Source organism: Emydura macquarii, unplaced genomic scaffold (genome assembly GCF_026122565.2).
Source record: "Emydura macquarii macquarii isolate MOO-44397 ecotype Brisbane River unplaced genomic scaffold, CSIRO-AGI_Emac_v2 contig_1483, whole genome shotgun sequence".
In the NCBI taxonomy this organism is placed as follows: domain Eukaryota; kingdom Metazoa; phylum Chordata; order Testudines; family Chelidae; genus Emydura; species Emydura macquarii.
This window is the reverse complement of record NW_027131620.1, coordinates 11,952,597-12,024,685: the sequence shown is the minus strand read 5'-3', so window position 1 is coordinate 12,024,685 and position 72,089 is coordinate 11,952,597. Positions and strand designations below refer to the sequence as shown.

At 39.8% G+C, this 72,089-nt stretch overlaps 1 protein-coding gene and 1 long non-coding RNA gene across 2 annotated transcripts; both read left to right on the top strand.

Annotated features, from left to right (window-relative positions):
• Positions 1–2,627: 2,627 nt before the first annotated feature.
• Positions 2,628–6,533, top strand: PFDN4 (prefoldin subunit 4). The gene is made up of 4 exons (XM_067554633.1): positions 2,628–2,764; positions 4,131–4,238; positions 5,350–5,493; positions 6,106–6,533. The coding sequence occupies exons 1-4, from the start codon at positions 2,741–2,743 to the stop codon at positions 6,235–6,237; spliced, it is 408 nt and encodes a 135-aa protein (XP_067410734.1). The 5' UTR covers positions 2,628–2,740; the 3' UTR covers positions 6,238–6,533.
• A 31,013-nt stretch (positions 6,534–37,546) lies between these two features.
• On the top strand, positions 37,547–70,470 carry LOC137157356 (uncharacterized). The gene is made up of 3 exons (XR_010921087.1): positions 37,547–37,650; positions 58,099–58,159; positions 70,268–70,470. It is a non-coding gene; the product is annotated as an uncharacterized lncRNA (long non-coding RNA).
• The last annotated feature ends 1,619 nt before the right edge of the window (positions 70,471–72,089 follow it).

The following is a 72,089-nucleotide window of genomic DNA, read 5'->3' as shown; positions in this document are numbered from 1 at the left end:
GTATAATTCTTTTTCTTTTGACTTTGCAGGTTTCCTAATTTATTTTATAGTCATCTTTCATTTTAACTGAAAATAACCAGCAGAGGATACACATACAGGAAAGATTGCTCAGGAAAATATTGCACCACTGAACAGCAAATAGGGCTACTTCCAATAACCTTTGCATATTTGACTCTCCTGCAATTGTTACATATGCCAATTAACATACCCTGCAATCTAAGACCCAGATCCTGCAAACATTTACAAACGTTTAACTTTTTGCACATAGGTAATCCCTTCCAGCTGACTTCAATGAGACTATTTACAGTAAGTAAAGTGATGTAAATGTGCTAGTCCACTGTTGATAAATACTAAAGTAGTCATTGGGCCAGAAAGAGCAAGCAATCAGGCATGACTCTGTAGTCCAGTGGTTAAGGCATCCACCAAGGAAATGGGTAACCCTTGATCCACTCTCTGTTCCAACCACTCTATCATTATTTATCCAGGGTGCAACAAATTCTAACAGAAGAGATCGAGAGAACCTCCACCTCCATCAGAATATCCCATTGCTCAATGGGTAGCACATTCTTCAGGAAGGTTGGAGACCTCTGTTCAAATCCTTTGCCTCCCTCTGAAATTGTCTGTTACCAGGCGGCACAGTTTCCTGTCCTTGGATCACTAAGATGACCTAGGTGCCCCCCCTAGCCTGGATTTCATTGCCAATCTCCAAGAGAGGGGTGAGGCTTAGCATACATCCTCTAGTTAGTGTCTCCCATTGGCTAGTTTAGGCAGCCAGTGATGGCTTTTGTGGTTCACAGTCTTACGTGCATATTTATTTCTATTCATTATCTAGGGAGTGTGAGTGCCTAACTCAGCTTTGTGAGTTGCAATGTTGTTCCTGTGATTTTTCTAGGTGCCTAAAAGTTAGGCACCACAACACACAGCATTGCAAAGCCTAGCCCCTTCATGGATACCACCCGAATTTGCCAACTCCCAATGATATAGGGGTGTGTGTCAAAGAAAAGAATGTCATAGCAAAATATCATACAAGTATTTTCCTCCTTGCCCTAGCTTACATTGTAAGCTTTTTGTCTAGCATGTGTAACAGCTGCAGGAAAGTCAGATCTGCAAAGGTTATTGTCACGAGCAACATGTTTCTTGGAAATCATTCTATTTGATCTTTAGTGCTGTAGTATTTATCCTATTCTTCTGACGTCAATGGGAATTGAGGACACTAGGTAAGCCCCTCTCCTCCGCCCAGGAGTTGTTTGGCAGACTGCAGGCTTACGCAGTAAGGGACTACTGACCAGAACCAGAATTTCAAATGCCAGATCTTAGCCCTTGCTCTGGCTGCTTTTTGTCAGTCAACAGCAATTTAAAAAAAAAAAAAAGCTTTTTTGAAGTAAGAAAGTCACTGAGGCTTGAGGGAGACCATGCAGCTGTATTCACAGGATCTTTTGCGAATAGGAGGCAGGTAGTCTACCAAAGATATGCTCCATCAATCAAATTGCTCTCAAAACCTTGGCTAGCTCACCAATCACATCATCAGCCATATGTCATGTTCCACCAAGGCTCCAGGCTCTTGAATCTTGGGCCCAACATTGCACTTACTGCAGTTGATTGTTGGGAGTCCACTGGAGCCAAAACACACCCCCGCAGCTTTGGTTATGAAACGTTATGATGACCTGATTTTTTTCATAGTTGTGTTATAAGTAAATAAATAAACGGAAGCATGTGGAGACAATTATGCAGCGCAAATGCCAACTGCCCTTATTTCTATTTAAGAGAAAACATCCCTCTTTTTAACAAAATATTTGTTATTTGCTTAGAAGGTCCCTCCGGAAAAGAATTTGGAGGTGAAGAATTGTTTTTTCCCACCTCCAGTAATTTTCATAGCAAGACAGATGCCTTGAGGGGACTGGTCTTGTGGTTAAGGCACCGGCCTAGGACTAGGGAAAGCTGGGACCAAGTCCTGGCCTGGCCCCAGCCTTCTTGCCTGGCCTCGGCCACGTTCATCCCTCTGTGCCTTGGTACCCCAGCTGTAAATGGGGACAACGCTTCCTGACCTCAGAGCAGCGTGTGAGGGTGTTCATGGGGGGCTCAGCTACCACACTACAAAGTTTCCATTGGCACCAGCAATCTTTATTAATACTTGATCTATGGGACTGCAATGAATGTAAGTGATCCCTGTGAATTATAATACATGGACTGGTAAGGGGAGGCACTGAGGGCTGGTGCCCCCAGGCATGGGGGTTGCATGGGTGACCACACCACACGCCCCAGATCCTGGGGTGACGCTGGGGGCGGTGTTCCCCACCCCACCCTGCAGACGGTGCCCTGGTGACTGTCCCCCAAGTAATGGGGAAGAAGGGGGAGTCACTGGTAGCTGGTTCCCCGCGGTATTGGGGTGCCCCGGTGACCCCCCCCCCTCCCGTCATGGGGCAGGGGCCGCACTGCTACTGTTAAGCTCGCCAGCGCTCGTCATTTTCTGGATCGTTACGGCACCTAGCGGCAGCTCCGACGAACGGCACCTAGAGCCATCTTCTGTCGGCGGATAAATAGCCCACTGTCTGACTGCGCCTTTAAGCGGAGAGTACCAAGTACGGGGGTTCTTGTTTCATTTGTGATTTGACATGCCTCCCCCCCCCCCCCCAGCCACATGGTCCTCCCATTCCGACGGGGAGCGAGCGCGGCCTAGGGTGCGGCAACGGGGAGGGATCGGATCTCTCCCGCCGCAGCGGGGCGAGTAGTTCAGTCCAACATGGCTGCCACCATGAAGAAAGCGGTGAGTCTGACTCGGGGAGCCTTGACCCCCCCCCACCCCGTCTTCCCGCTCGGCGCCCCCCACTCCACCGACTGAGGGGCCCGCTCCGCGCCCGAGCCGCAGCGGGAGGAGTCACAGCCCCCCTCTGCGCCTCTGGCTCCCCTCCCCGGCGGGTGGGGGTGGGGGCGGGGGAGGGAGGCATCCATCTCCTCTTGCCCCCTCCCCCAGCCACTGCTGGGGCACCTCTGTGGAAACCCTATTCCCACTGGCAAGGGCCCCGATCCCTGCGCCGGCTGCTCTTGTGCTGCGCCGGCCCATGCACTCCTCCCTCCTGCCCCAGGCGCTGTGGCCTGTTGGCTTCCCCGCCGCAGGGGAGCACGAGCGACCCCGCCCGTTCGTCTGTGGGCGCACGTTCAATTCACCTGTGCTCCGCAGGGATGGTAGGTGTAGACAGGAAACTGGCTGGTCTAGTGTCAGGCCAGCTGTGCAGGGAAACCTCTTGGTCTGACCGTGATGTTTGGGGGATGGGGTGTGTGTGTGTGTGTGTGAGTTTGTGTAATGGCATTTCTAAAGAGGCGAAAGCCCTAGTGTAGATGCACTAAAATCAGCCTACACGTGCTTTTGTCAGCCCTGGTCTACACTGACCGCGCGATTCGGCGGCAGTCGACCGGAGTTACGCAAACTACGCAGAGTGGTTTACGTGACTCACATCCACTGCTCTGCTTCCCTTCTGCGCGCTGTCTACACCGCGCTGCGCCTGTTCCCGTCGCCGCAGCACTACGCTTCTTGAGGGGGTGGTTTTACTCAGTCGACTTCCTGATTGATTGAGCAGGTCTATACTGACCGCTCACGAATCGTAGAATCATAGAGTTGGAAGGGACCTCAGGAGGTCATCTAGTCCAACCCCCTGCTCAAAGCAGGACTAACCTCAGCTAAATAATCCCAGCCAGGGTTTTGTCAAGCTGCAGCTTAAAAACCTCTAAAGATGGAGATTCCACCACCTCCCTAGGTAACCCATTCCAGTGCTTCACCACCCTCCTAATGAAAAAATCAATCCAGAAAGATCAATCTGGCGGCGGTGAATTTGCTGCCGTCAGTATAGACATGGCCTCAGTATTTTGCTGGGGGAACGAGTATTAGCTATCCTGGTAAAATCACTTTTTTTGCTGATAGAAGCTGTACGGACAGGAGGCGCATCTGCCTGCATAACTGTACTGGCAGATCTTTTCTAGTATAGACCTGGCCTTTAGGAAAGAAACTATGAAAAATATAAGGGTTCTCACTTTTTATCTAAAAGTTAACAATCTTGGTGGTGTTACTTTTACTTTCACTCTCCCTACAAACATTATCTAATAGTTTAATCTTTACTACCTCTCACCCTGTCCAGGCTGCTGAAGATGTCAATGTTACTTTTGAAGATCAACAGAAAATTAACAAGTTTGCAAGAAATACCAGCAGGATCACAGAGCTGAAAGAAGAAATAGAAGTTAAAAAGGTACCTTTGCTATCCACTCATGCGTCATCTAATGCACTGACCTCATCTTTGCAACTCAGAATTGGGGTTCAAGTCTGTAGTAGGAGGGTATTATAACTAGAAGAACTTTGGTTCTGGCTTTGTTTTTGAAGTCTAGTCTGTCTATTTGAAAATAGCTAAAGCAAAATGAAGATGGAAAAGTGCTTAGGTATAGGAAGTAATTCTGCAAGGAGCACAAATGACTGATATTTATCTTGAATGTGTATCTTCTACTTGTGCATACAATACTTAGAATCCCCCCCCCCCCTTTTTTTTAAAATCTTTCTATGGAAAAGTGGTGGTGGTGGGGAAGCAATCAAGGATTATACAGACCTTTTGCTAAAGTTTCTGGGCTACATTCTGCACAGCATTACTCTAGAGTTATGCTAGTGCAACTCTGTTGAAATCCTAATCGTCAATTGCTGACTTAATTTGAAGTGGCCTACTACTGCATATGTGGACCCCTTATACTTAACAATCTGTCCCAGCTTGTATTTAGCTCAGGCATAAGAATGGCCATAACTGGGTCAGACCAATGGTCCAGCTAGCCCAGTATCATGTCTTCTGACAATGGCCAGTGCCAGATGCTTCAGAGGGAATGAACAGAGCAGGGCAATTATTGAGTGATCCATCCCTGTCATCAAGTCCTAGATTCTCATCGTCAGAGGTTTAGGGACACCGAGAGCATGGGGTTGTGTCCCTGCCCATTTTGGCTAATAGCCATTGATAGATCTATCTAATTCTTTTTTAAATCGAATTATACTTTTGGCCTTCACAACATTCCCTTGGCAGCAAGTTCCACAAGTTGAATGTGCAGTGTGTGAAGAAATAATTATTGACCTTCCCCAGGCCTGAAGAAGAGCTCTGTGATTCTCAGAAGCTTGCCTCTTCCACCAACAGAAGTTGGTCCAATAAAAGATATTAGCTCACCTACCTTGTTTTTGTCAACTATATATGACAGTTCTGCTGATTCTCTTCCAAATTATGTCGCTAAATCTCAGAATAGCTTTGATTATAAAGCTGAAGTAGCTGTTAATGCATAAATCACATGGGGAAAGGCGACCAGCTTTCTGACTGTGTTTTGACTCTCCAGAAACAACTTCAGAATTTGGAGGATGCATGCGATGACATCATGATGCTTGACGATGATGATGCACTACTGATCCCCTATCAGATTGGTGATGTCTTTATCAGTCATTCCCAAGATGAGACACAAGAGATGCTGGAGGAAGCAAAGGTCTGTGAGGGAGAGAGAGTCCCTTTGGTATATTCACTGCTGCAGCGGGCTCCATATTTCATTAGGATGGGTAGAGTGTCGCGAGCTGTTCATCTGTCACTGAACCTTTCTCTTTCTGAATATTTAACATGGTATTATGTCAATGACTCTAGTCTGAAATCCCCAAGTTAGCTACAAAAGAAGTACTGCATGGGCAGTAACAGTGTACTTCTACCCCCATGCTGCCTCACCAGTGTGTATTATCCTGCTCTGGAGGAGTGATGGGAATATGGAGAGTTCTGGGCCATGATGACTGATTCAGTCTTTGGCTTCTGCTGAGCATGCACTCATGTTTTATGATGTAAATCTACCTTTCTATTCGTAACTGAACTGATGTCCCCAACAAACTTAACGTGGGCCAAAACAGCTAGTGGAGAGTAATTATTTCTGGTCACTACTGACCTGGATTTGAACTTGCAGCTGAAAGCTCGGAATTCTGTCTTCTTCCAAGTTCATTAATACTCTTACTTAATTGGAATATAGTTTGTTTGACATATGTAATCTGTAGGTAAATGAATGAGAAACTTGGCTCAGTTTACTTTGGTATTCATTAGCCAATGTTTTCTTTTCCAGAAAAATTTACAAGAAGAAATTGAAGCTTTGGAATCCCGAGTGGAATCAATTCAGAGGGTATTATCTGACCTGAAGGTTCAGCTTTATGCAAAATTTGGAAACAATATAAACCTTGAGGCAGATGACAGCTAATTTTTTTCGAAATGCACAGTATCCAGTTTTTTGTATTGATTTATTAAATGTGACTCTTGACATTTCCCTTCTTTCAATAATGTTTTTAAAAAAAATCCCACCGATTTATTGTTTTATGGCTTTCCAGTCATGAGTTCCACCTATTTAATGAAAGCTTTCTTACTTTGCATACCTACAATTATTTATTTGTTTCAGGAAAAACAATAGCCTTCCATATATTGTTGATACAGCATCAAGTTTGAGGTCTTTGCATTCTGTTTGTTAAAATAACAATAAAGTCAGGTAAACATCATAAATTTCCCTTGTTTTTGTTTGTGGAAATTACTATCCAAAGTGTGTGAAATACTAAAAAACTGAAATTCCTGCAATCAAATATATTGAATTAATCTGTCCTTTATAGACAATAATAGTTAACAATTGTATTGTAATACTTGAATGATGCTTACCTGCTTTGTGAATTGCTTTGATGTCTGTTGATGAAAAGCATTATATATGATTATTATTAATCAATGATATGCTGCTTTTTCATCCAAGGATCACAAGGCATGTCATACAAGACTATCATCATTCCCACTTTACAGATGAGGCAGCTGAGATTCAGGAAAGTTTAAATGCCTGGCCCAAACTTACACAGCAAAATCACAGTAGCCCATCCAATGCTTTCAGACTTATGCTGTCTTTAAACTAATTTGCATTTTATTTAGGCTAAATATCTAATTTTTATTACAATGGTTTACTTTAAAAACTTTATTCTGATGTTTATTCTGATGAGTACATTGCATCATGTTTTCAAACTTTTTGTTATAGCTGTGAGAACTAAAAGCTTGCTTTAGTTTAAAAAACAAACAAAAAGTTAGCTGAAATTCTCACCTAATCATATAGGTGCAGGTCCTCAAAGCCAATGGTTTCCATGCACCCCTGGCGGTACGCTGAGGTCAACATCAACTCATCTAGATATTTGCCCAGTTTTACAACAGGCTACATAAAAAGCACTAGCAAAGTCACTACAAACTAAAATTTAATTCAGACAATGTCTTGTTTATACTGCTTTATTTACTATACACGGAAATGTAAGTACAATATTTATATTCCAGTTGACTTATTTTATAATTATATGGTAAAAATGAGAAAATATGCAATTTTTCAGTAATAATGTGCTGTGACACTTTTGTATTTTTACATCTGATTTTTATAAGCAAGTAGTTTTTAAGTGAGATGAAACATGGGGCACGCACAAGACAAATCAGACTCCTGAAAGGGGTACAGTAGTCTTGAAAGGTTGAGACATTGCTCAGAGCTCCCGAGCTGCATCTAACCCCCTAGTGGCCAGCATCCTAGTGGAATCCTTAGCCCTGATTTAGGCACCCAGCTCTTCTCAAGCCAGCAAACTGAGCAGGGAGCCTCCAAAACTAACCAGAAATGAAATGGCAAGGCAAGGGGCTTGGGCACCCATTTCCTAGCAGCTGAAACACTTTGTCTCCTGATCACGCTTGACACTTCTAATACTTGGCCTTATGTTTCCTTTCACTCCTGGCTCTTTTGTGTGGTGCTGTGCTTCTTCCCCACCTGTTGGTGACTTGTATCCAGCCCTCTTCCAGCAGCATCTGACAGGTGATATGTCTTAGGCATGCTCAGAATAAGCCTATGGGATTGGGTCCTGCTGTGAGAGAGATGTTCTCCCACCTAGTTTGAGAATCTAGTTTTGGAACTTCAGCTTGAGCTAGGTATCAAAGCAGCTCATTAGCTGTGGGGTGGCATCTGGGCTGAAGTCGTTTTGCAAATGCTGACCAGTGGAAACTTAGGTGTCTATGTCCCGAGGTGCCTATGGGGTTAGGCAACAGCTGAGCAGCATTTTTTAAACTGTCACTGATGCCTAACTGGTGGACTTTGGAACCTAAAGAGGCAGATAGGTGTGACTGCATAACTTTTAATGATTGGGGCCATATGTCCAAGAGCTGGACTTTTAAGAAATATGCAAAACTTACAATAAAATCATAAGAGTTGATCACACTGTGATCTGGGCCTTGTTATTTCAGCTCACCTCTTTCTTGCTATAACACTTTGGCCGTTGAACTCTTCTAAGGCACTTAAGTAAACCCGTGGACTGTTAATCATGGCATTACAAGATGGGCCTTTAAAGGCTCCTGACTGTAGAGTACACTCCTCTCATTACAGTCTTAGATTCACTGAACTCCTGCTCACCGTGCATAGCCGTGTGTCCTCTGGGGTGGGGGGAAGGGCAAAGGGATGGCATAAGAGTCCTGGTTTCAGTGGTGTCGGAGCCAAGGGAAGCAGAGAGATTTCAGTTGGCTGGAGCATTGGATGTATTTTTATAAAATGAAGTATCCCAGTTGCATGATACCTCTGTTCCTAGCTACCTGAATTTGGGAATATAATTGCTTCTCTTTCCCTCTGATTTAAGTACTGCTGCTGATATACTAATAAACATTAATGTTGGATTCATTGTTCAATGTATTTCAGCTATATCTCACTAGCATAGTGTTAACTGAGCATTAGTGCATTACATCCAAATGGTAGAATTAAGGTGTTAATCTTTAACATCTGGAATTCTGTTCAAGTTCATTTTAATGTAGTGTTTAAGGTTCTTATAATTGTAAAACAAGGCAGTATATCACAGAAGGATTTGACAAACATGCATCTACAAAGCTACTATCCAACACATACTGTAGTTTGAGAGCTGAACAGAGCAAGGTTACGGATAAAGGAAATGCTGGTGTATGGAGTTTCATTTATGAACAGCGACACAAAGCAGCTGGCATTTTTAAGGCAGGTGCTTCAGATACATTTGTCTTTACATCACTAAAGCTGGATAAGATTTACATGGCGAATTTTTTTTCCCCTCCAATGGAAAGAATGGGAACTTGATTTAATTAGTCATGGAGTTTGGACCATAATGTTAACTATCCAGCAGATGGCACTGAAGTTCAAAAAATCCTTGCTCACAGTAAGACACAGAACCATGTCTTAAGGTTAATTTTATTAAACTAAAACTTTATCTGTGGTGTTGACGCTGTCATTTGCCAACAGCCCTGACCTGTGTGCAACCTCTGCAGTGAGGAATGACATCAAAGCCTGCAGGCTTTGGTTATTTAAGATAATTTATATATATTTAAGATTTATATGGTGATGGTCATTATGATAATGTGGCTTCCAGGTAAGCAGCTTTTCTATGGATATGGCTCATTCAAAAATGAGAACTGTAACTAATAAGGTCAAATATTTAATACCAATGAAAGTGTTGAAGAACTGTAGAGACCCTAGTGCCAGTAACTGTCTGGAAGTGATGATAACCTTCCATATCTGTAACTGGTGAAGCCCAAAAACATCTCTGTTTCGCCATGAGTGTCGCCACACTGTTCCTAATATTCTGCAAGGTCCTACTAGAATGGCAGTAGCCAAACAAGTTTCTCTATGTAGCTATGTTGTTGCTAGCTCTTAGAACAACAACAACAAAATCACAGCATGCTTGTGGGTGCTGAAGTTATTTTCTGCATGCTTTAGGGATGTATTGAGGTTATCTGTGCTGGGTGGTGCTTTAACTAATGTGTACTGTATCTTTTTTTGCTGTTTTAGCATGATGTTGGAGTATTTTAGGCCAATTCAAGGGAAAGCAAACCTGCTTCAAGCCTTGTGAAGTTCAGTTGATTTCCATGTAGCCTGAAGGTCTGGTTATTATGTCGTTTTGTGTGTAAAATGTATTCTCTGCATCACTATGAATCTGGGGAAATGAAGTGTCATAAATCTAAATACCTATCTGCATGCACAATTGCCCAATTTGCTCATGCAGTTTGGGTAATCGCACTTGCAAATCAGTCAGGCAATTATGCATCTAACATTTTTTTCAAATCAGGCTGAGTTTTTTTTATACTTCACATAGTGTACAGCCCCAGCCTACAGTTTGATTTAAGTTTGTATAAAATAAAATATGAGAATTTTTTTTTAAATTGCCAGTCTAGAAATGAACACAGTTTTAATGACTTCTTGGAAACATTTGCTAGACCCTTATTTGTCTGTTTAATATCTGTCTTCCTCGCTTGTGTATATATGAAATTGGCTTTCAGTTGGCATATATTCTAACTAACTCCCCAGCTTGTAAATTGTATGTAGATGTGAAATTTCTCTTATCTGTAATAATGTTTGCTGCAGACTTATTTTGTTTAGGTAATATGAATATAAACCACCAAAATGCTCACCAAGAAAGCCCAGCTCTTCTGTGTACCTTTGCTCATGTCAGGAATTGTTTAGCTACACTTGACAATATTCATTATTCAATATCATTGTCAGAATGCAAATTGTTATTCTCTGGGTAGTCAAGTGAATCACATTTGTAAACGTTTTGCAGATGAAAACACCATAAAAATGCTTAATCTAAGGGCTTTATGTTATGTTTAGAAGGGTAAACCTCTAGTTCTTGGGTGATTGAACTATCTGCCCAGCTCTGATTCAGTATTAAGATAATACAATTTCCATGCTTTTACCATGCTGTTTTACTTCTGCAAGTCAGTGGAGGTTGCTTTTCTTTTAGTTTCTGCAGTTATACTAGAGGAGGTAGCAGAGCAGCAGCTAATGAAAGGTCAGCTCGTTTCAATGAATCATGTCAAGAGGGTTTAAAATCTCAAGATATCTTGCAGCCATAGACATTTTCACTGTATCTCAAGTGCTTTAGCTCAGCATTTCCAAACTCTTTGTGATCAGTATAGACTTCTATCATCTGTCAAATTCTGGTTCCAAGCATAATAACTTGTCAGCTTTTCAAACCAACTTGGATAAATCTCTAAAATATACAGTAGGAGGCATCCTTTATTAGCAAGGAATTGGAATGGTTGATCTGTGATTCTGTGTAAACCTCCTAGCTTAGCTATAGTGCCAGATGTGGAATCTGTTCAGGACTTTCAGAGAATCATCTCCTGAATACTCAGTCCAATAGAGACTTTGCTATTGTTTTACATGGAAGAAGCTCTGATACTATGGTGTTGGGTAACAGTATAAAACTATAAGATAACACTTCCCTATGTCAGCCTACGGTTTTATGTGCACAAGTTTCATCTTAACATCTTTTGTTGTCAGACATTCACCCTATGTAACTCTTTAGAATGTAGAGGCAATTGCATGTTTAATTTGTATGTGCAAAGTATTAATTGCACATGCAAGTTAGGAATGTAATAACACTTGTGCATATTTGAAAATAGAGGCTATAAAGTACCTGCTATTAATAAAATATAATTACAAGTGTTCGAAGATAATGAATGTCATATAAATGGGTTGGGGTGGAATCTTTTCTTAATCTTAATTGATCAACTGTTTATTGACGGAATAAATCATTATCAAACATGCATAGTCTATTAAGGACCTTTGTGCCAGCAAGAGTGACCGCAGTTGATGGCATTGCATGAGGCATTGTGTAGTGAAGTTCCTAGATCTGACTCAATCCTATGAATCTCTTAGGCAGACCTGTGAGTGGTGCCAGGTAAGGCAGGGAATGTACCCCTTCATGCATCAATGGAGATTTTGAGAGCATGGTGTGCTAGGGTGTTTTTGTCCATCCAGACAACATGGCCGAAAAGCATTCAAGGCAGCTTTTCAATATGGTTAACAATTAAAGGAAGGCCAGATCTTTGCGAGTTTCTGACATTTTGCCTGAAGTCAAACCACTTTATGCTCTTGATTTGGTGCTGATTGTGCATATGGAATTCCTCTAACTGCTCCAAGTCGGCCTGTAAGAGGAGCCAGGTTTCTGACCCATATAGGAGTACAGATAGTACACAGATTTGATAGATCCCTGCCACACGACTGAGGTTTTGTAGAGACATGAGGACAGCTGTGAACCAGTGTGCACTCTTGTACTGGTACCGGTCTGAAGATCATGCAGCAGATTTACAAGAACATCTGGAACACTAACTTCTTTCAGTGCAAGCCAAAGTACTGACCTGATGACCAAATCAAAAGTTGCTTTGATGTTGATATATGTCACATGAAGCAGGCAGTTAAATTCTCAGTGCAGCTCAACCAGAAACTGGAGGGTAAGGATAGCATCCATTACTGACTGCTTAACAGTGAAACATGATTGCTATGGTTGAAGATGTCTGTTAAGGAGTGGCTGCATCTTTCCAAGCCGAACATGGGCAAAGACATTTCCAGGGACCTATAACAATGAGATTAGCCTGTAGTTGCCACACTTGATGTGAGATCATTTGCCCTAGTTCAGAGACAGTATGATGCTGTCTTTCCATTCTACTGTTACTTTGTCAGATGCCCACACTTTTAAGAATAGTTGATACAGGCTGATGCTTGTTGGTTATTAGGCACCTTTGAACACCTTGGGTGGAATACCCTCAGGTCCAGCACCACATCCATTCCATAAGTTTTGGATGACAAAATAAAGGACTTGTTATATTTTATAATCAAATCTGGCTGGTGATAATTGGTGAAAATTGCACAAGTGATGTGTAAATGGTTTTGCTGTATTAACTGTCTCCTCAATGAGCAATAAGAGGGCTGAATCATTTTCTAGAGGATCAACAGATTTTAATAGCTTAGTTTGCATGACTCAGTGGTTATTCTGATAATGTGATTCTGATTGATGAAAGAAAAAACTTGGATTTACATAGTGAAAAGTTCCAGAGGGGTAGCCGTGTTAGTCTGTATACAGCAAAAACAACAAGAGTTTGTTGTTTTTGGATTTACATAGATATCCTAGGGCCTGAGTGAAAATTTTACAGGGAGCTTTGAGTCTGTATTGATTGCATGAGTCATAAAGAAAAATACAAGACTTCTGAAATTACATGTTGTTATCTGCTCAGGCTGCACACAGTGCACTGCAGAAACCCAATACAGGCATGAATGATTGGGAAGCGTGTCAGCAACAAATGAAGAAGCTAAAGGCTCAGTTAAGGCCATACTGTTTTGTGGAGGAGATGTGCCTCATAAGGAACAGTAGCGAAGGCATTATTCCTGAATAGGGCAGCAGTAGCCCATGCTGCACCTTTACATAAGCTGTTGCTTACTTTTTCCTCATTGCCAACCTCCTGGTGCTGGTCATTGTGCCATGATTATGAACCCAACTTGACCAGACAGCAGTGCTCATGGGGCCTCCCCTTTCACTCATGGAGTCCAGTCCTCAGTATTGTGACAGTTCTCTGCCTAGGAATGCTGGGTAGTGGCAGGGAGGGTTAGATTCTCTCACTATAATGTAAGTTCCTCAGCCTTCTGCCTGGTACCGTTATTGTTGAGTAGCTGGACAGTCTGAGGACTAATTCCTTTTACACGTGAATTCTTGCATGTACTAAGATTGCCCAGATACTATGGGTTCCCATGAGATTTGTGTAGACAATTAGAATAGGGCATTAAGGTATTTACTATTTACCTATATTTATATCTCATGAAGAGACGGAACACATAGACAGAAATTACCTACTGTCCTCTTCACAGCCTGTGATAAATTTACTCAGTGGCCAAATTAATATACTGTCAATATTAGAACAATGGGACCAATTTCTAGGTTTGGCCAAGCTGTACTCCATTTGGGTGTGGGTGAAATGGCTCTAAACCATCTTTTCTGCTTCCCTGACCCTCGCTGGTTTAGTCTCTGGCATAATTTAGAGCAATTCTAAGTAAAGTCTGCAGTTTCCTATTTATCTAAATTAGGTACATATATACATCGTGCTATGTGAGCCCCTCATAATTTTTGTTTTAAATGTATTTATCCTCAACTCCCCTGTGAGGAGTACTACTAATTACCCCATTTTACAAATGAGGAACTGAGGTACAGTGAGACTATAACTTTCCCAAGATCACAGAAGGAGTTCTGTGGTAGAACAGGGAATTGAATCCAGGTCTTCAACTCCAAAATTACTTCTCTAATCACTATTCCATCCTTCCTCTCCAAGAAAACAAGGAACCATAGGGACCAGGCCACCACCGAGGGATAACTAGTGTTCTGATCACTCTGGTGATGTCCTTTACTATGTCTGATAATTCCCTCAACCTGGGAGAGTGGTGGGATCAGGTGGCATAGAACTGGCTAAGCCAGTTTTGCACTACTTTAGGATTTTCTTATACCTAGGAAGTCCCCAGTTGTCCTATTAGGAGACCAGCTTTTTCTGTCCCCTTCCTGACACCTCCACAGTGCAAAGAAGCAGATAGGGCAGGGGCTAAAGATCTGTCCTGCTGTTCCAAGGGTCTTTACCTGTCTGCGGTTACTTTTCTCCAAGTACATTCACATGCAGTACAGAAATCCATCATCATTAGTGTTTGATCATTGTCTTGTCCTGAGCTGCGGCTGATAAAATCGTGCATATAGGACCTATACTACTTTACAAATAATAAATAAGATGTCTATTTTTAGTGTTATTTTAAATTTTTTATTGATTACATTTACCTCTGAAATGGCCATGGTATCTTAGACATATTGATAGATAGACATATTAATGAAGACATGTTTAGGAGTAAAAGCCAGTAATTGACTGTGATCTTTTTATAACATCCAAGTGTAAAAGCTGATTGCCTCTGGAAACAGTAGACTAGAGCAATACATCAACCCAGAATAAAGATTATTAACCTCAGCAGGCATAGGTTCTGGTGTGGGCTAGTGGGAGATAATACACTAGAGACTGCTTTTTATTAACACTTCAGGGAAACTAATAAAATACTCAGTTTCACTTCAGTTGTGAGAGTCCATGTTTCCTCACTCTCTATTTCTTTAATAATACTGTTAAAAGTTTGTCCACAAAAGCTTTGGATTTATCTTTTGAAAATGTCTCCCAACACAAATATTAGACACTTCTGTGCTCTTGAACCAATTACAGAGAAAAAAAAATCCATTGGGAACTTAAGTTGCTTTTTATGCGTTGTGAAGCAAACAGCAATTCAGTGCATTGTAGTCACTGCCAAAGTGTTCACGAATGAGCTAACATGGCACTGTTAACCATGACAAAGAGTAGTTATAGCACTTTATGATGTTGGCAGGAAGAACAGTAAGCATATTTCAGGGTAGCTTTTATAATGAATACCTTTGGAGATTTCAGGCACAGACTGAAAATCTCAGCATTCCTATGCGCTTTATGTAATCAGTTATGTTGAAATTCCCTATAGAAGCCATCTCAAGGTTTTTTGCACTGAGCAGAATGTGTTTCAAACCCTCTTTGTACCATACGTCAGAACTATGTCTGGTCTGGCAAAGCAGTGACTATCTTTTTTTTCCAAATAATAATAAACAAGAAAGGAACAGTCATTATGAAATACAAATAGAGGGCCAGGTCTCACACAGACCAAAACATGGAGTTAGATTATACACACCTGATGAAGTGGTAAGAGGGAGCAACACCCTGTTCACCACCAGCTGCTTTAGGCTTGTATTTATAATTACTTCTGAAAATATATTGGAGTGCCTATTTTTAAAAAAATGGTCATTGCCTTTCTGTGTTTGGAGTCTTTCCGTGGCCACGCACACTTTCCTCTAACACTACACCCTTCTCCCACAGCCACCCTTACATATTATAGAGTACCTTTGGGACTGTATGGAGCAGGTCAGTGTGTGGGATGGTAGGTGTACAGTGTGTAAGGTGCTGGGTTGTGGATCAAAATTTTTGCACCTGTGGTGTCGCTTTACAAAATGTCTGTAGTGTACAATGTACTCTGCACAGGACAATGCAGAACCATTTCCTAGAACTTCAGGTCTTCAATTTTGACCCGGAAAGAACATTTTATGGTAGTAATGAGGTTTGAGTTCAGGAAAGGTGGTAGTAAAAATGTCCTAATCATGAATTTGCTGGTTTATACGTTCACTAAGGTTGACTGCAGCTAAAGTCAGTGATCTTCTTCCTCCTACTATCCACCTGTTTCCAGGGGCAAGTTTGACTGTGTACGTTAGCAAAATAAAAGCAGATAACAGAAGTAGATACAGCTAGCAATTTTTATTGTAACATTGCTATTACAGATTTTTTTTCTGCTGCACTGATGCTTACTAGAACTTCCCCAGTTTGGCTTCCCCACAACTCAGTCCTCTGCCATCTAGTGAGCTAATGTGATAGTGAAAATTATTTATTAATACCCAATATATGGCTTCTGAAGAATGCATGCTAGCTGCCACATATGCTTATACAGCCACTGCTTTGCCAGCTCATTATTGTGAATCATAGAAATATAGGACTGGAAGAGACTTTGATAGGGCATCTAGTCTGGGCCCCTGCACTGAGGCAGGACTAAGTATTATCGAGACCATCCCTAACAGGTGTTTATCTAACCTGTTCTTAAAAACCTCCAATGACAGAGATTCCACAACCTCCCTAGATAATTTATTCCAGTGCTTAAAAATGCTTACAGTTAGCACGTTTTTCCTAATGTCTTACCTAAATCTCCTTTGCTGCAATTTAAGTCCATTACTTCTTGTCCTGTCCTCAGTGGAAGGAGAACAAATTTATCATCCAGTTTAAGACCATTATCAAGTGCCCCCGCAGTCTTCTCTTCTCCAGACTAAACAAACACATTTTTTTCAATCTTTGCTTGTAGGTCATGTTTTCTAGACCTTTAATCAATTTTGTGGTTCCCCTCTGGACTTTCTCCAGTTGGTCCATATCTTTCCTGCAATGTGGTGCCTGGATCTAGACACAGTACTCCAGTTAAGGCCTTATCGGTGCTAAGCAGTGTGGGAGTATTACTTGCTTACAACATTCTTGCTAAGACATCCCAGAATGATGTTGCTTTTTCTGCAGCAATATTACATTGTAAATGTAAAGTGTTTTGTGATGCATTGGGCACATAGTGTAATATGGATAACCAAATCTTATTTTTTATTTGTGTTGAAGAGCAAATAGCAAGGGGTTACACAATACATATGTGTATTGATACTAACTCCATTGATACTAACTCCATAGGGATTTTTCCTTCTTTTAACAGAAGTCATTGCAGTACTAGAAGCTAGTTGGTGAAGGTGACTTTCTTATAAAGTCTAAAAAAGCAGTGTCCACCGTTATTTCAAAGGATGCAAGGAGTTTAGGCAGCTGTTACATTTATATGCTTAGAACCCATATATATCACTTGCCCGTCATGTGCTGTTAAAAGACATTTGAGTTGCACTTAGTATTCTGACCGCTATTTTGAACTTCATATATTTTTTTTTCCCGGACAACAGACAGCAAAGTAGCCATATATATTTAAAATATTGGTTTTTATTGTTCACATCAGTCTTGCATTTAGTCATCATCACTGGCTAAATCTTGTTGACATGTAATTTTATTGCCATTATGTTTGAGGTGACAAACGTCTAATCAACAAACACAAATTGGATTTCACTTTGCATCAAATTGAAGATTTATTCCATGTCACTGTCACGAGTTTGAGTTGATGCCCATTGCTGTGATGACACATGATAACTTCACACTTAGCATGAGAATTATCTCAAGAACTTCCAGAATTTAATGTAAAAATATGGGATAGCTCACAAAAACTCCATTTACACCTAACAGGACAAAATATGGGAGAAGGAGAGGAAAGGTAGCAGTGCCCCTCCCTCACTACCTCCTTTGGGGCCTGAACATGCTCCCACTGAATTCAGTGGTAATGTTCCCATTAAATTCCATGGTGCATTATTGATCCTAGAATGAAGCCATATTTTTCTCAGAGATTTCACTCTAACTGGAATTTCAAATCTGCTCATTGTAATATACCGAATGAATATGGGGCTTCCATCTACTTCACTATGGGTTTATGTGTTGGGGTGTCTATCCCACATAGGCAGTGAAAGGGTTAATGTGGCCCTGACAGGCCAATTCTCTCACACCTGATTGCATGTGGAGTGTGGGCCAGGCCCAGTTAAACAAATATCAGCTGGAGAAGGAATTGGGTGTTCTCTATACAGAGAGGAAGCCCAGAGTGGAAAGAAGGAGGTTCAGGGAGAGAGGACAAGAACTCTGTAGTCCTTCTCTAAGTAGTAGAGTGTGGAACCTGAAGAGACAGAGAGAAGTCACCAGGATGGAAGAACTCCAGGGGTGAGCCTTGACAAAAGGCAGGATCTGGACCTCCAGGGAAGAAACCCAGGAAGGTGTTCAACTGAACAGGAGTTTCAGGATGGAGTTTTCGCACTGGGGTGGGTCCTGATAGCAGCAGGCAGCAGGGATGAAGGCAACTCCTAGAGTGGACCTGAGACAAGGCTATCTGAAGAAGCAGATGGCCTTGGGGGTAAAAGGGCATGGAGGATCCAGAATAGGGGCAAGACTCCAACGAGGTAATAGAATGGTCAGCTGGGGGAGGACCAGGATGGATTCAAAGTTTAAGACTGAGTGAGGGGACGGAAAAGTAGCTCTTGTGGTCTGAGTTTCTCTTTTGAGTATGGTTAAAAGACTCCAGTGATAAGCCCTGGGACCACACTCTTTCAGAAGAGTGGAACTGAAGAGGATCCTTCGATGGGGGGAGGACATCATCTCAATAACCAGTGTCATGTGGGACATAGTCTGTTTGGGACATTGGTACTTTGGAGAGAGAGAGACGAGTCACAAGGAAAGAGACCACTGCAGGACCAAAGTGGCTGCTGGCTGAGGGCGCTCGGTGAGGAAGGAACGGCCGCACCAGGCCCAGCCATGAGGGGTTGCACCGATTATGAGTCCCCTCACCAACAGTCTGATTCAAATTCATTGAAGTCAATGGATGTGGGATTAGGTGCTAATAATGCAGTGTCACTAGCAATTCCATGTGCCTCCAGAACATGATCTGGCAAACTGCATGACCCATTGTAAGTTGTCTGGTCAAGCTTTTCCCTGACCTCTGGGCTACGTGATGGGCAGGATGGTTATGCGTTTTTACACAGAATCTTTCTCGATATGTTTTGTGGATTCTTATTTTTTTTAATAAAGGTGCCCTGGTGATGGACACCATTCACAAATTGGTAAATAAAAAGAAACAAGTTAACTTAATTCAAGTAACCTTATTCATTCAGATTGCCTTTACTGGACTTTTGATCAGGCTCACGAGCTGTTGTCTATATATGCTTGCAGCTTTTATGAGAAATCACAACGCTTTGCAATGTCTGCAGCTGCATTTATACACACATCTGAGTGCTTTCCCATGCTCCTGTATCATACCTGTACATACCAAAAAAGTTTATCTTGTTGTAGATCAACACGTCAGTTACAGCTGAACTCCCAAAACTGAGGTACAGTATACTTCACTAATCAATGCAGTAAGAGAAGAAAGTCCTGGTTTGGCATTAAAAATATAATCTGAGTCTTTTGCTTGTGTAATGAAACTGAACTAATGAGCGATAGTAGTTTGCATATTTACATGGGAAAGTGTTTTTATTTCAGACACAAAGCAAACATTTGAGATGTTGCAAGTCTCCATGTACTAGAATGATTTCCTAGTTCACCATTAGTGTGGTTCATTTTGGGAGCAACTGAATATGGAAGACTTAAGCATTGACTTCCAATATGCAGTACCAGTTGACCTCAGCCTTGCTGGAATCTCCACACCGTATTTTGAAGACAAAAGAAACATTGACACATGCGGTGTGGATTTGCCATTCTAGCCATTTCTAGAGTTTCTTTACATAAATGGAAGAAGAAAATATGCCTTGGAAAAGCATCCATCTGATTCTGATGTCATGCATACTGGGATAGATCTGCTGAATTCCATGGAGTTACCTACTGTGAGATCAGAATGAATGAAATTAGCACCTGAGATGCTATAAGAAACAATCATTTTCATTTCTAGTTTACATATAGCATTCTGGGAGCTGACCTTCTGCGGTCTAAGTACCATCAGCTTCACTAGATTCATCAGGTTTTGTGGCTCCACACTTTGTCAAATCAAACCTTTAGTTCCTTTAGTCAGGAAAAGATTTTAGAGAGCAGTTCAGGTTTCTTTATAATGTTGTCTTGTATAATTCTAATCAGGAGGGGAGTCTAGGGTTGAGCAAAACACTTTTCTCAAGATGCCACTTTCCACCATCTTCAAATATGTCTAGTGTGGTAAAAATCGATCAGTCTTGTTACAGAATTCAGAATAACCTCTATCATTTCACATACCAGCTTGACCATAATCAAATGTACTACCAGTACTGGTCAGGGGAAAATTCAGAATTTTAAACCACTTCATTGGCACGTTGCTATTGAGCACTGAAAATCTGACCAAGATGCTAAAGGTCATAGATTTTAACAGAGAAAATCTCAAAAGAAAAGCAAATGACATTCAAGAACCTCAGCTTAAGGAAGCCATCCTCAACTCAGTTTGCAAAAGTTGGATGTGCCTTGCATTAGTCAGTTTAATTTTTCATTCACAGTCTAATACAATTCTCTCAGAATTGGTACCAAAGCCACACTTATTTCTATGAGAAATATTGATTTAGAACAAAAAGCATTAATTGATCTTATCAGTTATGGGAAAGGGCAAATAGGAAAGTGGTGTAAATTGAATAAAAATGGTTAGCATACACAACAATTTTTGCTGTGAGACAATTAAATTTTTTAATTTTAGTGTTTTTTTAAATTATACCCAAACGGTAGATCTCAAGGAGCAGATGCATTACCAATCTTTATTTTTTCTTTCTTCCTCTTGGCTTAGAAAGGAATACAATTATCAGGCTAGGCTACATGGGCTGTGAAATGAAAAGACACTCAGCCATTTTGTAAAGCATAATGAGATGGAAAAATACAGTCAAGCCTACAACTATTCCTTTCCTGATTATTGATATTGAGTTTTATTAAAACACTTAAAAGCTTGGAGGGGATTAAAGTCACGGTTCTGTGCCAGTCTGGCTGCCATGAAAATGCCATTGCAAGTGATAAACCCATGTTAGAGGAACACAGGTGATTCAGAGGAAGTCACAAATAATTTCAGGTAAAACAACAGTTTTTAGCAGCTCTTTGGAATGAGTTGGGTTTTTTTTAAGATTCATTTTTACTGCACTTGAATTTTATCTTGTACAAAACAGCTGTTCAGCACTGTAACCTCACAGCTTTGCAAAAGCAGTAATTACAGTGAGTGCCATTAAAAACTCAACTGTCCTCACACCAGCTTCCTGCTGTGACCATGCTATGCAAAGTCAGAAGATGCCATGGTACCACTATCGCTGCATATAGGAAAATTCTGTATTATGAATCCTAACTGCTGTACATGGTATATGAAAGTGGAGTAAAGTCTAGAAGTAGGTGAGTCACAAAAGGTTTGGAAGTTCATATTTGGTCCAAGACTTTATCAAATCCTTACCTGTTATAAATTGGCATAGCTCCATCGAAGTCCAGTTTACACCAGCTGAAGAGCTGAAGTCAGTGGTGTTGTGGCAGTTTACACTAGCTGAGGTTCTGGACTAGAAGAGATTAAATTTCAGAAGGCTAGGTGGATTTGTCACATCTACAAATCTGAGCTGGAAATCTGGGAATATTTTTCCTATGGCATTCTAGTACTTCTGGTTTCTGGCCAGAGCCCAGCAGATTTAGAGGACATTCATCAGTAATTAGAGACAAAAAATTGTAACCTTTTTCTAACTACAGAAAAGGTTGATTTCAAGATACATTTACATTTCAGTGAAGGTTCAGGTGGTATCTTGCCTATCTGAACCAATTCATGCAACCATAACAAGGGCCAAATGCTGCCTTCAGACACACAAGTGAACATTCTATTGAGGTCAATAGAGGTTGTGTACACTTATCTGAGGGTAAAATTTGTCCTATTCTCAGTCTGAGCTCCAGGATGTTATTGTCTCTTTCTAGAAATTCAGAGACAGAAGATTTCATCTATGCTGAGATAATACTCAAAATTTTCTTCTCTGCTTAGGGACCCAAATCAGGGATAAAGCTACCACTGTACTAAGCACCATGCAAACAAATAACACAAAAACTCTGTGCTCCAAAGAGCGCACCATCACTGTCATCACAGGGTGGCTGGGACCTTTAAGAGGAGTTGGGGAGGATGAGTAATAATGAATGATGTCATATAACAGATGAGTCAGGTGCCTGAATCAGGTTACAGGTAGTTAAGGAAAAGGCCTTAAGAAGGCAGATAGGGGGAATAAGGTGGTTCTGGTGGAGTCCTGACTACAGCTTTTTTGTGTTTGAATTTTGAAAGGAATTTTAAAGAGCGAATACTAGCCTCAGGGAGGAGGGTCTGATCCATCTTGAAACTGGGATGAAGACTTGGTGGGTTTTTGTTCTTTTGGGATTAGTATACCCTGGAAGGGGTGGACTTTCATTAAATGACTTAGCCAGAGGGCCAAGCCACTGGCTCAGCCAGGCTAAGCTGTGGGTTTTTTTTCCAAAAAGTCCTGAGAAGAGAAAGCAGAAACAGGGTGCTGCAGAGCTGCCCCAGACCATGAGGAGATCTATTTTCACTGTTCATATAGTGTGAGGTCACATTGATATTAACAGCCTCTTTTTAAAAAAAAGACCTCCTGACTGCTCCAGAAGTGTTGGTTATTCAGATAAGATTTTAAAGGGCATTGTAAGAGAACAACTGTCTATTAACAGAAATCTTTCCAGTTCTTAGCTTTTTGTTTCAATACTCATAAGTTGGCTCTCAAAAACATTTTACAGTGACAAGAACATGTCTTATAGTCAACATTTAAAGTGGGTGCACTACCAAGAGTGAGCCAAATATTACAAATGTTAGTAATGCAGCACCAGAAAATCAAAACCAGTTTGATTTCCACTGGGGAAGAAGAGGCATTAAGAGCACCGAACAACTGAGTCTTCCATTTTTGTAACAGTTAAAGCCAAAGGAATGTGATGTGAGCTCATAGCAGTTGTCTCAGAATCCAACTGTTTGGAATGGGAAGCTGAACAGGAAGTTGATATCCAGACACCTTCATCTTTATTCTCCTTTGCTGCCTTCACCAGCTGAGATAACTGGGATATGAGAAGTAAGCAATGGTTTTTTTTTCCCCCATTCTGATTTCTACCTTTGAATACCATAAAACTCATTACTTACTCTAATAAAGAAACAAAATTCAATGGAATGGTCTTCCCCTCCTCTCTAGATGACTTAATTATACTGCAACAAACCTAATAGCTGGTTGTCCATTTATTAGTCTTCCTATGGATTTGGTTTCTTTGGAAACTAACTTTTTAAAACCTCTTTAGTCTGGGGAATTTTAATTAAAACCACATTACTGAAGAAATCGCTTTACAAAGACTATGCTGAATAGAAATTTAGAAATAATATTTAGCGAAACATTCAGAGTAAAACAAATCTTGCCAAAGAAAGTTAAAAAAAAGCATAAATTCTGCAACTCTGAATACAACAAACAGCTGATTATTAAAAGAACCATTGAGATGAAACCCCTGAACAGTATCCGATGAAGCTAATTCTAGTCTGACAATTTACTTTAAAGAAACTTCTTTATTTTGGAGTAAGTCTAAGTCATACTTTAAGCATGTGAATAGTTATATTGACTTCAGTAGGCCTACTCCCGTGCTTAGTTACATACATTCTATATGCTTTGCTGGCTTAAGGCCTTAGAAGATACTCTGAGAGGTTTTTTTAACTACAAAGGGCATCTGAGAATAATTTACACTGTATCTGTTGGGGTAAATTTCAGAAGGCCACCTCACTGTTGCAGGAACAAGCTACGACCACGATGTTTGTGTTTGCATATTGACACCCGCAGTTGACTTGTGGGAGCAAAGCTGAGTACCTGTGCAGGTGTAATTAGATGGTCAGAGGAACAGGTACTTGGATTTGTGCCTAATATTAATCTTGTAGACAAAATGTGTGCCTGCAAAAGAAAAGCTGGGCCTCAGCCTAGTTTAAGATCTCCCCTATTATATTCATGACGTGAAAATTTGTCATAGATGCAATAATACTATGAATACACTGTATGGAAGCAGTACACATGCCATCAATTATATGTTTGTTCATCTTGGCATTAGGCAGGCACTGGCATTGTCCTTTGGTGAGGGCTTTGTTCAAAAACTGAGAAACAAACAGCAGATTTCATCATAACAGTACAATTAGTTCTGTAGTGCTGCAGTGAGCCACTAAAGGAAGGTGATATCTTATACCAGCTGGGACCGTTAGTTGAAGCTGAGTTTTGTTCCATAAAATTAAATATTCATGCTCAGCTGCCTGAATCAAATACATGGATCCATGAGGAACTCACAGGGCCCAGAACCACAACTGGCACAGCTTGAACTATTAGGGTTGCTCATTGTGAAATGGATTCAATTTTAGATCAAACCACTTGACAGAATTAGTGAGATTTGTCCTATGGATCTGAGGAATTTTCCTCTTACCACAGGGAACTTTCTTTCTCTCTCTGTAGTCTGTCCACATCTATTAAATGACATCATGCTATATATGAAGTGAACATGAGGACTAGAGTTCACACTGATTTAGGATCCTGAAAATGAAATTAGGCCCTACTGTTGAAAAGCTGTGTAGAAAGACTGTTAAGCTCCCTGCATTGCCAAATATTGTATTAAAGCCAGCACTCATGAGATCCAGGACTGTAAGGAGTCCAACTTACGCCCTCGCTAGATAGGCTCAACCCATTTTACCTAGAGTATGAGGGACCAGGTGTACTCTAATTTATGCCTCTAATGAGAGCGCTGCCTGAACAAGCACTGAATAAAGCCTGTGTGATTTGACCCACACAAGCAGCAAATGTCTTCCTAACGCTTTCCCTTGCAGCAGAAGAAGCTTTGTAGCAGTAATTCAGTATGTTTTATCAAAGTTTCAATAGTTTAAAATGAAAACTTTATTTCCAAATAACTTTGCCTGCCTTGATACTTAACTACAGAATTATGTGCTGTTTTAATAATGTATCTCCTTCCGATTGACACAAATGAAGAAAAGCGGCCCCATACAAAATGTTTTATTAGAGCTGAATAAATAATTCATAATGAATAGTTTATTCAACACAGTTTGCTTCCCATTTTGTTCACAAATTGGCTATGAACAGAGTGTGATTTTCACAGCTTTATTAATTATTCAGAATGATTCACTAAATAATACTTGGTCTCCAGCTCATTCACATTCACTTTATTATGAATATTTGATATTTAAAATGCAAGATGTTTGTTTGGACAGATAGAGCCTGTGTTATGATCCTGTTTGGATGGTATTGATCCTGTCCAACTTGGAGGAGCATTTCAATTATTAGAATCAGGTTTCCAGCGCAAGTATTTATGCTTTCTAATTTGAAATTTACTTTCCATGCATGTTCTGCAATATTTGCTTTCAATTTGCTATTTTTTTTAAAGAATCAACATTCCTGCAAGTAAACTCGTTCACTAGAAAAAACGAGAGTCCCGTAGCACTTTAAAGACTAACAAATTTCTGCAGGCATAAGCTTTCATGGGCTGCAACCCACTTTACACATTAATACCACCCTATACTGAAAACCAACTGACTGCAATACGTATCTTCATGCCTCCAGCTTCCACCCTGGACACATTACACGATCCATTGTCTACAGCCAAGCCCTAAGATACAACCGGATTTGCTCTGATCCCTCGGACAGAGACCAACACCTACAGGATCTCAATAAAACATTCTTAAAACTACAATACCCACCTGGAGTGGTGAAGAAACAAATTGACAGAGCCAGACGGGTACCCACAAGTCACCCACTACAGGACAGACCCAACAAAGAAAACAACAGAACCCCACTGGCCATCACCTACAGCCCCCAGCTAAAATCTCTCCAATACATCATTAAGGATCTACAACCTATCCTAGCAGATGATCCCTCACTCGCTCAAGCCGTGGGAGGCAGAACTATCCTTGCTTACAGACAGCCCCCCAACCTGAAGCAAATATTCCCCAGCAACTATACACCATACAACAAGAACACTAACCCAGGAACCTATCCCTGCAACAAACCCTGTTGCGAACTCTACCCACACATCAGACTCTAGTGACACCATCACAGGTCCTAACCACATCAGCCACACCATAAGGAGCTCATTCACTTGCACATCTACTAATGTAATATATGCCATCATGTGCCAGCAATGCCCCTCTGCCATGTACATTGGCCAAACCGGACTGTCACTACGCAAAAGTATAAATGGACACAAATCAGACATAAAAAATGGTAACATCCATAAACCAGTAGGAGAGCACTTCAAGCTCCCAGGACACTCTGTAGCTAACTTGAAAGTTGCCATACTTCTACAAAAAAAATTTAAAAAACAGACTTCAGGGAGAAACTGCGGAGCTGGAACTCATCTGCAAACTTGACACAATCAAACTGGGTCTGAATAGGGACTTGGACTGGGTATCTCATTACAAGAAGTAATTGTCACTGTTCACACATTCTCACCTTCTAATCAATGGTTGTGAATAGGCTTCATCTACTCTAACTGAATGGACTTTGTTTATACCTACCTTCCCCATTTTTGTTTCTTACCCTTGGATGTATATATATACCTCCTATCTGATTTTTATTTCATACATCTGACAAAGTGGGTTGCAGCCCATGAAAGCTTATACCTGCAGAAATTTGTTAGTCTTTAAAGTGCTACAGGACTCTCGTTGTTTTTGCTGTATACAGACTAACATGGCTACCCCCCTGAATCTTTCACTAGAATGTTCACAGAATGGAAACTCAAAAGGGGCACGAACAAAGACATATACACAGCCACAGTTACAATAGTAAGGATTAAAGTTTAGAATGCTATAAATGTAGGGTGAAATCCTGACCCTATTGAAGCTAAGGGGAGTTTTACCATTGGAGATGGGATTTCATCCTCATGCTTCAGGACATAAATCAACCATGGTGGTGGCTGGGAGGAGGGGGTTATGAAGAAACTTTCCCTATGGGTAGATTATTCCAGTAATGCCTACTACAGAATTTTTTTTTGTTTGCGTCTTCCTCTGTAGTTCCTTTGTCTTCCTCTGGCCACTATTGAAGATGGAATACTTGGCTAGAAGCCCATTTCATGGGCAATCCTGAGATTCTGAAGGAAAAAAAAAATCCATTCCAAAACAGAACAACCCCCCCAAAATGTTCGAAATTGCCCACTAAATGAAATTCTGAAAAACATATTTTAAATTTGAAACATATTGTTCTGATTTTGACCATTTTAAGATTTGCTTCTTTAATATAAAAACACATTTCACTTTGAAAAGTCACTTAAATGGAAAATTGAAATGTCCTATTCCAAAAAAATGTGAAAATGAAATGTTGAAATGTTATTAAAAATACTTCATTTTGTTTTTCTCAATGAAATTTTGTTAAAACAAACATATTTATCAAACTATTGATTTAGACTAATATTATTTTCCATCAAACAAGTCAGCAAAAAATGTATAACCAGCTCTACTCGTTTTCCTCATTGTTATGGGATTAAAGATATTTAAAATCACCTATCTCAGGTATTATGAGCATGAATGAATCAATGTTTTCACAGAGCCTGTAGACCATAAAGTAAATGTAAATATTGTTGTTGTTCTCTCAAATAACATTTTACCACGATATTTAATGGACTTTAAATTAAAATGCCAATTACAATCTGATTGGTTTTTTTAATGCCATTTTATTTTTAATTGCAGCATACAGAGAGCGCTTCTATTTAATTGTAACAAGATTGCTGAAATATTACTTTTATTCACATATGCACTTAAATGAGGGCAAAACCTTTACTCATAATTTTCTGCAATTGGAGTAAATGAGACCATTTATCTCAGCACATGCAGCGTAGCTCAAAGGGGAGGAGCTGAGTGGGTTCTATAGCTATGTGAAAGAGTGGAGAATGGCCCCAAAAGTAGATGTGACAGTGTGTGTCTATTTGGTATGGGAGTTTCAGGATAAAGAGAAAATGGTACTATTCTGATGTACAGATCCCTCTTTTGTACTGCAAAGACCTTCCATGAGCCTATGGGAGTTCCTCACTGATGTCACCACTGGGATCTGGTGATGTTAACACTAATTTGTATTATTATTATTTGTTGTTAATTATTTGTAGTACCTAGTGCTTCAGGCCTGGACCCCGTTGTGCTAGGCACTACACACATGCAGAATAAAAGGATGGTCTTGGCCCCATGGAGCTTACAATCTAAGCATAAGACAAGAAACAGCAGATGGATATAGACAGATGGGTGAGTACAAGTAAGCAATGAGATGATATTGGCCAGCATGATAGGTTGTGCTCTTTGCACACTAGCAGCTTTGTCAAGTTTTTTTCGCAGGCACCACCGCAAAGGAGAATTTTGAGGGAGGATGTGCAGGTGGAGGTTGCTTTGCAGAGGTTTTCAGGGCATGCCTACCAACCATGTGGGGCAATATGGGAGAAAGCAGAAAGAAGCTTGTTTGTAAATGTAACAAGTAGGCAATGGAGGGTGATATCCTGGGCCAACTGAAGGTGAATGTTGACAGTTTGATAGCTAATGAGAGATAATAGGTAGGGTACGGCTTGACTATGAAGGGCTTTGAAAGTGAATACAAGCAGCTTAAATTTGATGAAACAGGGAAGGAGTATCCAATGGAGGGATGCAAAAGACAGGGTTGACATGGTCAGAGTGACAGGCTAGGAAAATGATCTTTGCTGAAGCATTCTGAATGGGTATGAGCAGGAGAAGATCACATTTGTCAAGGTCAGAAATGGATATTGCAGTAATTGAGATGAGATGATGAGAGCTTGGAGAAGAGTTTTCCCTATGGAGATAAATAAGAGAGACCACATTTTAGAGATGTTATGAGGAAAGAATTGGTGAGATTTAGACTTAGCCTGGATGGACGACCTAGAGAGAGGTCCAAATCAAAGATGACACCCAAGTTACAAGCCTGAGTGATAAGCAGAACAGTGATGTTGTCCACAGTGAATGAGAGAGGACATAGATAACAGTGCTTTGGGCCAGATCTCCAGTTCCTTTGTGCTGCTTCACTGGTAGAGAGGGGGACTTAAAACTGCCTTTAGCATAGGGGAATCTTCGTCTGTCATAGAGCTGGCATAATCAGCTCTACACTAGCTGCCACTGGTCCTCCTGGCATAGTAGACATTTCAAGGTGTGCTGGAGGTGTTCCAGGGACATTCATTTGGATGAAGCTACTTGCAGTGCAAAGCTCTACCCAGGAAGAGAGAGGATGGCAGCAGAATCAGATCCTTAATCCATGACCAGCAGAGGACTTAAGCACAAACATTGATAGCTAGAATCAAACGTGGGAATCGTCCACGCTAGCCTTTAAAAACATGTTAAATGCCTTCAGTTAATTGGCAATAATTAATCTGAGGTAGAAATGTCTAATGAAGATAAGCCCTTGGAGAGTGCTTTAGAATAGGTACCTTGCATCTAGTTGGTCAATGAACAAGTTGCCTCTTCATTGAGGGATGGCAAGAAAGCCTTTAAAGACTGTATTAACCTCTAGGCATGGAAGAAAGAGTCATCAGCTGTAGCTTAGTAAGTGGCAGCCATAAAGATGGTTGGAATTTGCTGGTCAAATGGCTTATAGTTAAAAGAATCTGCAATTTTATCATGCTCATCAGAGACATATAAAAGGCCATTTGTATGTTCAAAATTATCCAGTTTGCATGGTCAAAGATCATAATTGTGTGTGCCTACACAGATCAGGACCCCATTGTGCTAGGAGCTGTATAAATATATAGTGAGACAACCCCTGTGCCAAAGAGTTTACAAATGTTCGTTCATAATATGAACACTTGACTTCACTTGGTCCTCTGACTGGAAATTGTACTGTTCCTGCTATTGCACCGTTCATTGTCTCAATGTTTTTAGAAAATGATCAGTAGCTAAAAACTTTGAATGCAGTGGGTATTTTTGGACTGCCGTCTGCCATGACACAGTGAACAGAAGCTGTAGTGAAGTTTTTCTTCCATGAGCCCTTTGGTATCTTTCTCCTTATTGTTTTGAAAAGAAAAAGTAGAAAATTGAAAATGAAGTTGCAGCAGTGCGTGGGAGGAATGACTGTATTGTACGTGCTTTCTGCAAAATAGACCAGAATAGGCTTTCAGCCATCCACACAATTAAAGTAAACAAGGCTAAAAATAATCCTAGTGTTGAAAACAAATTGATCTTACAATATGATTATACCTAATTTTCATGGACTTCATGTCATCCTGCATTCACAGCATAATTTCCATTTTAGCAGAATGGTAAACATTTTGTTTCATCCAATCATTCATTCTTCCTGTCCTAAGGAACAATTTTATGTGCAGAGAAACAGGAATGGAAAGATCAGTGTCAAGAGCCTTTCCATGATAAATGACGTCTCTCTCTCTCTCTCACTCACACACACACACACACACACTCTCCCTTCCTGTTTCCCTGCCACACTGTTACATTCTTGGCACATACTCCAAATTTGAACCAAAAAAGATAGACCTCGTCTTGTGAGTCATTTTCTTGATTGATCTAATTTACCTTGAAGGTTAATGTATTCTAAACTAATTCAGAGATTAATAACCACTTAAAGATATATGAAAGACATTTAGCTGTATACCAGACGAATGTTGTAACCTATTTTATTATCTCTTCAATGACTTTGGGAGTTCATTTGATGAGATTTAAAGGGAAATTTGATTGTATGATATACAGAGTGACAGGTGCAGAGCATAAAGTATTTTTCAAAGCTTACTCCTGTTAATACGGAAAACAAGGATGTAATCCTGTTTGCCTATATTACATTTTTCAAATGAAACATATTTATTTTCAAGGTGAGAACTAATTTTCAATCTCTTTAGGCATTTATAGCAGACCTGTCATTGGCATTTCTACAAGGATCAAACAAATAGTAAGAGCTATCCAGGACAACCAGTTCTCCATCCTGCTATTGACCTTTCAATGTTCTATAGGGTTTCCTCCTTCTGTCATTCTTTGGGGAACGCCGTGACAAAGAGGCAGTCTGGCCACTGCAAACGGAATTGAGGAAGGTAGAACTATTCTTGATCATTTTGGGAAATTTGTACTAAAGTCTTCAAAACAAGCCCCCCCCCCAAGTCTATATGTAGGCTTTGTTAAATGTAGTGTTCTGGACAATTGCAGCTGCTGTGGTAGGTTCCAGGAGAGGTGGTCTCTGAGGTAGCATGGTCAGATCCTACTTAGACTTTTAGAAATCAACATCAGAACTTGGAAGTCAGTTCAGTAGTAAACGGGGGCACAGTGCAGGTTTCAATTTGGAATGAGAAGTGCTGAGCACTGCTGCAAGTTGTGCATGCACAGCACCCCTAGCTATCAGGCTTGAAAAGAATAAATATAGACAAGATGCAAACCATTAAAACCAGTCTAAATGAAATCTGCTGGTTTGTTGTGATAAGGAAGGCAAAGCCTACTGTGGGCTAGGGCTGGAAAAGGTTAACAACCTCGTCTGCAGTTGAGTCTACCCTGCCCTCCATCTGGCTGAAGTCTCAAGCCAGGAGGGAGAAACTCCCAGCCTTAGGTGATGAGGAGGAGGAGGGAGCAAGAGATAAAAGGGAGCAGCAGACTTCATCTGGATTCCTGAGGAAGGGAAGTACCTGAAAGCAATACCGTATCTCCCATCCCATTGTCCATCCATCATTCAAACCCAGTTTCTTCCATTGAATTTCCTTTGGTTCTATTAATAAGTGATATAAAAGGGGAAAAAAACCCTCACTCTTCAAAAACAAACAATAGGAGCAAATCTCCCTTTTCACTTTCATTGTGTCTACATTGAGGAAATTAAGAGACCTCTCCCACCAGATCTAATATTGGTTCCACTGAAACAGAGCTAAAACTGGGGGTGAGGGAGGACCCTGTGTAAACAAAGCTCTGGCCAGAAACACAATTTTCATTAAATCATCTTAAAAGTACATCCCATCAGCTGCAGATGAACTCACATTCAAATTAGCTGAAATATTTTGGTAAATGTTCTTTATTTACTATTTTATTTTCTGTATTATGGTAGGGCCTACGAGTGCCAGTCATGGACCAGGACTCTGTTGGGCTAGGTGCTGTTAAAACACAGAAGAAAAAGACTGAGTTAGGGTCTGATTTTCAGAGACGCAGAGCACCCTCAACTCCCATTGATGTCTATGAGAGCTGCAGGTGTTAAGCACCTTTGAAAATCAGCCCCCAGTGCCATTGTTTACATTAGATCATCTTCAATGTCAGTGGAGCTGTTATTGCTCTGTTGATTCACCGACCTTTACTGACCCCTTCACTGACTTTTTTAAAAAAAAGGCACATTAGCAAAAAAAATAAATATTACCTAAAACATATTTGCATCTAGAGCACAGTATCCCAACACTCAATTGAGTGTCTTTGTGTACATGACACAGTATATCTGTGTATTTATCTCAAACCACTGTTGCATAAACAGTGAATGTACAATGGGCTAATGCTGGCTACCTAATTTATTTCCAGAAGTTATTGATGACTTCATAACTCATGAGTGTCGGAGCAAAGCCGGGCCCAGAGGAATTTGTGAAGGGTCATCAATAAAGAGTGGAAATAAAGGATGTGTCTAGAAAATCAGCCCTCTTTATGCAACATTAAATCAGACAAATGCCAAGATGAAACCTATCATCTGCATTTCCCACATCAATGAATAATATGGAGAAAATGGTCTGGAAGTATCAATGTAGAAGAGAAACCATAAACAGGATGGTGACTCTATGAAAATAACATGATGGGGTCTCAGATGTATATTTTCCAGACCAAACTGGCCCAGTTCATTGGCAGCAACAGTAAAAAATTTAAGCAAGAAATCATCATGTCTCTGCTCTGAGCAACTAGGAATGCCTTTCACTCTGATACGAGTTGGCTGGCTGATGGGAATAAGAAAACTGGTAGAAGATGAACCAAGTGACTGGTACTGGTATGTGTGACACACAGGCCCTTTGGCAAAGGGTCCTCTGTTCTTTGCAAGGAACTTTCAGACCTGAAAAACTCAGTACATCAAATATTTTGCTTACAGAGTATTTGTCCATAAAGGGTAAAATGTAAGGTCTCTATTGAAAGCTTTCAACTTATTGATGTTCATAATCATGATGTTTGTGGCTGATATTTAAGGAATAATGTGTCTATATTGAAGCTTATCGCCTTATGATTAAGTAGAAATTTCAACCAAATTTTCAATGAGAAAGATGAAAATTTTATTAAAAAATTGGAACTGATGAAAAATACATAATTTTTTATTATTGATTATTTCTGTGGTAGCACTTAGGCCATAATTAGCATACAGGGCCCCATTGTGCTAAGTCTTATGCACACACCTACTAAAAAGAAAATCCCTGCCCCCAAGAGCTTACCGTCTTAGACTCTGTATCACCTATTTTATTATGAAATGAAAGACTTCCATTGACTTCAGTGGGCTTTGGATCAGGTCCCTAGACCTCAACGGCTCTTTTTGGCTTGGTGTCTCATGACAAGGTTATTGCAGTGCATGAGATGCATATACTGAAATGTCAAGTGCTTCTGTGTTTCCTGAGAATGAGTTAGGCATAATATTTCAACATTAACATTGCATTTCCAGGATCTGCTTCATTTCCAGTTCAATTTGCTATAACATTCCTCTGTTTAATCCTGTAGATATACAATAAGCTCAATTCTGATTTAAAAGTGTTAGGCTCTGAAGACTTGAAGATAGATAGATTGCTTTCCTAAATGTAAAATTGAGGATTTTAAGCATCATGTTAAAATCTGTCTCTTGTTTAGGGTTGATTCTAAAACTTTGCTATATCTGCTTTTTGGCGGAGAACTTTAGAAACAAATGTCCACATGTTTAAATTGCTTTTACTTGAATTTTGTTGCAGGTACTTTGAAGAGCTTAGTGCAAAGGTGGCTTTAGGATTCTAGATAACATATCTTTAAATATTATGGGTAATAAAGTAAATCCAAAAGATTCAGTGACAAAGGTACTTCAGGGGATATTGATTCACTAAATTATGCTGATTGATTGCAAGTTTACATGTTTATAAATTTTCAATAAGATAGATCATGACTTTCTTTGTATTTTCTATTTGATTTCCAGTATCTGCATCAATTGCAATTTTTCTTTCTGGGTTGCCAGTGAGATTCTGTAATGCTTATGATTAAATGTGCAATTAAGGCATAAACACTATAAGCACAAGAGATTTTGAAATTAGGATGAGACTATAACACTGACATCAAATTTAAATGTCAGCACTGCTGGAATAGGAAGTGGGACTTTTATCTTTCAGTAAAGAACTGTGAAATTCTGCCATGCATATTGCTAATGAGTATAAAGCATGATGAGGTACCAGGACTTGATGTACCCAATAACAGTACTTAGGAACCCTATAATAGATTTTTCCCAAGGTAATTTCTGAAATGATCTGTATGCTGAGATCATACAAAAGATGTGGAGTAAATTATATTATTTTAGCTGGTTTATCAACTTGTCGTCATTTCTCTTTCCCTTTGCAATGCAGCATTGTAAATCTGACACAGAGCAAGTCACTAAGATTCACTGGCCCGTCTAGAGTTCCAGTAATATTGCTATGAAAAATACATTAATTTGTCTATATGGAAAGGATTTAAAGGCTGTTGCATTCATTTGTTACCAGAGACCAAACACTTAGTCACACATGGGCTGTTCAGCAAGAAAATCATCTCTTCTTCCCAAGTCTATTAACAGTACTTTTACAGAGTGTTGAGAAATATTTATATTGGAGCATATTAATGAAGATGACATCTAAACTTGATGTATTAGTACTCAAAAATGTGATTAAGTGCCCTGTTAATTAACTTTTTTGCCATGATAATTGTAAATGTGCAGTCATATTTTAAAGCCATCTGCACTGCCTACAAAAGACTGATATGACAGGAATGATGATGATTACGTATAAGAGCAATAGAGGACAGCCTAGAAGTGGCATAACACATAAAACCAAGTGCTGAAGTTCCAATATTATAACAGTTTTAAGGAAATGGGCATCTTTGCCTGTTACTTCTGTTTCCACCACCATGGGAAAGACACTGTCTATAATAGTTGCTATCGACATTTTAATTTATTGTTTGTGTTACAGTAATGCTCAGAAGCCCTAGATACCATTGTGCTGGGCACCATGCAGACCCATAGTGAGAGACTGTCCCAGCCCTGAAGAGTTTGCAATCTAACTAGACAAGAGAGACAGAAGCTGAGAGATGAAGTTTTATCATCTCATTTTGCAGATGGGGAACACTGGTATGGAAAGTGAAGGGCCAGATTTAAAAAACAACCAAACCCCAACTCTGCTCTTGTTTAGACATCAGACTAAATGGGCACATTTTCTAATGGGCTGAGTGTGGTGGGAGTTGAACTTATTGGAAAGACTGGCCAGAAGTGTCACAATGGGGGCTGCAAGGTGCTGAGCACTCTTGAAAATCCCTCAGTGATTTGTCCAAGGTCACACACAGGGAGTCCATGTCAAAGTCAGGAATTGAAGCCAACTTGTTTTTAATCTAGTCCAGTAACTTACGTGCAAAACCACCCTTCCTCTCATACCGCAAAGCATATCGCTTATATCTTGGTGAAATTGTTGTGTTTAACTATGCTGCCATTTGCCTTTGCTGTGTTCACAGATTTCTGAAGTGTCTTTTTCCTAAACCCAAAACAAGGGGAGAGTTACTGCTGCTTCATCAGCAAGGAAAGAGAAGGGTTATGGGTGTGAGTGTGGGTGTACTGATGACCCACAAGCAATAGACAAAACTGGGGCACCCACAAAGCCAGAGTGTGACCAAGTTAGGGACTTCCATTCACTGCAACATTTCCTGTGGTAGCAAGCAGGTAACCAATGTCAACCTGCTATTCCATGTGCAATTGCATGATCAGATTATACATTACATATTTGTTTAGACCGTCCTATATCTTCCATCCTATGGAGTGTTCTAATCTCAAATCTGACATTTCCAGCAAGACAAGAAGGTGATGCAGAACCGAATGTCTCCGAAATAAAAAAAAAATGAAATAAGGGGACCTCTTCTATATGTCCTCACCTCATAAAATTTCCAGTGAGCAAAAAGGGAGTTACCTGATTCTGCAAGCCCTACATTCATGGATCATGGGATACATTTTCCTAGGAAATTAGTCACTAGTCAAAAAAGCAGATTTCTGAGCCAGAAAAGTAGACCTCTGAGTGAATGTGGAACTTTCAGATTCAGTGCACACAAGTGTTGGTGTATTGAATATAGTGAAACTGATCATAAAAAAATTTGTACTACATATTTTCCTGGTTTTTTTGGTCAAAATTCTGCTTGATGAACATTTTCTTAGCAGAGCTAGCAGTGAAACATAGATGTTGGTTTTCTTTATGTTGTATTAGTGAAAATATAAGAGGAAATGGTAAGGCTGGTACTTTCAGAAAACAGCCTATTAAATTAATCCCAACCAAACAAAGAGGATAAAAGGGCTTACTTGAAATGCATCCTTTGGAGATGCAGTTCTTTCTTTATTACTTTTCTGATTGCTGGGTTTCGGCGTTTAAGAAGTGACATTCATTCCTACTACCTTTGATTAATTTTTTTTTAAATTGCTTTGCTTTTTTGAACTTCTTTCATTGACAAGACCACTCTAGTAATGACTGTAAAACATTTTGTCATCCCAGTTCTGGAACATATTTCCAACCAAGCGAATATATTAAATCCACTCTACCTCAATGCATTTGCATTTTGCAGTTAATAATGAATTAATGGTCTGTACAGTTTTAATGAATAGAACATAAATGAAGAGCCAGAAAAGGATATTAAATGGAATGAAATCCATGAATGAAGGTTTTAATTACACTTCCATCTTTAGGTCATTAGCTGCATAACCACCTGTGGTGAACTGATAATTACTCTCTCATGATGCTAATGAATTTGCTTTACACATTGAATATAATTTCATCATTCGGCTTAGATGCATAAAAATATTAGCATCCTTTCTATGAATGGTTAAAATCATGGACAACAGCTATGTACCAAAAGAAGAGCGTGCAATCAACGCATAAGAGTGTAATTCTTCTCAAGATACATAAAGCTTCAATTTGCAAAGCCATCAAATTGGATCTCAACTTTTCATTAATTTTACTAGGTATAGGCACCTAAACCGCTTAGACAGCTTTGTCAATTTTAGCCAACATACACTTGGTGGTTCATAAAAAGGAACAGCCATGTGTCTTGAGGGAATTTACACTCAAGTTATTTACACTCTATATCTTTGTTATACATGCAATTATTTTCAAGCACTCAGAAGTGTTCTAGCTACTTCCCATAAACAAGTGAAGACATGCATCCTTTCCCAGTGAGTTTATGCTTTCACAGACACACTTTATATAATATAATACAAGGAGTATACACAAAGAGGCCCCTTTTATCATAATATCATGAATACTCACGAGCAGCTGGTTTCATTATTTATTATTGGTATTTTGGCAATGCTTAGGGCCAATCAACAATGGGGCCCCGTTATGCTAGGCAAGGTATAATTATAGAATAACAAACAGCCCTCACTCCAAAGAGTCTACAATCAAATATCAGCTAATCCTGTACCATGAAGCCGGACTACACGTATGTATCAGTTTCACATTAACTCTCCTATCATAATGTTGGGTCTATACTCATGAAGTATGTTATAGTGGCACTCAGAATGTTCTGCTGGTTTTATATCAGTTTTTCATACTAGAGCTCTGCATAATAAAAATTCCACAACCTTGAGAAATCATTCTCTCTCTCATATACAATACAATAGATGAGTCATGAGACACAAGTGCAAATAAAAAATCAAAATGTTTTTCAAAAACAAGGGAAATTCCAACACAAAAAAACTGTTAGAATGGAGTAAAGGTTAGTAGACTCAATTCATAAGAACCACAAACATTACCAAATAGCTAGTTTTGACTATTTAAAAAAATGTTTTTGTAAGGCTTACTACCCTTAAATTACTAAATTGAGCTCTCAAAACTAATTGCACCTTAACACTTTTTTTTAAATTTGGCAATTCAGATACTAGATGGAAGAATAGAGTGAAGAGCCAGCAATTGTCTCCTAGGTTACTGAATTGAATATAACAGCATCTCATATTTGAGGACTGAAAGCATATAATATGAAAAAAACTGTAATTTAAACCATATGCTCTCAATCAAGATAACATATGCTCTATTTCTTTTATGAAACAATAAAAAATAAAAATAAAAATGCAGTGACTAAATGACACTTTTTTTTTATTCTTTTAGGATTTTTCTCTGTTCTAGTTTAGCATTTTAAGTGGTTATCAAAAAGCTAATAGTCAACTGTGGTCTGTTTTCTGACCAGCTTGTGTTAATCAGGGATAAATCTGCTGCCCACCATCACACCATTTAACTTTCCTTTATGATCAATTCAAATAGACCTGAGGGAGGTTCCAACCTTTATGGCACTCATGATATTCCAGGGCTTTATGTTTCCTTCTGACTTAGACTATGTTTTTCTTAAGCATTAGCTGAGTTTGTACCTGGAAGAATAAACTGTTGTTGGGAAAATCCACATACAATGAAATTTTGAAACTACATGCCAGTTTTAAGAAGCACAAGTTCAAAACTTAAGTCAAGACTGAAACAAAACAAAACAAAAAAAGCTGACTGGAATTATAGGGATGCTGTCAACTTTAAGATCATACTTCTGTCTGAATGTTTTTACCTCTTATTACAAATAAAATCATTTTAGATGTTAACAGAAAAGGATTAGTGAAAAATGTTTCTTTTTATTTCCATTGGGCTATTTGACTGCACTTGCTGAACAGCAATTTTCACTGTGTGGTCAGTTAATTAGTCAGTTTCCCTTGTCTGTTTGGTTTATACAGCATTAAGAGAGGGAGAAACACTTAAAGTTATAGGAAACTGTGATTGTAAAAACACAAACAGTGGTAGAGAAGGAACTCACAGTAGGTGTAGTACCTGATATTACTTTTAACTCATTTTGTCAAAGTGGCCAGATTTCAAGTTGATTAATTCAAAATGCCTGAGAGTCATGATCACAAGAACTCAGGCCTAGATCCTCATTGGTATTTAAGTTCCTAACTTCCATTGATTTCAGTGGACGGTAGGAGCCTCAATACTTTTGTGAATCTAGGTCTCAGTGAGTATTTGATAGTAAGAGAGGATATGGGGGGGGAAAGGTGAATACGGAAGAGATGATAAACTAGAAACAAACTCCATATGTGAATTATTTATTGTCAGCTTTTTAGCAAGGACATTTGGTTCTGGCTAGTAAAATATTATTTTGAGCTAATGGAACCACAGCAGTATCAAGGGGATAATATACCCATCTAATATAATTCTGTTGTTACAGTTCACTAGAGCTACTCAAAATAATATCTGCTTGTGAGCAGGTGGTGTTCCCCACCAACTCCCACGTGTTTAACACCCTGGGCAGGCTCAAAATTCACCATCTTCCTGGGGATTATCTATATTAACATAAACTCCCACCCCAGTCTTCCCTTCAGGTATGGCTATTCTTTGGATCCTGCTTTTAGGATTGCTCAGCCCCACATGCTAAAATCCTCTGACCAAAGAGACCATTCCAATCTCTGTTATATCCACTGTGGGTTAACAACCCAGGGAGATAGCAGGGCTCAATTAACATCTCCCTACAAGGTTTCAGCACCTTCAGCACCGGGTGTGTGAAAAGAAGAACCCAGCTATCCTATTATGCCTTTTCTATGCTAAGATTTGTCAGAGCTATAATTCTAAATAGTTGCAGTTCCACCAATGGTGACATCAGTGGAAACTCAAATCGCTTAAGGTTTTTATTTATTTATTTATTTATGAGTTTTTACCCCCATTGTATCTCACCTTACTTTGAGCAGGTTTAGATGGGTCATGACAGTGAAAATGCCTGAGCCTATCTATATTATAGCCTTCAAGTGCTACAACTTGTGGGGCTGACTAATTGGGAATCAAAGGTCTAAGAAAGCATAGAATAGACCAGTCTTACAATGCAATTGGTGCAGCCACTGAAAAATCATGTCTCCGTGGTTTTGCACATTCAGATTTTATGGGGATAGGTCAGGTAAGTGGTTCTCACAATCCACTCTGTGGATCCCCGTTTGGTATTCCATGAGACCACCCAAACAGACAAAGAATGTGGTAGCGAAGACAGGAAATAGAGTTGGGCAAACTGAGCAGAGCAGATACTCTGGAGAAATGAATTCCTGAATGTAGTTCCCTTTTATGCTTTGCAAACATTCCATGAGCAGACTTTGATTTTTACAGATTTGTTTATTTGAATTAATTGATTAATATTACTGGACATTAAAAACATATTTCAGCCTATGGGTTGGCAGCTCACAAACTATCCACAGGGATTATTGCTTCAAATATTTATGATTCATAATTTATTATTTTCAATTGGAGCCAGATTTTACAAAATGCTCAGTGCGTTGGTGTTATGCCAGGCAGAGCCCAATTACTGCTGCCTGCAGGTTCTGGATACCAGGTGAGGAATAAAAACACACCCACACCAATTAGGTATGCGTATCTTTAATCATGGCTTACGCTCCAGTCGGTGGAGGGAGACCCTAATGAGCTCTGCGGAGCAGGCTGCAGGGGATTTGTACCACGCAATCCTAGTGGATTCATGGCCGAGTCTCATTGCGCAGTTGCATTTCAACTTTTATACAGCATTCTCTAGGCAAGCATTGGCTAATTTACAGCACATGATCTTCTTTCCTCACTTTCTCCTCCTTTTGGCACCCAAACAAGCTACACAGCGGGTTGCGAAACCAGCTCAGCACCTTGTTTACTGTGCTGTGCTAGCAATTCTAATCAAACGGGCTCAGACCAGCCCCGCTGCGTCACTATCTCCAGCACGTTACAAAATCTTCTGAGCCCTGCCACTAAAATTGGGTACTGGTTTTTGGTTTTTTGGTTTTATTAATTTGGCCCTTATTTAGATGCTTAAAGGGGAGCTGAACTCTTTTGGAAAGCCGGCCCTATGTCAATGACAGAAATATGATTAGACATCTCAAATTTTGTGACTCTCAGCCTCCTGTCTTATGCACTCTACCATGATGGGTTTTCCCCCCAAATATATGGGTGCTTTCACTGTACTCCAGAGGGAAGACAATGCCAACCCACAGCTTTCCACTGATTTTATTGACTTGCATGGGAGTTCTGCTGACTAATGGGAAGGCATGGTTCATTATTCTTCTTAGGATTCTTATTCTAGGCTTCTAAAGCAATGTTTTTCCCAGGAAACTTTTACTGGTCTGTTAGATTGAAGGTTTATTTTTGCTTTTTTGGCTTATCTGTTGTGGTTATATTCATGTAAATATATGCTGTGTCTACTTATGTTTTATATCTTCAACACAGTTCGAGTAGTTTTTGTTTTGTTTTGTTTCTTTGTTTTGATTTTTTTTTTGGTGATTTTTTTGCATTTCTATTTAGGCAAGTAGTTAATTTGAGATGTAAAAATGAAAGACCTTTCTAGATGGGTAATTTTCCACCTTGTTAGGTATTTAAAAATACTAATGACCATGTGTCCAAAAGCTGTAGAAAGAATTAATATGTGTGACTTGGGGAAAATATGGTAAGTAATACTCTTGAGCTCAATTTTCAGATGCATTTCTGTAGGCCAGAAACTAACTTAGGGAATTTCACGCTGCTAATGATATCCACAAATAAATTGTTTTCATTAGCAACAGAGTGTCTCCTAAGCCTTGTGAAAGAAGGGAGTCTGTGAAAAATGTAGCCTCTTAGGTAGCATGCAGGCTAAGATCTCAAAAAGTTAAGAAAAATGTGAACGCTTTTGGTTGCCTAAATTATGCACACAAAGTGAGCAATTGCACATGAAATATTCTCCAGTCATTAATTGTGCATGCTGTTACATAATCTGCAAGTACAGTTGTGTACATATTTATTTTTAAATCGGGCCCTATGGAAGGCTAGGGGCCTGGCTTTGTAATGTACACACAGTATGGGAGGAGTTAGCAGGAAAGATATGTGATCAGACACATTGGGGAACTTCTGGAAAACCAGGGCTTCTGGTTCAGACACTATTATTCCTGTGGGCTCCCAGGGGAGAGTGCATTGCACAGGGGAGGGTAGCTCTACCATCCTGAGTGAGGATACATCATGCACTCCACTCTGCACTGGCCAGCTGAGCTGATCTGTATTGGAAGCAGAACCATGGCTTCAGCATCACACCAACACCTTTTCAGCAGCAAGTTCACACAGAAGCACAAAAAAGGAACTGTGCCTGGGCTTCCCAGCTGCGTTGTGGCCATCCCCAATGCAGTGGTGTGAAAAGGGGTGACAACTTGCACCATCCCCCCTTTGCATAACTGCAGCCAGCCCTATTTTTATTGCTTATACCATTGTCTGGTATAAAGAAGCCAAAGCATTCCCCAAAAGATTTTTTGAATTATTTGGGCTTCTTAATGTTGTTGTATCTTTGTGAAATGTGTTAAATGACATTAGACTTCAATCAAAGAAGTGTTTTCCTACAAAAACTGATCTCAAAGAGTCACAAAATACTAATTTATCATGTTTTTTTTCCCTAGTGATTCAGAACGTGAAGCATAAGAAACACTAACACATACAAACACTTGTGGAGCAGGATTTTCAGCTAGTATAAACTGGTGTAATTCCATTATATTAGCAGAGCTACACCAGTTTATACCACCTGATGATCTGGCCTAAGCGGTGTAGAATTTAGATCAGGTCACATGATCCTCCAGCATGTGTGTGTTTCACTGGGGTGTAACAGGGAAGCCTGCCCTTTTAAAGGCCAAAGACCTGGGGCCTGCCAGCCCTGTTCATGGCTGTTCCCTATGAGGAGCTGCAGGAAAGAGCAGATGGGGGAAACTGCAGAGAGAAGTTGAAGGAGGGGCAGGCTTCTTCAGTAGTCCTTGGAGGAGGGAGATTCCAGGTGGGAAGCCCTGGAAGCTGTGGCTGGATAGAAAGCCCCAACTGGAAGTTTTATTGTCCTTTTTGTGAGTTAGTTTGGACAATAAATGGAGCCTGATAATTTCCTAGGGTGATGAGGAAGGTTTCTAGTATGTATAGGGTAAATATATTTTAAGAAACAAACTTTACTAAGTCCCATACTTATGATCAGATGGAGCAACTTAATAATATGCTTGAAAAAATATATTGTCAGAGAAAAGGGTAGAGAAACAGAGAAAAGTATAGGCAAATACAAAAACACAAGGCCATACCTTACTAACATAATTTCAGAAAGATAATTTTTGGACCCAGTCTTAAAAGTGCATGTGGAAAATACCCAGTGTACATGTGCTAGCTGGGATTGTGCACACAAAGGACGGTGTGTGAGGAAATCTCCAGTTTATGCACCTTCGTTGGCCATTATTTAGCAGGGCTGGTCAAAGTTTTTTGAACTTTGATAGCATTTTTGGTTGAAATGTCAAACTTTCCCCTGTTTTGACCAGCTCTAATTGCTGAGTGCGCACAAGTTTAATAATTTTGGACTTTGTGTTTCAAACTCCTCAATGCCAAAGGTAACAGTGGTTGTGATATTTCTGTTGTGGACACTTATCCATCAGATGCCAGACTGAGACCAAGTCGTTATGTAGTTTCACTGGGTATTCTCCACAGGGGCTGAAGTGAAGCAGTTGTGGAGTGGCTCTATTACTACTCTGCATCCTGGGAAGGGAAAAGATTCCTTCCCTAGCCAACTTCCTCTTGAGGGCATTATTTGTCCCTCAATACACAAAACACTGGCAACAGCTTCTTTTGCGAGACCTGGAAAGTTTTTTCTTTTTTTATCCATCCCTTCATTGCACAGTTTCCTTTCACTGAGACACCTATGTTGATTTGAACTCATTTTATGATAATTAAAAAGGAAACTGTGCATGATTTGAATGCTTAAATCATTTTTAGTGCAGAAATTCCCTAAGTTTAAGACATATGGCATATAAAAAGACATAGATGCTCTTGCATATGGCTTTTTGTTAGGATGATTGGTATCTCTCATATTGCCTTTCAAGTCAACCTTGGTTTTAATAAAGAAGCCAGAAATGTACATTCATGAGTCCTATGATCAGTGAGTGGAAAGAAACTATAGGGCAGCATGGCTTGAAAACAAAGTACAAAGAGTAAATATAAGCTGCCTTAGGTAAGACATTAAACGTTACATGTTCAGTTTAATATTTTTGTAGTTCAAACAAGGACTGAGAACATGCACTGCATGAGGGGATTTTGGCAAGGACATTGGGGTAAATGACTGTTGCAAAAAGTATCATCATGGGATCTTTAATAACCCTCGAGACTGGAAGAACATCTGTTTGTCATCTCAGTGTGGTACTACAGTCAGCCCTAAAGAGGTAAACTATAATATTATCAGCTTCCAAACAGCATGCTTGGAGTTTTAGAAATGCAATTTAGGACAAGGAGAAAAGGATACAAAGGGGAGCCTTATGGTTTAGAAGCAGCTCTATTTTGTAGGTTGATATTTTTACTTTTAAGAGAAAATGCAATGTGAGTAATAAGGGAAGGCTGATCATGACTCAGCCTTTCCCACACACCCTGCTAACATTGCTGGAGCCCATCTGCATTCAGATTCTTAAGAATACTTTGTCCTTTTTTTAGTGCCTTTCATCTGAGGATCCCAAATCACTTTACAAACACTAAATAATTAAGCCTCACATCCATCCTGTGAGGATGGCTCTTATTACACCTGTTTGTATAGAGAATGCACAAAGAGGTTAACTTAGCTTCAGCTCACAAAAGAAGTCAGAGGCAGAGCCAAGAGCAAAGTTCAGGGGTTCTGACTCCCAGTATCATGTATAAACTAGACCTAATTCCCATATTCCCTCCCTTGAATGATTTTGGAGAGGATGTTTGGCAAGAATATTATATATTATTAGGATTTGGAGTAACAATTCTGAAGAGTTCAGTTTAAGAAAAATCATTAAGCATGAGATTTCTGAAGAAACTGCAACCTGCCTTGTACATTTATCTCTGCAATTTTGCATGCACTATTATTCATTTGCATATGTATACAAACAGCCTTTGAGTAAGTGCACAGAACATATAAACTGCCCCCTTGCATGTACAAATCATAGTTGTGCCCTAATGACTGCAGAGCTACACATCTGTGTGCTTGTGTTCCCAGAAATGTGGCTGCAAATTTAATTACTGATTCAGAAAAGCATCTCTCAACTTTTTTTTTTTTTTTTAAGTTCCATTGATTTTAATGAGAGTTAAGCATGTGCTTAAGTACTTTCCAAGATCGTAAAGTGGGTGTCTTAAAATTTTGCCCCACTGGGAAAGCAAAATAATGATTGTGAATGAAGACAGACAGATACAACCTAATTGCATACCTTACTAATAGACAGACTATGCTGACATACTGAAAAGAATCACAGTTCCTTACACTAATTCTCTGTTCCACACAGCTCACTCTTCTGGTTATTGCAAGAGAATGTATTTTTTGCCAGAGGTCTAGATGCTGGCAGAAATGAATGTTAGCTTACAATGCTTAATTTACAGCCCAACAGAGAGATACATGTGTCTTACCTCCTGTCTGGAGCAATTTCACCTCTGTCTGGACAGAGCCTTTAAAACCTATTTTCTGCATATATATATATATATATATATATACATAGATGACTCCTTAGGTAATAGTTGTACATACATTTCACAATTATATCAATGACCAGTGTGACCCTGGCTTTCATTTAAGACCTCACATGATACACTTTGGTGAACCAGAATGTACATATCAGAATCAGGATATTCCTATAACCCTCTTGCCAGTTGGCATTGAAGGATACTTGGGTTAGAACTTATACGTTGCAATTTTTATTTCAGATTTCTGGGCTTCAGAATGTCCATGTTATGGTCATTCATAAGTCTTGTATTTTGTCATATTTCACCAAGAGTTCTGTAAAGTGACCTCAGTGTTTAATTAGTTGTTTTGACTTACCAGGCTTTTAAGCTTACAAAGAAAAAAATTACAGCCTTATAAACATTACTTTTAAATTTGTTGCTGCTAGTTGGTGCCAGGGCCATATCATACTGAGTGGGTGCTTGGGAGATGACCCTTCATTGACTTCAGTGACAGATGAGCAAGGTTGATTCTACTGGGGGAATTTAAAAATGTGAATCAGGGATCTGTTGGGTGACATGCACTGACTCATCCTTAGTGCCTGGCATATGTCCAATGGATGGTGAAACATATGTAAAGAACCCCAGAAGAGACACATTAGAGCTGCCATATGTTTCATGTGGGGAACTTTCAGTTATCATAGACAAACCAAGCTCAGAGCTAACAGGTTGCAGTGCCAGCCGTGGCATGACCAGAGGAGGCCCAAACCTATTAGTCATTGACCTGCTTGGAAGTTTTCAAGTTTAGAAAAATTAACATTTGAAATTTTTCAAAATTTGTAAAATAAATGGGAACATTTTCAACTAGATTTTTTTAAAGAATTTTCCCTCCCCTCATCTATTGACTAACTCTTGCGCAGATTGAAATTTGGAAAAACCAGGGAAAAATTCAATTTTTTGGAGAGCAAGAGACAAGGTGGGTGAGATAATATCTTTAATTGGACCAACTTCTGTTTGAGGAAGGTACAACTTTTGAGCTACACAGAGCTCAAAGAAGACCTGAAGAAGAGCCAACAAAAATAATTACCTACCAATCTTGTCTCTCTCCTGGGACCAACATGCTTACAACAACACTGCAAATGGGGGGGGGGGGGGAAGGGAGGAAGGGGGCATTTCCCTGCTCCTTTTTCAACTCACTCTAGTATCAACTAACTACTGTGAGGTGCTGAGCAACCTCAGTTCCCACAGGAGTGCGGATGCAGCAGCTTGCAGGAAGAGCTCAGCACTTCGCAGGATTAGTCCCATAGTGGCCATAGAGTGACCAAAATTTACACTCAGATTGTGGGATTACATTTAATGTGTTACACCTCCACATGCTGATGTTTTCAAAAGATTTCCTGCCAATGAGAGTAAAATCAATATTTCTCCTCATGAGCACAAATCCTATAACCAGCCATAAATGTGAAGCAGATTGTACTTTCCTCATTTTTTCAATTCTATGATGTATCCTCCTCCAACCATTTTCCCAGCACCTTGATGTTGCTGAGACTGAGATATAGGGAGCATCTGTGTTTTCTGTTTTTTACACTCCTGGGAAGCAGCAAAGAGAAAGCAGAAAGCCATGCACCTGAGACATTTTTGTGGGAATACTGAAGTATAGTAGCACAGAGAAAAGAAATGTGAGGTTTGTACTGTTTATAGAGATAATTACTGAATGATCAATCCCCATTGCTGACAGCATTCTCCTCCTGCATTCACCTCTCTTGTACAAAATGCTACAAAGCTAGTCTCATCACTGCTTTCTTTTGTGATATATTGTAGATTGAATATACAGACCTCCACCAGAAAGTTAAATTTCTGTCCCTGAGTAAGAGAGCTGTCTGCCCTTATCACTGAGACTGTAGGGAAAAACAGCCGGGTCGGTTCACCTAAGACCATTTATCTTAGGGACTGATCGAAAGCCAACTTACTTCAAGAGGCTTTGAATCAGGACCTTAATGCTTATACTGTGCAGCCTTTGATTAATTTAGAGTGTAAAATTACACAAGTCACTAATAACAGGTTCTTTACTCAGGCAGCTATGTAAATTTATTATAGGAGATGAGATAGGTGAATCACACATGGAGACATGAGGATTTTATTTAGTACTTAAATACATACAAGTGTAATTGCTATTGTAGAAAAACAGGTTAAGTATAGCAAAACAATCCCTTACATTGTGCATACTCACAACCTTATGGAGATCATCAGAAGTATCAGAGAAAAAGATGGAAAGAAAAGTAAGTGAAGACCATTATAAGTGGGATGTGATAATCCAGGCTTCTGTCATCTCATCACCCTGATGAGCCCACCGGATACTGGAAATACATTTTTTATACTCTTTTCTGTGAACACACCCATGTCCAGTGAATATATTTAAATTGCCTTTTGGCTCCCTTTCCATGTATGGCTTTCCAGGAAATCCTAATTGGGTTCTGATTGCTGACATAAGCTATTTGCATGAGTCCATTGCCCAGTATTTCCAACACAATAATGTGATTCATCTCGTAATTACAGATACCACAATCCACTGGAAATCTGCTGTTTTTTGTTCTTTTACAGTTTGCTTGTTTGTCTCAAGATAATTATTGGTAAATCTCCTGCCCTTTGGTCAAGCACTCAGACTAACTACCTGCTATGCTTAAGCTAGCAGTACTTAAATTAACAAGCCTTACCAGGGGGCCTGAACTTATTGCAAAGCCTATCTCAAATACTGATTAATATTTTATATTCCCCTACTTGCATTACACCACTAATGGCTTCCATTTTACTAGTTCAAATATGTTAACATGCTTTGGAATACAATATGCAGTTTAATCCTTCATGACAACATTCCCTACGATCAGCTCAGGTATCAGAGGTCAAGAACTGGGAGTATAAATGGAGTGAAGTTAGTGACCTCCTTTTGTCTCTAGGAGTTTGGCCTGAGAAAGACTGGGGTCTCTGATAGTTGTGGAAAAGATATCCAGAACGAGCCACTACCCTAGCAGCTGATGTGTAATTAATTAAAAATTAGAATATAAGAGTCAGTTTTTGTCCCCAGAGGTGGAAGTTCTCATCAGCAGTGTAAGAAGAGAATAAAGTTCATAAGGTTAGGGAGCATGATATGCCTAAGATGTAGATCTCTACCCTTGGGGATCTCCCCCAGAACAGGACCTGTTCACTCAGGATTTATGCTGGGTCCAGGAACTGGGTCTTTAGTTATGTTCCCATTGCTGCATAAGATGGGTAAGCAATATCTTAGCACTTTTTATCCTTGCTTAGACAGTTATGAATTAGTTGCTTGAGATACTATTAACATCTAATATGTATGTTAATTGATGTCAGACTTTTCATAACCATCTGCCTACTACAGTCAGTGAGCTGTTAAACAAGCCTTCAGATTAAGGCTTTTCTTGCCATTCTGGGGCTAATATGGTTAGTTTAAAGACAATACACATGACATCAGCTCCCAGCAATGCATCCCCATCTCTCTAGGTAAAAATCTAGAATAATTGAGCATGGCTTTAGGATTTATAGTAATCCAAATATTTTAGAGATATTCTAAAAGAGCAGTTTTGCACCAGATGAACATTTATATACACACTGTATCCAATTTTTTTAAAAACATCCATTTCTGATTATTATATTGAATCAATTAATGAAACTATGAAAATGAATAATGTAACTTCTGTGAGACTAACTTTAATGGACCAGGGTACCTGTAACATACAAGAGGCTTTGAGACTGCAAATAAAAATCATAGTCACTTTAGGATATCAAACAGCTACATGAAAATACCCTGAAAGGGAGTGCAAGGTGAAAACTTGCCAGTTCATTTCCAGATAAGATGTAGAATGATCCTTTAATTTCTTTTTCCACTAAAGGAATCAGATATTTAATTGAGCTTAGTTAGCACATCAATTATTTAGGTTTTGTGGCTGTTTCAATTAACTTTGTGAACAAGCTTCTATACCGTAGGGCTCAAAAGTCAATTAGAATGTTATCTCAGGACAGCAAATGGCACAACACTCCATTGTTCATCAACACCTAAATATCACTGCTTAGTTTATGTTGACCAATAGGTTTTGCCTAAATAAACAGAGGTCAAAATTCCTTCCAGGCCCAATTACCTTCTTAAGGAGTGTAGTTTTTCAAGCCTTACAACCATGTAATTACAGGCTCAATTCATTTCTGAAGCCAACCTTGCCTAGGATGCTACACTACTTCCCAAGCAATACCTTGGTGCTGAAAAAATGGAGTAGTTGTTCTGTATGATGGGCTTCCTGTAATCATTTCAGAAGGTAGATTTGATACAGGTACTATCTGACTGGGAGCCAGGGCTACTAGTTAGGACAAAATCCTATTCTTTAAATGGACTAAGTCCCCTCATATTAAGCTTTACAGAATGTTAATTTCTAAATCACACAGAGAGAGCTGTATCATTTCTGAGAGTAGGGTGACCAGATGTCCCGATTTTATAGGGACTGTCCCGATGTTCAGGACTTTGTCTTACATGGGTGCCTATTACCCTTCAGCCCCTGTCCTGATTTTCCACACTTGCAATCTGGTCACCCTATCTGAGAGTCAGGCACTGAGCAACGTTTGAGCATTTGTGCTGAATACAGTTTGCCCTGGTCACTTGCAGTTAAATCACGTTGAGCTACACCCATAGTCAGCAGTAATGTTCCTAGCATAGACGCAGCTCAAATAAACTTGTTCATTCACTCCTATATTCAATTGGAGGATTGGGCCATTAGGGAGTAATGCTGCTAATGTCAGTGAACGCTTAGAATGTGCTCTGAGTGCCAGTTGCATACTGCAAAGCAAAGGGGTGCAGACTCAACTTTCCTGCGTCTTTTGAAATCTGCACACACACTAATCCAGAGCAGGCAACCATGCCATGTTGCATGGAAGTGGCTTAGATGAGGGAACCACATTCACCCTGCTTTTTCTATTTCACTGACATAAGGTGGTCAGAATCAATTCATCCATTTTGTTGGAAATTTGGGCCCCTGCAATGGAGGCATCTGGTATTTGGTAGGAACAGACCAAACAGAACAACAATAGAAGGCAAGCATTTCAGGTTTGAAAATCAATATGCTTTTTTGGGGCTCTCGTAATGGTAGAGGAAGTAAAACAGCAATGGCCAGCTCCTTTATTACAATTCCTGTTTGAAAAGTACAATCAGGAAAAAAACAAAGAACAAAAAAACCCCAAGACATTTCTCAGCTAGGGATCTATCTTACCTACAATTTGCTCGGAGTCTGACTTCTAGAAATTATACATATGTGGATATAGCTGCAAAATCTTGTTAAAATCCAGCTAGCAAGCAAGCTCTCTCCTTAAAAAAAAAAAAAAAAAAGACAAGAAAACTCAGGGGCTCTGGATACTACAGAGAATTTAGCTCAAGTTGTTCACTGTTTAACTAGCTTTCTCATTCACTTTATTGCTACGGGCCACATTTTCAACCAGCATCAAGTGCATCTCTATTAACCCATGCTCACTATAAGATGCAAAAATAAATTAAAATACAAAGCTGGGGCTGGAATTTTGTCTCTAGAAATCTATAGAATGCAGCCAAGCAAGAGAATATTATTCTGATTAATACAAATTTAGACTGTAATCTCCTCTTTACTTGTATAACACCAATGCTTTCAGTGTTCAACAAGTAATAAATATTAACCCCGATTTATTTGAAATGCAATTCAATCTTCTGTACTTTCCAACCTGCATCATTCTTCCTGGAAGTCTAATTAACAAATGGACATAATTTAAAGTCATCTTCTTTCCCTTCAAACCACATAATTCCACCTCATCCTGATTTCTAATGTATCTACATTACAGTTTATTGCTGTGCAGATGAAGAACTGGAATGGCAAAGGAGATCATTTTATAGATAATGTTCTCCACTGCCATTTTAGTGCTTCACCATTACAGCAACAAACTGTAATGTTATAAAATGAGGATAATGATTTTGAAGGGAAAGATGGGGGGAAAATAAGCAGCAGGAGCAGATAAACTCTCAGAGAGAAAGATCATGTTTTCATATACATGCTCTTAATGCTAGATGCTAACAACAGGGGAAGAGACATGGTGACAGTCAGTGTTGCATAAGCACCTAAATCTAAACAACTTCCCCGGAAGCATCTTGGGCATTTTATTAGCACTGGTCAAAATTTTTCCATCAAAGCTTTTTTGCTGATGGAAAATGTCTTTTTTACTTAAATGAAATTTCTTTGTGAAGATTTTTCATTTTGGTTGAAAGAAACTCCCATTTTTATGAAAATCAATGTTCAATCAAAAATCGGTATTTTATTGTTGTTCTGTTTGGCCAGTCATTTTTCAATATGAAAAATATATTTTTTTATTTTATTTTTGAAATGAACATTTCATTTCATTTTGTTGGGGAGGAAACACTTTCACTTTTTTAAGTAGCAAAAAGTAAAAGAGATAAAGAATGAAAAATGTTTCCCTCGGTGAATGATACTTATCATTGAAAAACCAGAACATTTAACAGAAAATTTCATACAGTGGCTGAATAATGGACAACCCAACACTATTTCAGAGCCCAGCATAAGAACTGAGCAGGGGCCGCTTTCACCCCCAAGGTCTTGGGATGGCCTGGGATTGCTTTGGAACCTTAGGGTTTTCATAACTTGTGCCCAGCTACCCAAGATAGCTTCACTACCCCTGGGAATAGTTACAGCACAGGATTGTCCCAGCCAAATCTTTCTTACCTCCCTGCATGCCTAGAACACACCCTGAACTGGCTCCGCACCTACCAGGGAAGTTCTCTAGCACCAGGGATATTCCTCAGAGAATCCTAAAGGTTATAATTATGCTTTGATCATTTTGCTTTAGGAACAATCTCTAAAGAAATTTACGTTACATTAGACCTCATTAGTTTTACCTGTTCCCTCAGTTTGTGTTGCACTGAAGTCACCAAATTCCATGAAATATGGATAAACACCCAAAAGTTCAGATCAGATGCCTATCTAAACCTGGAACTATCCAGGCATCTTACATCTGCAAAGTTCAGCTGGAAATCTCAAAAAAACAGGCTTGCTCATCAGTTTTATACTACTGCTGGCTTCCACTCAGGCTGACAATACGAGGAGGCCAGCTGCTCAAGTGGTGATTTGATGTGTTCACAGCTGGATCCAGCTACAACCCAAAAACAGACGCAGGCACAAAAACAAAATATAGATCCTGATCCAAAGCACACTGAAGTAAATAGAAAGATTTCCTGTTGGCTTCAGTGAGCTCTAGATTAGAACCACAGTGAGCCAAAAAAAAAAATTAACTGAACTAAATCTCAAAATATATTTGATTCAGATTCACTTTGTGTTATGGTTGAATGGTTAGAAAAATGGGTTTTTTAGCTGTAATTGTTCACCCAAGTTCACAATTCCTGGCTACTATAGTTCACACAAATGTAACAAAAAAGCAAAGGACTGCACCTACCATCTCTCCAGCTCTGTATTAATTCTCATTCATCTTTGGCTTCACAATCACTTAGTTCATTTAAAGTCTAATCCCTGCAATCTGTCAGTAGTTAGCCTACATATTATAAAGAGTGTTTCCCTTCCCATCAATGGGAGAAATGTTATACAGACACTTTAATCACTTTGCATAGGCTTGCACAAGTCAGATGTTAACGAAGAAATGTGAAGTCAACAGGGAAGCAGCACAAAGGAAAAACAAGCCACAGATGTTTATCCTATCTCTGAATATAGACAATGAACTCTGGGCGGGGGGAGGACATGCAGGAGGCAGAGAAGACACTCCTTCATCCTGCACCTTGGAAGTAAAAAGACAGCATTTTTACATTAATGAAAATGGAATCTCAGCCAGCCTCAGTTAAAAACACTGAAGAAAACTTTGGATGAGATAAAACTTAGTCAGACAGGAGGTTAACCTGTTAATTAAGTTTAGTGTCTAGAAAGCAGTTTATGATTTTGTTTTATATGTAACCATTCGTTTCCAATATCCTTACTCAGTATCACCTGAATCTTGAATCTTTGATAATAAACTTATTCTTGTTTTCGCTATAAATATGTCAAGTGCTATGATGTTAAGCAAAGTGATAGTTCTGAGCTGAATCTTGCAAGTTGATGTGTGTACTGTTCCTCTGGGGACAGCAGACCTGGTATTTCTCTGAGTTGCCAGTGACAGGCTCTGGAGATCAAAGCGGAATGCTTCCAAGGGACTTGGGGATTAGGATGCATCTATTGTTAACCTGCAAGGCAAAGTAAGGGCTGGCCTAATCCAGAGGAGCGTGCTTGAGTGGCTAGAAGGTTGGTGGTGTTAGGAAACTGACACCCAGCAATGCAAACGAAAACACCATCACCTTGGAGGCAGGGGGTAAGTAACAAGGTGACACACAATCCTGGGTACCCCGAGAACCAACACATTGGCTCACAATTTTGTAGAGGAAAAGCTGTATTATTGTTTATTATTGGTATTACAGTTGAAACTTTGGTTCTCCTGGAATGAGATCAAGGCTCCATTGTGCCAGGTACTGTATAAATACATAGGATGAAATCCTGGCCCCATTGAAATCAATAGGAACTTTGCCATTGACTTCAATGGGACCAAGATTTCACTCATAGTGACAGCCTGTCCTTACCCCAAAGAACCTTCAGTCTAAACAGACAAAATAAAGGGTGAGAGGAGAAACAGAAGCACAGAGCAGTGAAGTGACTTGTTCAAGGTAACACAGCAGGTCAGCAGCAGATCCAGGAATAGAATGTAGGTATTCTTGTGTAAGTTTCTTACTTAAAAACACTTTCAATTTGGGATTGCTCTCTGCTTTGCAGGGGAGGCCTAATTATACACTCAGGCCAATATCACTTGTGAATTATGAAGTCATCTGTATCTCATGAATATAAATTTTGTTCTCTCCTATACAGTTATAGCGTTATGGGACTGACATGTTCCATATCCAGAGAGGGAAAGTGAAACCCATTCCTCTCTTTAGAAAAGTGGAACAGTTTTCTAGCAATATACAAATGATCATGCATCCAGAAAGATAGATTATTTCATTTTACTCCTGCTGACATGCAGTATGTCAATTAAAGTATTAACATTTTTTAATTCAGCAGATTGATTTTCACTTTGTCTTATTTTAAAGTAATTCAGCTTTGTTTGCTGCCTGAAAGAGATGTGATATGCTTATTCATTGTCTGGTCGAAAATGGCGACTGCTGTATGAAGCACTTCCAGTCTCTTCCTCCTTTCTAGCATTCCTGCCATAAACCAGTATCCCTGGCAGTCTGTGCATTACAGAGGCACAGCAATGCAATAGCAGGTGGTGGTGTGAATCCTGAATTGAGGAGCATTGACAGAACAGGTTGTGGGTACAGTATATGAGCCTTTTTCTGCTCTTACATTAGTTTTACACTGGTGTTAGACTATTGATTTCAGTAGAGTTTTTCATGATTTATACTGGTGTGAGATCCGAATCAGGCCCCATGTAGCTGCACTAGACATAGCTTTATAAACAGAGGTATCTATCCATTATCTTTAGGAATATCACATTCACACCAACATTACAAATAATAATAATAAAAAGAACTCACAGATTCGAGTGTCAGAATATACAAAGATAAAATCACAAACTATTAGGGCATCCAAGGATTAGAGCAGGACACAGGAAAACAGGACTCCTGTTTTGTCACTGACTCATTACATGACCAACATTGGGTCAACATTTTCAAGTTTAGGTTCCTAAAGCAGTGAAATTGGGTATTGAAATAATTGACCGAATGTTCACATGTGCTGAGCTCCCTCAGACCCCATTGAAGTTTTAAATATGTAATGATGTAATTAGGCAGATAACTTTAGGCACCTAACTGTGAAAATGTTGGCTTTAATCTCTATCCCACAGGGCTATTGTGAAGATTACTCTGTTTCTAAAACCTTTAGGGTTACTTGGATGAAAGGTTGTTTAAGTCAAAAGAGTGAAAACAATAATAATAATAATAATTAATAATAAAATAATAAATATAGTATATGGTCTAATATGGGAATATTTGTTTAACAGCTCAAAAAGCCTTCTAGGTAACCAGTAACATTATTATTACTATCTACACAGATTTTTAGGGCCAGATTTTCAGGCCAGCCGTAACTGGAACACCATTCTGTTGTGAGCACAAATAATTGCAGGTACAATTTTGTGCCCACAATTATTTCCAGGTGTGGTTTATAAAACTAATAGTGATGTGACATTTTTCATCTGCAGATCCAAAGTCCTGTACAAGGGTACAATTATATTGCCATTTTTCAGATCTAGAAGCTAATAAGAGATGAAGTGGCTTGCTTTGGCTTAATTGGTGACCCAGTGGTACCTCCGGAAGTAGAACTCAGGTATCCTGACTCAGACCAGAGCCCTACTCACTGGACCACACTGCCACCTTATTTAAGTGGAAGGAAAATTTTTACATGAAAAAATATAAAATATTCCTTATTTTCCAGTCAGTCAAATGTTTATCATTTAAACATCTAAAACTTGATCTCATATCCAGTAAGTTCAGGGACAAAGCCTCTACTGAATTCAAAAGTGCAGGACTCTAAACAATTGATTTGCAAAGAAAATCAGGTACTTTAGTGTCTAAATGATCTGAACTGCAAAAACTTGTATTCTCACAAATGACAGGCTGAAAAACTCAGCTTGATGTTGGACAATCTGTCTCTTAGTATTTACCTTCTCACAGCAGTCATTAAACTAATGAAAAAGCTATGCCTTTCGCTTCATTCATGTAGGTTGCATTAGAATCAAATCTCCCGTTTAAAATGTGGAAACCTGAGCACAGAAATTGCTCAACAACTGGCTAACCATTTTGATCAGAACCATACCTCACTTTTGAAAGCAATTATTATGGTTCTTGACAAATGTAATATTCTTGCTGTAATCTTATTAGTAGTAGCAGCAATAGTAAGACAAGTTGCAGTCAGGAGGAATTTACTGCCAAGGCTAAACTATTTATTTTCAATGATACTCATTTTTCAAAGAGCAGATGGTTTAATTCTCCAAACCAGCTGCTAATAAATAGCATTTGGAAAATCAGAGGTGGGGAATTAAATAACAATATTACCCACCCTTGCAAAACAAAGATTTGAGATAGGTATGCATTTCTTTTCTCAAGTGGAAATGTATCTTTTGAATGCACCAAAGAGATAGAGATATAGTGCACCTAAGGCGGTATAAAATATAAAGACCTTCAATGTAAATAACCACCTTTTCGAAAGCAAGCTTGGAGGAGTGCAATTTTGGGTGTTAAAAATCTTGGGTGGATAAATTTAGAAAATCAGGCTACCCAAAAACCTTGGAGGAGTTTGCTATAAATATAGTAATATGATTTGTAGCTTGAGGCTAACATATTTATTTTTCTATATATATGATGGAGACTGGAGTGGGGAAGCGGAAATGCATATTTGAAATACTTAATTGAACTGTAGCTCAAATGTAGCTGCAGAAGAAAAAAGGTTTTAAACAGCCACACAGCAGCCAAGTCTCATCTGAACCTTTGTTTGCAGTAGACAATTACATCATTGCTGTTTGCAATGGTTCTGTCTTAGTGTTTCAGGTTGAAACAAGGCATCCACACTGGCCATGATGCTTTGCGAGCACAATGAGCACCATGACTATGCGCTGTGCTCCCTTCAACCATTAAAAGATTTGTAGATTGCCGTGTGATACCAACTTGGCCAAAACACCAGGGATCGAACCAGGTGCCTTCCAAGCAAAAAGCATGAATTGCTACAGCTTGAGTTAAAGAGGTATCTTTTATCTTGCAGGAAATTGAAAAGGGTCTGTTTGGAACATTAAATTTAACCTTCAGCTCTGAACAGCCCCCTGCTGGTGCTATAATAGACTCAGATCCTCTGCAGATCAGGCATAGAGGAGGACCTGTAGCACACACTCAGTAGTAGGGGACAGTCACTCCATCCCACTCTGTCTGGCAGAGTTCGCTGGCCCATCCCTGGAACAGGCGCATGAGGTTTATGACATGACATATACTGTATATTTTGCAGCAGCTGACAGTTTTGGATTGTTCCAATGGATGCTGTGAATGGTCCTGTCTCGAACAAGGATCTGTTGCAAGGACTAGGGATGACACCCTGCTAGGCTGTCACACTCACTTGTGGTATGGTAGATAGTTCCTGGCAGCCTGGAACATACATGAAGAATGCTGCATCTTTGGCTGGTGCTGCTTGGGGAGGAAAGGAACTGTTTTTATGACTGTTTAGGAAGTCCCACCATAATTCCTCCCCATCTCATGCAGGGACCCAACACACTACAGATCATCAGGGGAAGGGAATGGGGGAGAACATTGGTTCATAGGGAACTAAGTAGAGAGCTTGGATTTACTCAGGTGGTATAGATGGGTTGTGCTGTGTACCTGAGAGTGACTTTACTAATGCCTTGGTTCTTGTTTTCTTTTTTTCAGACCTCAGAAGTATGATATGCAGCTGAGGCAGTTGCGTCAAAATGGTGTCAATCCCAATAAGGTAAGCACAGTCAGGCATTGCTCTAATGCAGCTAAAGCTTGAGATGCAAGTTCTTATATCATGATCCTATTTAATCTTGGTCTGGCAAGAATGTGGAAAAAATCCTCCATAATCTCTTTAAATGGGATTCATGGAATGTCTTTCATGCTTCCAAGCATGAGATGCTTCAACACCGAGTCATCCGAGATCAGGTATCCTGTACTGAATTGTCTATTGTAGGTCAGTCTAAGAAGAAGCTTCCATCTTGCAGAAAACTGAAGAAGACTGTTTGGAATAGGATCTGAGAGTGTCAGTTTGCTACATGTCTGATACTGAGTGTAATCTCTTGGACTCCTGTTGTGGCAGTGTTGGGCCCAATGGAGTTAAGCCAGGGATGAATTTGGCACTTGATGGCTTTTCTGTTGTAGGCCAAAAGAAACAGCTTGCAAAGGGGTGTTGGCCAGGGGATGAGATGACAGGAATGGCCATCTATATTCTCATATTAAACTGCAATTTGAGTGTATCCTTCAATAAAAAAAAATGGTGCAATCTCAATTTATAATTTGTCAATTTAGGGTTGATAACAAGGAAAGTCAGAGAACTATTGCTGCTGCCTCAGACTCACAACCAAATACACAAAGAAATGGCCTAGGGAAGAAGCGTTCTGGAGGCACCAAGATTTACAATTCCATTGGCATAATTTGCTATCTGAGAAAATTAAATCTCCTGTTTTTAGATGGATGGGAGTGTTCGCTTTTAGCAGTAGATTTCCTCCTCCAGGGAAGGTTTCTGTATTTCTTTTTCACCTTGTGAACACATTATCATAACCTGAGATTTTCATTCAGAGGTCATCTGACATGCAGGGCCCATTGGTTAGGGCATTAGCCTTGGACATGGAAAATTGGGTTCATTTCTCTGATCAGACACAGACTTCCTATGTGACCTTGGGCAAGTCACGTAGCGTCTCTGTTCTTCATATCCCTATCTTCATGTCCTTAGCCTCTGTTTGCCAGAAGCTGGGAATGGGTGACAAGGGATGGATCACTTGATGATCACCTGTTCTGTTCATTTCCTCTGAAGCACTTGGCACTGGCCACTGTTATAAGACAGAATACTGGGCTGGATGCACCATTGGTCTGACCCAGTATGACTGTTCTTATATGTAAAATGGGAATAATAACACTTCCCTACCTCACAAAAATGTTGTGAGGATAAGCACAGTAAAGACTGTGAGGTGCTCGGATACTGTGGTGAGGAGGGCGATATAAATACTTAGCTAGAAGGCAACCTTTATAAAAGGGTCACAAACCTGAACAAAAATATAAGTATGCAGCAAGGATGATTACACAAAGCATGCACCATTAGCAGAAGCAGTATTTAATTTTCTCCAAATATAGCAGTCTATTCCGTTGTAGGATACAATGGGATCGAGAGAAGGGTAGGATGAAGGTTTATAGTAATAAGATCATACAGTTGCTCGGGATAATTATGCCTATGGTTGATTGTCTAAGAACATATGTACACGTGTTAAAAATAAATCCTTCTCACAGTTACATCCAAAAAATCCCTTGAGTCTTTGTCTACTGGCAATCCTTATCTTCAAATCTATTATTATTTTCTTTGAAATTGGAATTAAACCCACTAAAATATTAAGCAAAGTACCTCCCTTGCCCATAACCCTCTCTGCCATTCTCCCCTTCACAATCCAAACTTCTCAGTTTTTCTTAATGGCTTCTTTTCCTGTGTCCTCCCCAGACCTCGCAGTTGACAATCATTCTTCCCTCTGCACACACATCTCCACTAGAGCGGTGCAGAGAATGGATGTTCAGTTTGTGAAGGATTTTTGAGATTTCATAATTTGGCTCTATTCTAAAATTAGGAAATTGTAAAAATTCTGCACAAAGGAAAATTCTGCACAAAAATTGCTTAGTGTCAATCGAAACATTTCCTTTCAACAATATCAAATTATTTTGTGTCAGTTTACACTTTTAAAAGAAATTATATAATTTAATTAAAAAAATAAAATAAAAAAATAAAATGTAATTTGAAAATAAAAAATCAAAAGGTTTCATTCCAGAAATGTAAGAACAGGATGTTTTAATATTATCAGAACTATTCTTCTGGTTTTCTTCTAAAATGAAATTTCAGCAAAATCTCTCCAGTTTCATGTGGCATTTTGAGGGAATTGCATATTATTGAATATGGTTCTGGCAGAATTTCTCCCACCATCTCTACTTCCCACCCGTTGTACCAAAGAAGAATTTTAAAAAGTCATGCCTAACTCCAGATGGGCTGTTGAGAGGAAGACGAGCTGTCTTCTGCTCATTCTCTTGTCCCTGGAGGCAGCTGCCCCATGTGCATTTGATGGATGCTGGGAGTGGCGTACCTTGGGCTTGGTGTTCTCCGTCTGCTACACAGAGGAAGGGGGAGTCTTCATGCTTCCAAATGGCCATTGGGTAGCCATGGGCTCCCCCTTTGTGCTTCCCAGGGGAGCAGAACATAACTGCTACACATCTGTAGGTCAGTAAGAGTCAAGATAAATTATAACTGATAATACTTAATACCTAAAAGAGAGCCTTAAACTGCAACCTTTCTGGTGCGCTAATGTCATTTTAATAGGGCTATCTGTTTAGAAAAGAGACAGCAACCACAGCTGCACTAGATACATTGGAGACTTAAGCTTTCGAGAAGGAATGGCATTCAGTTCACTGGTTGTAATCTCTTTGGAAATCTGCACCATAAGTGACTCATTTTTGTTGCTAGTTGCACATTTAACAACTAATTGCTAGTTGCACATCTTAGCCATAAGAGATTCGTGCCATTCCTTCATGCTCTTATTAATCAAACAATGAACTGGAAAGGAGGAGGATGCATCTATTAAATAGGTTGACCTCAGTAGAAGTCATTAAAGTTTCTGACCCAGGCAATGAAGAGATCTATGTGTTATGAATGCTTTGGCAGTGAAGGGAAAGATGAATGGCACCCTGCACGTGAATGCTCCATCAGAGTGGTTATCAAGATTTCTTAGAGGTTAGGAGAAGAGATGGTTTAAAAACCATACGACCAACTCATACATGAGCATAACTGAGTTCATGATGTTACTAAGTTGACTATAATGTGCAATATAACATTGCTTCTGTACAGGAGCATTTAGAAAGAGCCTTTGACAACACAGTGCTCCTGCTTCTTCATCATTTTTCACAAAAGGGACAGAAAAATAGTGACTGATAATAGTTGTCAGACTCATGCATCTTCTGAGGATTGTTAAAGCATCATTTGGGTGTGTGCCTCATACTTATTCATATCTTTATTTTTGCTAAAGCACTGCCTTCTGGAGGCAGAACAGAGCTCCTTTTGGTAAAATAAATAAATGTTTAATATATAGAAAACAAAATAAAAGGCTAAAAGGAATGAAACCTCCTTCATTACGGCCCTAATTCAGGAAAGCATCATTATTCAGGGGTGAGATCTGTATCCATTAAACCATTACTTCAGTGGGATTTAAAAACACGCTTCTGTGCTTTCCTGAATCAAGGTCGAAATATTTACCATTCAAGCATTGCTTCTAGTGCACTGAAACCTATAAGATATTTTCTTACATATTTTGGACTCAGACAATAATGGCTTAGTGGCTTACAGATCTCACACAAGAGATACTGGTTTTCCACAATTACTTTGATATTGCCATGGCATTCACTGACCCTAAATTGAATCTGATGTTTGGTCTACACTTAAAAGTTATGTCAACATAGCTATGCCAGTCAGGTGTACAAAAAACCCCCACAACCCTGATTGACATAGCTATTCAGTCTAACCCCCGGTGTAGACACAGCTATGTCGATGGAAGAATGCTTCCATCAACGTAGCTACCATTGTTCAGGGAGGTGGTGTTCCTACGCTACCGAAAAATCTCTTCTGTTGGTGTAGGCTGTGTCTACACTATGGGATTGAGCCAGTATAGTCTCTGTAGGGTAGACATAAAATGAATCCAGTTGACAGATTTAGAGACAACTAGTACATTAACAAGTGTCATAATCTTTGGAGCTGTGTCAGTGTCACTGCCGAATTTCAATACCCTTTCAGAAAGGAAACAGCAAACCCAGAGACCATACAGCTCTTGCTAGAGTCTGCAGCCAAAGGACTGAGCTACACATTTGCTGATTTGCTTTTGCCAATAAACTGTATTGGGAACTGAGCTACTGCGATATCTAGACCTGGCACACACACTGAAAATCAGGCAACTGTGGGAGTTTTATTAACTATTGCAGATCCTTTTGCACAAATAGTTAAGAGCACAACATTAGCAAGATCTGTTAATTTCCTTTCTTGATTGCTTCTGTTTGCTTTAATAACATTCTAGAAGTAAAGGTACTTTAGTTTAATCTAAATGACATTTTTTCCAATTTAACATTTGTCAATAATTGTGTCATTAGATAATAAACAATCCTAGTAAAAACTAAAGACTGTATTGATTGCCAATCAATTCCAAAGCAGGACCCAGAAATACTGTGCTAAGTTTTAATTACACTGCCATTTACTAAAGTGGCAAGTTTACACTGCCCTCTGGGTTCTTTATTACTTAACTGAATAGCACAGGCATGTTTAAGGAGATCATAAAATCTAGATTATTTAGTTGTCAAACAGATCTGCTAGCGGAGTCAAACTAATTAAAACCAAAGATCAATAACGCTGTGGCTTCCATCACATTTATTTGTTGCATCTCTCCCTCTGACACTGGATGACAAAGCTCATGAGTTCTAGAGATACAGCATTGACTTTCCCTGGTGTTGAACAATAATCATGGAAAGAGGAGCAGAGAGAGTATTTTAGCTGAATTGCACAGTAAAGTTTATCTGGTCCATTATTCTCAACTTATGTTTTTCATGGTGAAGTGTCTGTTATAAAGGGAGAAGGAAATTAGAGGGACAAGACTGGTGCTTCCTCTCCTTCGCTATTCTGAAATGCAGTTTTCAAGCCAGTCAGCCCTGTGTAAGTTGGCGCCATATTTCCTGATTACTCTTACAAGCTGGAAAGAGAGTGTCTTGAAAGTGGGCCAGCCTGGTTGCAGCTAGACAGTGGCAGAGGAAAAAAGCAATAATTTTCATTAACTTGGTAGTGTTGAGCATTTCAGACGAGAAAGATTTCTTAGTGAAACTGTACAGTGGAACTTTATTAGGATGAACATCTCCCACTGATGTAACTAACAGCTTCAGGTGCACTCATTCTCTTTCAGTCTCTTGCTTCCTTTCTACTGTCATTAATATGGGCATATATTGAACTTCTCACTATTTTGGAAGTGGTGCGCACAGAAGTGCACTTGAAAATCTGACCTGCTATTTCTAGAATGGAAAGGATAGATCTGATAAAATCTCAGGGCATGATTTTCCACTGCTTGCACCTTGTCTGTGCCAAGTGGGTGTAAAACAGATTTTGCATTCAATTTGCACTGGTGTAAATGACTACACAAGGTGGAAAGTAGTAGCGAATCAGGCCCTAAAATGTATATTTTGTCATAAAAGTGTGTACTGTTTCCAGAACTTCAAGTGTCCCACTTGATGTCAGTCCTTAGAGTTGGATGAAATTTTTTGGACAAATAGTTTGTTCATTGAAAAATGCAGTTTCAGGGGCACCACCACCTCAGTTTTGTGAATAGCACATAAACCCACTTGTGAATCTAGCCCAGAAAAATCAAAATGTTTTATTTAGAAAATTTCAGTGAGCTGTTTCAACACTTCCATTTCCCCCCCTTTTCTCTGACCAAAACAATTTGTTGAGTTAACACAGATTTGCTACTTGAATTTCAGCCAAAAAATTCACCTCTCTATTCCTAAGTCATTTAGGTCCACATTTTCATAGCTATTTAGGCAATTAAAAATACAGCTGGGTGCCTAGTAGAATTTTCAAAAGTGTCTGTGCAGGTTAAGTGCATAACTCCCATTGATTTCAACAGAAGTGAAGCGCCTAACTTACTTAGGTTCATAAAAAAATTTCACTAGGCATCTCTGTGCATCTTTAGGCATCTAAATAGTTTTTGAATCTGGCCGTTAGGCACTTTAAAAATGTTATCTAGTATCTCACCTTCTCTTCCTATTAAATTTTTAAAGGAAAGCAATCACTTTCCACAAATTTCTCAGTAAAACATCCAATCTCACACCAATTAAAAAAAAAAGTTTTGATGGAACATTTTTCACCAGCCATTTTCGATTTACCACATCTTACTCATGTCCAGCTTTTATTTGTTAGCGTATTTGTCAGTGGTTTCTAATTAGGAGTGTTCAAAGGTAAAAACCTAGCGTCTAACACTGTTACATGGTAAAATGATCTGTAAAAAATAAAATAAAATAAAACAAAACATGCATAAAAATGAAAAATACCTCCGTATGGAGTAATTAATATGTTAGTCTATCTTAATTTCATATTTAAAAGTTATAATGGTGAATTAGATTATGGGAATTAAAGAGCAAACAGTAAAAATCCTGAGTAGCAGGTAGTTGAGTGTTTATTCAGCCAATTTGGATTTGCAAATGCAAGTTTGCATACAACTTCTGGGTTTGTGGCTACAGAAGTTACGCACATACTCTTGCCATTGCACCAATGTTTGGAAATTTGGTGTGTAAGCTCCATTTATAAACATTCTTTCCTAGCTGTTTCTGTTCTGAATACTCCATAGAACATTCTCCTTTTAGTGCCCATGAAAAACTCACATAAATAGGTTCACACCCCTATATACTGGAAAAGCATATTCATTTTTTTGCAAGCAAAAAAAAAATCACTCTTTTTTTTTCAGGGCATATTAGAGTGAGATGGAAAAACTAAGTGGAAGGAGGAGACAGATGGATTGACAGAAGGGCGAATGTAGTAAAGTTTATTTGCTGTTGGCCCTCTTTTTTTGCTTTGCATCCAGTGGAGCGTTTGATTATTTATTCCAATGAAACAGAGGCTTTTTCCTCTTGAATATCACTGCAGAGTATCTTGGCCTATTTTTGCAGGCATTCTCCTCTGGCTCTGGTTAGCAGCTTCGTGCTCAATTTCTGTGCACTTTAATGGTTCTAGTAAAAATCAGAACCCATCTCAATATGAAAAACCCACCCACAGTGAAAAACTGAGCAAAATTGAAACAAAGACTCTGAAAGGAAAAGGTATTGGTCCCATCAGTAAATAAATAGCTCCGTTCTTATGGGCTAGAGTCTGCTTAGCCCTGACATAGTTGCCTTTGGGGGGTGAGGGTGAAGGGAGTAAGCAGGCTCCTCCTTCTATTCATATCTGGGCAAAACTGCTGCCCCTGCACTCCATCTGTTCCCTAACTATTCCCTAGGAGTGCATTATGCTCTGAGGAAGATGGCAACAAAGATTCAGAGCCCTGAATGTCTCATCTATATACCTGCCAGCTCCGTTGCTTGGCTGCACAGAGGGGAGTAGGCTGTATCATGAAAGTTGCATGACAGTGTAAACACCCCCCCTGTAAGAATTCTAGGTGCAGGATTCCTCCTAGTGCTCCCACTGGGTCAATGCAGGTCTGGCCCCCATCTCAATCCAAGGCTGTGGCTAAATGGCACATTCTAGACCCGCGGACAATGCTTTTAAAAAAGCAAGAGCTTATATCATTAGTCTAAAGGCAGGGCAGTGTGCAGCCACGCATGGATCCAACACCCAGATGGGTGGGTATGCCTTTTGTTTTGATAATTGTTTACAGTTCCAGAATTACCATTGATTTTTAAAACCATCGCTCAGACTGACCCCATGCTGCTAGCCATTAAAAACAAGACAGCTGAAGACAAATATACCTTGGGTCTATCATCAATCAAAGGACAGAAAGAGAGGGTGGGAACTAACACAGGCATCATTTGTCATCCAACCAATCATCCATAGGTTAATGTCTGAGACTAAAGAATATTTGGGGGGATGGAGGTGGGGAGAAGCAAGGACAAATATCTGTGGAGGCAGGAATGCTGAATAAAGTAGTGAACGCTGGTTGAGGAGATGGCCTTCTTTCCCCAGTTTCTTTCCTCATTGCTTCTCGTCCTTTTAGACTTTTGAACATTCATTTTTCTGCTTGTTCCAAATGTTTGTGCTTCCAAGCTTCCATTTCTCTCTTTTGATCTCTCCAGAATTTTTTGCCAAGATTTTCCAAACTGGATGCCTGATGTCAGCCTTCTCACTCCTTATTTAGACACCTTGAGATAGCTGATTTGCTCAGCACTTCTGAGCTCCTCTGAAAGTCAATAGGAGCTGCTGGGTGCTCAGTGCTTCTGAAAAACAGGCCACTTATTTAAGTTCCTAAATAACTATAGGTACCCAGTTTTAAAATTTTAGTTTTTGACTCTACCGTGCACTTGGGCTTTCTGAGGTAGATTCAGAATTCACATTTGGAAACCAAAACTCAAACTGTTTATTTGACCATATTTTACTTTATATATGTTTGGAAAGCACTGAGAGAATTTTTATTTATTTATTTATTTTTTTTGTGCATGGTAATGTATAAATTGGGCTGAATTCTGCTCTGTGTGAATTTGGAGTAACTATTTCAATGGCATTAATCTAGTTTTAGCAGAGTAAATGGAAGTTGAATTTAGCTTATTATTACTCTCTTCCAGCCTTTCACTTCCCCATGTTCACATTTTAAGCTGTTTATAAAGTGTGGTTATTGTTAAAAAAGAGACTATGTTGAGTTCCATATTTATTCCCTCTCAATAACTTCTAGGTCAAATTTGATCATCTTACAAGTCAAAGGATGTTTTCTTTCTAACTGCCAGAGCTGTAAATTTAGCTGAGATCTGAAAGTCAAGTTGTGAAGAGCAAGAATATCCCATTCCCTGCCTCATGCAGATAAATTGTCAGCTAAATTTTGCTTGCAGAATCTTTTATTACCAGAAAGAGAAACATAACATCTTAATTTTCCCATCCCAGATTGTCTCAGTCTTGGAACACTATGCAGGTTCTATTATAGACCAAAACGTTCTCAAGAAATCAGAGTACAGGGAAGTCAGCTCTGCAAGTATTAAGAGAAGTAAAAATGGTCTTTTCAGTATCAATTAAAGATACCTGGAAAATAGACCTAGTTGAGTAAGAAAGTGCCATTTTTGTCAGGGTCCCTTTTCTGACATTTATCATTTACATTTGCACAGTATCATATTTTTGATAAAGTGAGCAGGGGCTTGGGCATTTATCATCAGTTTATCAAATCTTTTCCCCAGTTTTTTTCTGGATTGGGAGAAAATAGAATAGGCCAGAGCTGCTGTCATACCTAGCTGATGGAGGTGACAAAATAACATGGAACTGTCAACAACAGCCACTATGTTAAGGACTATAAACTTTATAAATTGACTTGCAAAGTTTATAACTAATAATCAAACTTTTTTAGGGATGAAATTCTCCCCTTTGCAAAGTGCCTCATTTTAATCATATATAAGCTCTGTCTTGACACCATGTGTGGTGCATAGGTTAGGTGCTGGCCTTCACATTTAGGTGCTTTGAATATCATTGGTTAATATCAATCACAATATTCAGGGGGTGGAAAAAGATGGCAAGGTTGTGAAATAGACAAATATGCCAATGGAAAATATAAATATAAATTTCAATTTATGTTCTGTGCTGAAGTGGATCCATTTTTCAGTGATGAAAAAGGTTTTTAGAACTTTCTGTGTTTTATTTAGGGAGGAAACAGCAGCAAAATGTTTGATGCCAAGATAATTTGCTTTTTCTTCAAAAAGGTTGCATGGTGCTGTTAGCCATTTGCATATCTGATTGTTCAGCCTAGACTATTTGCCTCTTAGATGAACGTTTCTGATGATTTTCATTGAAAATGGCATAGTATAACTAACATCTCTTTAATCCAGATTTCCCTTCTTATAGTTTCCACTTAAAAAATTATTTCCCCATTTACTCTTCATATATACAGGGTAAATTAGCCAGATGTTGCTGAGAGCAGATGATGATAGGAACAAATGGATCCATATGGGTTTTTGTGCTTTTTCCTTTACTGTGGCTATCGGTAGCCGGGAGGTGTGGCCTCCCTCGGAGATTGACGGCGAGGGTGGGCCGCCAGCCACAGTAACGCCAGGGGACCTTTACACTATCGGTATTATTGTCTGATGAAATTCAAAGTTTGGATGTTACATTTGACTAAGCAGTCACACCTCTGGGGGTGAGATTCTGGCCCTCTTGAAGTCAATGGCAAACTACCAGTGACATCAATGGGGCCAGGAATCACTCTGGATGCTTAACAGAATCATATCAATAGTATCCATAAGAGGGATGGGAGATCTGAGGAAAAGCCTTCGAAGACTTCTGATTTTTTCCCCTCTTATCTGGCTGGAACTGTCACAAACCAGGATGTGGGCAGTCAGGTCTAGTGTCTGGGACAGGAGCCAGAGTAAAGAAGCCAGTAATCAGAGCCAAGGAGTCAGAACCAGAGTAAAAAAAAAAAAACCAGGAAGGAAGCAGGGCTGGAGTGGACTGTGCAGGGCAGGAGCAAGGCAGTTCCAGGAGAGATCACAGCTGCTAGCATGTGTGTTGAGCAGCAAGAGATCAGTTGTTGCTGTTGGGCTTAGGAGCAGGTTTACAGACTCCCTTGGTCAGGTAGCACGGCTGTGGCTCAGCTGTGCTCATAGGCTGAGCAGAGACTGGGCAGGTGTAGCTTCAAGTCCTCATTCATGACAGGAACCAAGTAGCTCAGGAAAGGCCGAGTCCAGAGCCCACTGAATTCAGGGGGAGTTTTTAAACTGTCTCAAAAGCTTGATTCTCATTTGATTCCACTTTATTTTCTCTAGCAGTGCTATGGGGTGGTACCTACTGACTCCCATCATGTCTGCCTCTGGCCCAGTTTATGCAGAGTGACTGGAGTTATTTTTATAGTTTCAAAATGGTTACCTTTCCAACTTTCCCTTTGCCTCCTTAGCCTCCTACCCACAGAGCGAAGCAATGAACAGATGTAGCACAGAGCTTTCTTGCCATACCCTTTCCCTACCCCATGGCCACCTGACATAGCCCCTCCACCAGGGGCTGAGAGCAGGAGCAGAGAAGAGCCCTTCCCTGAACTTTATGCTAGAATGGTCTGAGGGAGCCATTTCTTCACCCTGCTACACTGCCAGAGTGCTGAACGGGACTTTAGTGTAACTGAGAATCTGGCCCAATGATTCTCAAATGGACAGAAGCGGGGGTGCGGCGAGGTGTTGGATGAAAGCAACATACTGAGATGCAGCTAAGGAAAAGAAAAACTGTAATGTAAAAGCAGTGAAGCGGAGTGTAAACATCCTAAGAAACTGCTGTCAATACATCAGCATGGGCCTGTGTCTTTCTGGAGAAAATTACAAAACTCCTTAGCAATTTCATTCAACTCTTCATTGACATCACCCCCAAGCACTGAGCCAGCTTGCAAAAGAGCTCTCTCAAAATGGCTGTCTCTGCCTTCTCCTGGTCCTACTGTGGGCAGAACTGCCGCGTAGTGATCCAATTCAAGGCAATGTAATCCAATGAGCAACCAGCAGCCAAAGCAGCAGGTCTCAGGTCGGTCCCATCTTGTAAGATTATCTGAAATGTACTAGATACTCCTTCAATTAAAAGAACCCAGACATGTTCCCCTATTTGTCTAAAAGGTTAGACAGCTTTCAAGCCCTGCGCTGGCGTGGGTTCTACACAGAGCATGCTGTGCTGAGAGAGCGCTGAGAACAAGGGAAATATTATCTCCTTTAAAAAGCAGGACTTCTCTGAACTAAGCAGCAGCGTACAGGCTAGGGAGGAGCTGACTTCCGACTGTCCACACTGAAGTTCAGCATGTGAACAGCAGGCAGTTTGACCTTGGGCATTCAGTTGGCGCCAAAATTACTGCATTATTTCGTGACTCCACCAACAGCCCCTTAGGAAGGGGAAGGTTTCCTCACCACTGCTCATCTGAGACTTTGTTCCAGATCACCCTTTTCTGTGGAAATGAAGGACTGTGGGAGGAAAATGGCTTTCGGGACCTTCCCTGTTGAACCTGTCAGTTGTGTATTTTGCCTGTTTTACTAGCCACTGGAAGGGTCCACTGAGGAGCTGAGCTAGCACAGCTGATGACAAAGCAGGCTGAGCTTACATGAACCTCAAGAACCATCATTAACCAGGCTTTTCATGTTGTTGCTTTCCTCTCTATAGGTTTCCCCTCCACCTCACAGCTTCCAGAATGATCCTGTGCGCCCTTCTCTGACACCTTGCAGGACTTCACACCTCCTGCTACTTGTCCTGGTTTTTACGCTGAACATCTGGTCACCCTAAGCATACCAAAAGAGAGGGTAATACAGGCCCAAACCTGGCTGTGGACCTTTGGGTGTAATGTAGCCATGTCAAACAATGCTAATAAACCCTCTCTACAGTCATTATGTATGTCTGTGCCCTATTATACATGTATTTTGTTTTCATTATATTTTAAATGAATTTACAGCTGTTGAAAAGTACTAGCATGATACTTCTGAAAACTGAACTCCCCTGTCACTGGGAGGGTTGGTTCTTTCTAGGCAAGGTGAAAGCAGATTAGTAGCGCTGTAAAGCAGCCCTGTGGTGATCTTTGCCCTTCGTACAATACTATTGGTATAAAAAAGAAACACCTGGGCACAGGTGTCCACCCTACACAAGGCAGAGCAGGTTGCTAGGGCAATTAATCTGATAGGCTGCACCTGGGGGAGAGCTGGGCCCTGAAAGGTTAATTGATGATGAAGCCCAGCTGGGCAGGGGCAGGCTGAGCCTATATAAAGCCAGCAAGCTGAGCTCCCAAGAGGGTTACAGGGGAAGCAGTCTGTATTTGCTCCCTAAGAGATTGAAATCATGTGTAAGGCATCAGACTTTGACAGGTGCCCAAATAAAGGTGTAGGCTACAGTTATTCCATGGGAGGAGAGAGTTTGACTTGATAAACCTAGGGAGAGAGGCCAGACAATAAAGAAGGGAAATGATGATAGGGCTTGGGAGCAAGCAGACTGTGGTTGCTAGAGATAGGGTTCCTGGGCTGGAACCTGGAGTAGTGGGTACTCTAGGTTCCCCTACCAGCTTCTGGGAAAATGGCACCGGACCTGGCCAGGGACTAGAAGACTGGGTGGAATGGCATGTGGACAGCTGATCTGGTGGGATTGTGATATTCCAGAAGGGGAGGACTATAGTGACCTTGCCAGGGCCCCCACATGGGGGTGGGGGGAACAATTTACTGGGCTCTGGCCCAGGCTGCAACCCCCATTACCATGAGGAAAATTTTTTTCATTGCTCATGAAATTGTATGTATGGATGAGGGATTGTGATGTGTGTGTGGGATGGGGCCGTGTTACAAGTTCATATGCTTGGGCTCTGGACCTGGCTGGAGGGGTGAGTCATGAAGAGGGTGTACCCTAAGGGCCATGGTGTGAAGAAGAGGGCATCAGACTTAATCCCCAGCAGCAGCAGCAACAAGGAGGTGCCCAATGGTGAGTGGACCCTCTGACACTGTTTATTAAATATATACAACATGCCAAGCATTGTTATGCACATACATTGCTTCTGTAGCTGGGGTTTAAAACATAGTACACACAGAGCAGACTGTAAGGCGCTCAAACTATTTAAAGGGCTACTACCCAATTCATATGCTACAGGCAGTTTGCATTTCTATTGCCTGCACTGTACCCCTCAGAGCTACATTTCAGTTTCCAATACTGCCAGTCCATCACTGAAATTTGTATAAAAGTAAAAATTATATTCCTTCAGTTGTATGCTATATAGCAGTTTAAAACCATTTTCATGTGCTTAACTTATTATAAATGCCAAGGAATCTAGGTTGGTGATGGAAATGGTAGTTTAACTAAAGCAGAGCAAACACTTTAATAAAGTAATGTATTATGCACTACTATTGAAATATTGCAATTAGTACTTTGAATACAAATCTCTTAGAATAATCTCACCAAAATCATTAGAAGGGCCTTCAGTGCCCTGATATATTTGTGAAATTGTGCTAAAGGC

Bases quoted from the DNA above. Each gene is read 5' to 3' on its own strand.
- PFDN4 (XM_067554633.1), top strand. From the start codon at position 2,741: ATGGCTGCCACCATGAAGAAAGCG. The intron at 2,765-4,130 runs GTGAGTCTGACT...CACCCTGTCCAG, and splicing joins CTGCCACCATGAAGAAAGCG to GCTGCTGAAGATGTCAATGT. The intron at 5,494-6,105 runs GTCTGTGAGGGA...TTTCTTTTCCAG, and splicing joins AGATGCTGGAGGAAGCAAAG to AAAAATTTACAAGAAGAAAT.